At 44.8% G+C, this 72,089-nt stretch overlaps 1 protein-coding gene and 1 long non-coding RNA gene across 2 annotated transcripts; both read right to left on the reverse strand.

Annotated features, from left to right (window-relative positions):
- Nucleotides 1-53,404: 53,404 nt before the first annotated feature.
- Nucleotides 53,405-58,388, reverse strand: LOC137362337 (uncharacterized). The gene is made up of 4 exons (XR_010972484.1): nucleotides 58,346-58,388; nucleotides 57,833-57,943; nucleotides 54,711-54,818; nucleotides 53,405-53,481 (listed from the first exon to the last, which is right to left on the reverse strand). It is a non-coding gene; the product is annotated as an uncharacterized lncRNA (long non-coding RNA).
- Nucleotides 58,389-58,614: 226 nt separating this feature from the next.
- LOC137362336 (scavenger receptor cysteine-rich domain-containing group B protein-like) lies at nucleotides 58,615-59,234 on the reverse strand (the record flags this gene model as incomplete). Its single annotated transcript, XM_068026748.1, has 3 exons — nucleotides 59,108-59,234; nucleotides 58,945-59,025; nucleotides 58,615-58,856 (listed from the first exon to the last, which is right to left on the reverse strand). Coding segments are annotated over exons 1-3 (426 nt in total), but the record flags the coding sequence as incomplete, so codon positions are not given.
- Between the last annotated feature and the right edge of the window lie 12,855 nt (nucleotides 59,235-72,089).

Below are 72,089 nucleotides of genomic sequence, written 5' to 3' on the forward strand. Positions count from 1 at the left end.
AGCGAAGGACTTGCAGGTTGATTTAAAAATTGGCCAACTTAAATTGCTCCTCGTGTCGGTAGGAAATGTGAGATTACTGCAGGGTCAGTATAAATGGGTGGTTGCTGGTCTGCACAGGCTCAGTGCACCAAAGGGCCTGTCTCAGTGCTGCATCTCGAAACAAATAAAAATGAGAGGCAGAGGGAAAGAAACAGCAACAGAGTGAGAGCGGAGTAGGATACTGAGAGATAGGGACAGACAGATCGTGACAGGGATTGGGAGAGACAAACAGACAGATTGTGTGTGGATCGGTCAGACAGACAGAGTGCAAGAGAGAATTACAGGGAGGTGGAGATGAAGAGTGATTCTCAGCCCTTTCGGGCCACTGTCTGCCTCAGCAGCGTCCACTTCTCAAAGTGGGGCTGTGGAGGCACCAGAGCTGCTTGCCTTCTGACCTAAGAGCAGCGGGAACATGCTCTGTGCCCTTTATTGGACAGCGAGCTCAGAGCAGAAATTTAGGAAGCTATGTACCGGGCATGTTGTTCCATCAATCTCATTGCTGGGAAGAGCAGGCTCAGGTCCTTCTATGTGGTCCTGACATCAGGTTTCTGAAACCGCAAGAAAATCCGGTGCAGACATGGAGAAAGGGAACGACAGATGGAACATACTGGGTTTAATATTTAGTATGAGCTGTCTGTGGAATTGACCGGTGTCACTGGTTAATTCCCCAGTCTCTGTGAGTGGAATCAGATATTTGAAAATTGCAGTAATATTCCCGACAAGGACTTGGAGTTAAAGATATCAAATCAATAAAACAGATCTCCTGGTCATAATAATAAAAGCAAAATACTGCGGATGCTGGAAATCTGAAATAACAGCAAGAAATGCTGGAAATACTCTGCCGGTCTGGCAGCATCTGTGGAGAAATAAGCAGAGTTAACGTTTCAGGTCAGTGACCCTTCTTCAGAACGAGCAAATGTTAGAAATGTAAATGGTCATAAGCAAGTAAAGCGGGGGTGGGGCAAGAGATAACAAAGGGGAAGGTGTAAATAGGACAAGGTCACAGAAAAGCTGACCAGAAGGTCGTTGAGCAAAGGCAAACAATATGTTAATGTTGTGTTGAAAGATAACGCACGAGTACTGATCGGGTGTTGACAGACTGAAGATTAAACAACCGCAAGTACAAACATGAAAAAAACAGTGGGGAAGCAAACTGAACAAACGAGGATGAAATAAAATAAACACGAAAAAATATTTAAATAAGGAAAAAGAAAAAGTAACTGAAAATAAAAGTAAAATGGAGCCCATCATCTTCTGAAATTATTGAACTCAATGTTAAGACGGGCAGGCTGCAATGTGCCTAATCGGTAAATGAGGTGCTGTTCCTCGAGCTTGCGTTGATGTTCACTGGAACACGACAGCAGTTCCAGGACAGAGATATGAGCATGACAGCATGGGGGAGTGTTGAAATGGCAAGCAACAAGTAGCTCAGGGTCCAGCTTGCAGACTGAGCGGAGGTGTTCCGCAAAGCGGTCACCCAGTTTGCGTTTTTTTTCATTCATTCATGGGATATGGGCGTCACTGGTTATGCCAGCATTTATTGCCCAACCCTAACTGCCCTTGAGAAGGTGGTGGTGAGCTGCCTTCTTGAACCGCTGCAGTCCATTTGGCGTAGGAGCACCCATCGTGCTGTTACAAAGGGAGTTCCTGGATTTTGACCCAGCGACATTGAAGGAACAGCGACATAGTTCCAAGTCAGGATGGTGTGTCATTTGGAGGGGAACTTACAGGTCGTGGTGTTCCCATGTATTTGCTGCCCTTGTCCTTCGAGTTGGTAGAGGTCGCGGGTTTGGAAGATGCTGTACAGGTCTTGCTGCATTTCTACACAGACTGCTTCAGTATCTGCAGAGTCACGAATGGTGCTGATCATTGTGCAATCATCAGCGAACATCCCCACTTCTGACCTTATGATTGAAGTTAGGTCATTGATGATGCAGCTGAAGATGGTTGGGTCTAGGACACTACCCTGAGGAACACGGGCAGTGATGTTCTGGAGCTCAGATGATTGACCTCCCACAACCACAACCATCTTCCGTTGTGCTCGGTATGACTCCAGCCCGCGGAGGGTTATCCCCCTGATTCCCATTGACCTCAGTTTTGCTGGGGCTCCTTGATGCCATAGTCGGTCAAATGCTGCCTTGATGTCAAGGGCAGTCGCTATCACCTCACCTCTTGAGTTCAGCTCTTTTGTCCATGTTTGAATCAAGGCTGTAATGAGGTCAGGAGCTGAGTGGCCCTGGCGAAACCCAAACTGAGCATCACTAAGCAGGTTATTGATAAGCAAGTGCCGCTAAATGGCACTGTTGATGACACCTTCCATCATTTTACTGATGATTGAAAGTCGGCTCATGGGGCGGTAATTGGCCGGGTTGGACATTTCCTGCTTTTTTTGTGTAGACGGCATAACTGGGCAATATTCCACATTTCAGGGTAGATGCTCGTGTTGCAGCTGTACTGGAGCAGCTTGTCTAGTGGCGCGGCAAGTCCTGGAGTACAGGTCTTCGGTCCTATTGCCGGAATATTGTCAGGGCCATAGCTTTTGCAGTATCCAGTGCCTACAGTCATTTCTTGATATCACGCGGAGTGAATCGAATTGGCTGCAGACCGGCATCTGTGATGCTGGGGACTTCAGGAGGAGGCCGAGATGGATCATCAACTCGGCACGTCTGGCTGAAGATTTTTGCAAATGCTCCAGCCTTATCTTAATGCTTCAGCTATTGGTGAACCCAATGTAGAGGACACCACATTGTGAGCAGTGAATCCCATCTACTAAATTGAAAGAAGTACAAGTAATTCGCTGCTTCACCTGAAAGTGGTGTTTGGGGCGAGGGATAGTGAGGAGAGAAGAGGTAAATCGGCAGGTATTACACCTGCTGCGATTGCAGGGGAATGTGCCATGGGAAGGGGACGAGGTGATGGGGGTAATGGAGGAGTGGACCAGGGTGTCACGGAGGGAACGATCCCTTCGCGATGCTGACAGGGGAAGGGACGCTGTAGGTGGTGGAAATGACGGAGGATGATCCTTTGGATATGGAGGCTGATGGGGTGGAAAATGAGGACAAGGGGAACCCTGTCGCGGTTTTTATTTATTTACCTTTTATTTAGCGATACAGCACTGAAACAGGCCCTTCAGCCCACCGAGTCTGTGCCGACCGACAACCACCCGTTTATACTAACCCTACAATAATCTCATATTCCCTATCACCTACCGAAACTCGGGGAAGTTTACAATGGGCAATTTACCTATCACCTGCAAGTCTTTTGGATGTGTTAGGAAACCAGAGCACCCGGCGAAAACCCACGCAGACATAGGGAGAACTTGCAAACTCCTCACAGACAGTACCCAGAATCGAACCCGGGTCCCTGGAGCTGTGAGGCTGCCGTGCTAACCACAGAGCCACTGTGGTTTTGGCAAGGAGGGGAAGGAGAGATGGTAGAGGTGCGGGAAATGGGCCGGACACGGTTGAGGGCCCTGTCAACCACAGTGGAGGTGGGGGCGATCCTCAGTTGAGGAAAAAGGAAGACATATCAGAAGCGCTGTCATGGAGGGTAGCATCATCAGAGAAGATGCGTGGGAGATGGAAAAACTAGGAGAATGGAATGGAGTCCTTACAGGAGGCAGGGTGTGAAGAAGTATAGTCGAGGTAGCTGTGGGAGTCAGTGGGCTCATAATGGATATTAGGGAACAACCTATCCGCAGAGATGGAGATAAAGAAGTCTAGAAGAGGAAGGGAAGTGTCGGACATGGATCATGTGAAAGTGATAGAAGGTTGGAAATTATAGACAAAGTTGATCAAGTTTTCCAGTTCGGGCAGGAGCAGGAAACTGCTCCGATCCAGTCATCAATGTCCCGGAAAAAAGATTTGGGGGAGGGGGACTGAGGAGGACTGGAACAAGGAACGTTCGACATATCCCACAAAAAGACAGGCATAACTAGGACCCATGTGGATACCCAGAGCGACAGCTTTTATTTGAAGGAAGTGCGTGGAGTTGAAGGAGAAGTTGTTCAATGTGAGAACAAGTTCAGCCAGGTGGAGGAGGGTGGTGGTGTATAGGGACTGATTGGGCATCTGTTCACGGAAGAAGCGGAGAGCCCACAAATCGTCCTGATGGGGGATGGAGATGTTGGGAGATTGGACGTCCATAATGAAGAGGGGGCGGTTAGGGCCAGGAAATTGAAAATTGTCAAATGAAGTAGGGCGCCAGAAGAGTCAAGGTGGGAAGCGACTGGACCAGAGGAGAAAAGATAAAGTCAACATTGGAAGAAATATGTTCCGTGGGGCAGGAACAGGCTGATACAATGGGTCTGCCGGGACAGTCCAGTTTGTGGATTTTGGGAAGGAGAAGGTGTAACCAGTCAAACAATTTCTATCCTGTGTCAGTGGACAGGACGCAAAGGGAACAGATTGAGAGACATCGTAACATGTTACACTCAGTGGGTGGACACAAACTGCTGACCTGGTGTTTTTCTAGGTGGGAAGGGAGCCAGTCCCAATCCCAAATCCTCTCCCCTCCCTCTCTGCCTGGGAATGGACATGTATCTCAGTCTGGTGTGTGTGGGTTGTGTGCTCTCAGTATCCCTCTGTCTCAATCTTGATCACTTTCAATCCTCTGTTTTCTAAGCGGCTTTTGTTTGTAATGGAATGAGAATATTGATGTAACTGAGACAAGAAGCTTTGGAATCTTTCTGTCCCTCTTATTATGCATCTCGTGTTTTGATTTATCCAATTTTCGTTTTCCCTCGCCTCCTGGGAACATTTGCTCTTGCTTCGAAAAATGTCATGACAAAATGGAAAGAGAGAGAGAGAGTTTTGGAATGAGGAATTTTGTTGGACAGTATCTTCCTCTTCCCTGGACAGAGGTCTTTACCCTGCAGCAGCATCGTATTGGTCTCTATGCGTTTGTGTCTCTCTTTACTACACTGAGAGTGAATTTCCTCTCAGGAGCTGAGCTTTGATGCCTCAGTTAAATGTGTTCCTGTTGGATTTCGGCGCTTGAGTTTTGAAACTGGTTTAACCCTTTGGTTGATTTCGACCTGGCCTTTCAATGTGACACAAACAGGTTAATTCACGACGCAGAATAGGGAGTGTCCACCCCTACAGAGAAAAGATTGAAGCCATCAAGTAGACCCTATGCGAAGATTTCTTATCAGTCCAGAATAACGCTTCTGTTTCCGCTCAGTGGAATTTAGTCAATGGTTAGGTGATATGCACGACAGCCATTTTAAAATAAGAGCAAATCATAGTGGTCATTTGAAGTGTTACCTTTCTGTGGCAGTGATTTTAACTGACATGCAGTGCGGCTATTTCAAGTGATATGCAGTAACCAGTTAAGTGTTATGCACTGTGGCCATTTTAAGTAGCAGGCAGTGTGGCATTCTTAATATGAATGTGTAAAAACATTTTATGTGACATGCAGTGCCACCATTTTAAGTGATATGGCAGATCAGAGGCTAGGAATTCTGCGGTGACTAACGCAATCCATTCTCCCCAATGTCTGTCCGCTATCTGCAAGGCAAAAGTCAGAAGTGTGATGGAATGCTCCCCACTTGCCTGGATGGGTGCAGCTCCAACAACACTGAACAAGATCGACACCATCTAGGACAAAGCAGCCCACTTGATTGTCACCCCATACACAAAAATTCACTCCCTTCACCACCGACGCACAGTGGCAACAAAGCATACCATCTACAAGAAGCACTGCAACCAAGGCTCCTTCGACAGCACCTTCCAAACGGCGAACTCTGCCACCGAGTAGAACAAGGGCAACAGATGCATGGGAGCTGTGTCAACATCCTGGAACTCCCTTCCTAACAACACTCTGGGTGTACCTGCATCCCACACGGACCGCAGCAGTTCAAAGTGGCAGCTCACCGCCACCTTTTCAAGGGCAAATAGGGATGGGCAATAAATGTTGGTCCATCGAGCGATGACCACATCCCAAGAATAAATAAAAAGAAGACAATTTCAGTGACACACATTGCGGTCATTTTAACTGACATTTGTTATTGCCATTTTAAATGATGTGCACTGTGGCATATTTAAGTGATGTGCATCCGACCATTTTAAGTGACATGCACTGTGGCCGTATTAAGTGATATGTAATGCGACCATTTAAAGTGATAAATAGTGCAACCATTTAAGTGAGGTGCAGTGTGGCCATTTTAAAGGATATTCAGTGCAACAGTTTTCACTGATATGCAGCGCGATCATTGTATGCCATTTACAATGCGACCACTTTAAATGATCTGCATTTTGACTATTGCAGGTGATATGTGGTGCAACCATTTTAAGTGATATTTGTTGTAACCATTTTAAATGATGTGCACTGTGGCGCTTTTAAGTGGTATGCATGCAGCCATTCAAGTGAGATACAGTGCGGCAATTTGAAATGACTTGCCCTGCAGCCATCTTAAATGATATGAATTGCGACCATTTTAGGTGACATGCTGTGCAGCAATTTTAAGTGACATGCACTGCAGCCATTTTAAGTGAAATGTAGTGCGACCATTTGAAGTGATATGCACTGCGGCCGTTTCAAAGGATATGCACCGCGATAATTTTAAGTGACATGCCATGTGGCCATTTCAATAGATATGCAGTGCAACCATTTTAAGCGAGCTGCAGAGTGAACATTTTAAATGGCATGTACTGCCGCCATTTTGCGTGATATGCACTACCGCCATTTTGAGTGATATGCACTGCGACCATTAATGTGGCATGCAGTGTGACTATTTTAACTGGCGTGCATTGCAGCCATTTTAAGTGACACGCATTGTGGCCATTTTAAGTGGAATGCAGTGAGACTATTTGAAGTGATATGCCCGCTGGCTCTTTTAAATGACATGCACGGGAGCCATTTTAAGTGACATGCTCTGCCAGCATTTGCAATGCCATGCGCTTCCGCCATTTTAAATGATTTGCACTATGGCCATTTTAAGTGATATGCTCTGTGGCTATTTCATTGTCATACACTGCGACCATTATGAAACGAGAGCATTCCACGGCGATCATTTTCAGGGTTTTCTGTCCACGGCAGTGAATAAATGAGATGTAGCTGGTTGTAAATTAGTGTAATGGTTCATACAGGGTAATAAACGGTTAGCAAGGGTTATAAAGGATTATAAACAGTTACAAACGATTATACACGGTAATATACAACCGTAAACGATTATAAAGTGCTATAAATAATTAAAAAGGATTATGAACGGTTAAAAAGCTTATTGAAGATTCTACAAGTTACAAGGGATTATATAGTGCTACAAAGGATTAAACTAAGTTACAAATGGTCATAGCGTATTATAAAGGGTTTAAACGGGTGTAACGGTTTACAATGATTATAAATGGTAATTAAAAATTATAAAGGGTTCTGAGTAATCTCAAGAGATTTTCAAGATTACAAATGATGATGCAAAATTCTGACTGTCGTTTCCCTGTCACCATGAGAACAGACCCGGCCCCCATACACTCTACACCAAGGGAACAGGCTCCACCCCCATTCTCCCGTCGCAATGGGTAACGAGCTCCGCCTTTATTTCCCCGCCACCATGGGAGACAGGTATCGCTCCCACTCCCCCGTCATCATTTGGCAGAGAACCTGCCCCCACTCATCCGTCACCTTGGCTTCAGGCACCAGCCGTCGGCTGTCACCATAGCGACAGACCCTGCCCCCGTTCAGTGAACACAGCGACAGGCTGAGCCACACCCCCCCCCCATCCCCGCTCTTTCACTGTACCGAAATCCGTGCCCTCCACTTTGCCACCGTCACATAAGGCCCCGCCACCCTGCCCTGTCACCATAGCGACAAGCCCCACCCCCGCTTTGTCACCATAGCTTCAGCTCGCTCCCCCGCTCAGTCAGCATAGTGACAGGCCCCACCCCGCTCTGTCTCCATATCGGCAGAACCGTCCCCGCTATCTCACCATAGCGACAGGTCCGACATCCGCTCTGTCTCGACAGACAATCCCCGTCCGCCGCTCTGTCTGCAGAGTGTCAGGCCTCGGCCCTGATCTGTATCCATAGTGATAGGCCCCGCCCCCCCCCAGCTGCTGGAAATAGTGATTCAGTGCCTCTCATCTTTGAATGAGTTTACCAATTGCAGTAAAGGAATATTTCAGCATATTCTTCAACTGCTCTCTGAACTGAGTATGGGTCACGGCGCAAATCGCAGTGTTTGTGCAGCAACGCAGGAGCTGCAACATGAAGCCCGATTCCTGCAGAAACACAGCTAGATTAGCAGACACAGACCCCAAATGCTCCATCCGGTTCCATATCGAGTTCACCATTAACAGGGTCCATATCAGAATGATTCCCCGATAACTAACAGTAAAATGATGGATTTCCTGCTACTCTCCATCTCTGGGTCTCTGCGACTCTCCCCGCTGCTGTGAGCCCGGAAACTTCTGCGTCCTCTGCGGTTCACTAAAATGTGCCTGACTGTGAGAGCGTTGAGCAGCAGAATCACCACAAATGGGAGTCCCGGGGTTAGAAAGTAATGGAGGAACTCGATTGTTCCCCAGACACGAGATTCCGCAACATCCTCAGTTACATTACAAACCCAGGGGAGGTTCCCCAGCCGATACTGACTTGTTAATATAAAATACCAGCAGATGTTATTTAAACAACTTATCACAGTCACTGTTCCCAGCACCACAGCAGCCGTTTTCTCGCTGCAATATTTACTTTTCAAATTCTGGCAATGAATGGCCACAAATCGATCAAAGGTGAAAGTGACGGTGCACAAAACAGAACAGTCTGTGGCTGCATTAAGCAGGATGGTGTGGATATTACACACGGGAATGAACAACAGGAACTGAAACAGTTCCCAAAGAAGAATGGGAATGTGTCTCAATATCAGGTGGAGGATAATGACCAGTAGATCCGCCACTGACATGGCCACCAGGTAGCGTGTGACACATTTGGTGAGACCAGGCTGTTTAAAAACCGTTCCTTCGCTCATCTCTCCCAGTTCTGATGAAGGGTCACTGACCTGAAACATTAACTCTGTTTCTCTCTCCACAGATGCTGCCAGACCTGCTGAATATTTCCAGAATTTTCTGATGTTATTTCAGATTTCCAGCAGCTGCAGCACTTTGCTCTTGTATGGGAAGTTAAATGTTGGACTGATTGAGAGATTCCCTCACCGGTGACAGGCAGTACGGAATTCAAAGATTTAAAAGCAATAATTGGGAATGAGTCCACTGAAAAATCAATTAAACAAAGTATCTCAATCGTCACTAGGTTAACTGTAAACAAGGGAAATTATCAGGAAATTATGCATCAGTCAGGAGTAAAAAAACACAGCTTGAAGGATTTCGGGTGAGTTTTGTACATTTGTTAACACGTTCTGTATGTCTATAAGTATTGTACCAGTGACAGGGATTTCTGCTCGAAACAGAGAGTTAAGATTGGCGGAGCCAGCAGAGTTTGTAACAGCGGACTGAAAATAAGAGGTGAGCCCGACTTGGCAATTTGGAGCTCACACAGTGCAATTCAGTGGCGCCCAGGAAGTTAACTGCCTGGTGCCCTTGTCCGCATCACTTTTAGGATGGGGATCCCACCTGCCAAAGTTACTGAACAATCAGAGGGCCAGTGGCTCAGTGGTATTGGCAACACCACCAGGAGCAGTGGAACTGCTAGCACTATACAAGGCCTGTGTTCACGACCATCACTGGGGACCTAGACCCCAGGCAAATGTGGCGAGGACCCCAGGGCCAGTCAGATAGACGGGGCCACTGCCAGTAATATACCAGGCAGAGGACTAGGAGCATGTCTGTAGAGCCTGGACCCCATATAAGTGTTTATGGTCCTCTGGGTCTGGTCAGGGAGTGGGTGTCACTGCCAGAACTACTCCAATCCTGAAACCCGGAATATTACTGGAGTCCCAAATCCCAGATAGGTTCAGGGGTTTCGTGGGGACCCGTCAGAGTCTGGGGCCCAATATCGGTACTACACCAGACCTGGAACTAGTTGGCATGCTGGACCCCGACACTAAAGGTAAGTGTTGTGGGGTTTCAGGGCCCGTCAATGACCGGGTGCCACAGACAGTACTACACAGGTCCAGGGACAAGGAATGTCACTCGAGGTTGGACTTCCGATAAGGCTGATAAGATAGCCAGGATCAGTCAGGGAACGCGGTGACTGCCAGTACTACAGCTGGCCTGGGACCAGGACCATTCTTGGACATCCATAGCCAAGGTATATGTGAGACTGTCGCCTCGGAACTATAAGGAAATAGAGGGAGGGAGGGCCACTGCTCAGTACAAGACCAATGCCTATCCTGGAGACACCAGAGCCAAGTCTGTGTGGTGGGGATGTTGGGACTGGCTACGGAGGAGGGACAACTGCTGACAGTGCACCAGCCCTGGGAGCAGCACCATAGCCAGAACCAGGGACCTCAGATAAATTATGTGGGATGGCTGCGGCCAGCCAAGGAGCATGGGCCACTGCTGATACTGCACCAGGCGTAGGATCAGAGCAGCCTTGGAGTCCCATTCACCAGGTAAGTGCGGTGGGGAATCAGGGTCCAGTCTGATAGCTCCTGGAAGGTGGTGAGGGGGCTGGCTGATTGCGGAGGGGTTTAATGCAGAAGAAGACTTTGCTGTTGGGTGCCAGTCCATGGGCCACGTATTACCCTTCGGAGGAGGCCTCCCCCAATTCTGCAGAGGGGCTGTCTTGTTTTGCTGGGCGTCCTGCACAAGTTGCGGGGCTCCCATCAACCGATCGTGTAGTTCCACTTAGAGACCTCAGGTGATCTCTGGGTAGGAATGTTGTCTACATCACCACTGTCTGGGCCCCTCCGCCTTCTATCCTGGCTCCTGAAAAGCCATTTAATTCCAGGGTTTAAATTATACAATCATGATTGGATTGGGAAATAGAATTTTTTAACCAACGGATTTCAACTGGAATCAGGAGTGGATCAAGAAGTTATTAAAATAAGAGGATTAAATCAAACATGAGTACTAGCAGGTTTATAATAAAGCAGACCCCAGTAAATATTGACGAGGTGAGTAACAGATTACAGGAGGTCTTTTATCAACATTGTGGTGAATGAATGTTTTTCATACTGGAGGGAGGTATACAGTGCAGTACTCAAGGGTTCCACTAGTACCACTGCTGCTTCTGACAGACAATAATGCCTCAGACTTCCGGCTTCAGGTCACGGTGTTGACATTTGCCGAAGTCATGAACCGTTGAAGAGCAGTGAAGGGTGAGGAAGATATTAATAGAGTTCAAGAGGGCATAGACAGGGTGGTGGAATGGGCAGTTGTTTTTGTTGTTTCTGCCCATTCCACCACCCTGTCTATGCCCTCTTGAATAAGTCACATAACGAGAGTGAAGGTATGATGGCAAAAAGCTGGATCAGAAAAGGAGGTTTTAAGGAGTGTCTTAAAGGCAGAACGTGAGGTGGAGAAGTGTGGAGAGAGTATTTCAGAGTTTAGGGCCCAGGCAACTGAAGGTACAACCACCAATGATGAAAAGACTAAAATCAGAGTCCACTAATAGACGAACACAGACCTGGTGTTGGGGAATAAGCCCGGCCAGGTGGTTGAAGATTCAGTAGGGGACTACTTTGGGAATAGTGATCACAATTCCGTAAGTTTTAAAATACTCATGGACAAAGACGAGAGTGGTCCTAAAGGAAGAGTGCTAAATTGGGGGAAGGCCAACTATTCCAAAATTCGGCAGGAGCTGGGGAATGTAGATTGGGAGCAGCTGTTTGAAGGTAAATCCACATGTGATATGTGGGAGGCTTTTAAAGAGAGGTTGATCAGCGTGCAGGAGAGACATGTTCCTGTTAAAATGAGGGATAGAAATGGCAAGATTAGGGAACAATGGATGACAGGTGAAATTGTGAGACTAGCAAAGAGGAAAAAGGAAGCTTACAGAAGGTCTAGGTGGCTGAAGAAAGACGAAGCTTTGAAAGAATATCGGGAATGTAGGACCAATCTGAAACGAGGAATTAAGAGGGCTAAAAGGGGTCATGAAATATCTTTAGCAAACAGGGTTAAGGAACATCCCAAAGCCTTTTATTCATATAGAAGGAGCAAGAGGGTAACTAGAGAAAGGATTGGCCCACTCAAGGACAAAGGAGGAAAGTTATGCGTGGAGTCAGAGATAATGGGTGAGATTCTAAACGAGTACTTTGCATCGGTATTCACCGAGGAGAGGGACATGACGGATGTTGAGGTTAGGGAACAGATGTTTGATTACTCTAGGTCAAGTCGGCATAAGGATGGAGGAAGTGTTGGGTATTCTAAAAGGCATTAAGGTGGACAAGTCCCCAGGTCCGGATGGGATCTAGCCCAGGTTACTGTGGGAAGCGAGAGAGGAAATAGCTGGGGCTTTAACAGATATCTTTGCAGCATCCTTAAACACGGGTGAGGTCCTGGAGGACTGGAGAATTACTAATGTTGTCCCCTTGTTTAAGAAGGGTAGCAGGGATAATCCAGGTAATTATAGACCGGTGAGCCTGACGTCAGTGGTAGGGAAGCAGCTGGAGAAGTTACTGAGGGATAGGATCTATTCCCATTTGGAAGAAAATTGACTTATCAGTGATAGGCAACATGGTTGTGTGCAGGGAAGGTCATGTCTTACCAACTTAATAGAATTCTTCGAGGAAGTGACAAAGTTGATTGATGAGGGAAGGGCTGTAGATGTCATATACATGGTCTTCAGTAAGGCGTTTGATAAGGTTCCCCATGGTAGGCTGATGGAGAAAGTGAAGGCGTATGGAGTCCAAGGTGTACTAGCTAGATGGATAAAGAACTGGCTGGGCAACAGGAGACAGAGAGTAGCAGTGGAAGGGAGTTTCTCAAAATGGAGACGTGTGACCAGTGGTGTTCCACAGGGATCCGTGCTTTCCTTCATCGGACGGGGTATTGAGTACAAGAGTTGGCAGGTCATGTTACAGTTGTATAGGACTTTGGTTCGGCCACATTTGGAATACTGCGTGATGTTCTGGTCGCCACATTACCAAAAGGATGTGGATGCTTTGGAGAGGGTGCAGAGGAGGTTCACCAGGATGGTGTGGAGGGCGCTAGCTATGAAGAGAGGTTGAGTAGATTAGGATTATTTTCATTAGAAAGACGGAGGTTGAGGGGGGACCTGATTGAGGTGTGCAAAATCATGAGAGGTATCGATAGGCTGGATAGCAAGAAGCTTTTTCCCAGAGTGGGGGATTCAATTACCCGGGGTCACGAATTCAAAGTGAGAGGGGAAAAGTTTAGGGGGGATATGTGTGGAAAGTTCTTTATGCAGAGCGTGGTGGGTGCCTGGAACGCGTTGCCAGTGGAGGTAGTAGACGCGGGCACGATAGCGTCTTTTAAGATGTGTCTAGACATATACATGAATGGGCAGGAAGTGAAGAGATACAGACCCTCAGAAAATAGGCGTCATGTTTAGATAGAGGATCTGGTTCGGCGCAGGCTTGGAGGGCCGAAGGGCGTGTTCCTGTGCTGTAATTTTTTTTCTTCTTTGTTCTTTATAACGTGCCAGGGCCGGATAAGATGCATCCATGGATACTGAGGGAAGTGAGAGTGGAATATGCTGAGGCACTGGCCATAATTTTCCAGTCTTTGTTAGATTCTGGAGTGGTGCCAGCAGACTGGAGAATTCCAAACGTTACCCCCTTGTTCAAAAAAGGGTGCAACGATAAACCTAGAAACTGCAGGCCAGTCAGTGAAACTTCGGTGGTGGGGGAAATTCGAGACAGAATGATGTGGGGCAAAATGAATAGTTACAGGATCAAATGCCGATTAATTAAGTAAAGCCAGCACAGATTTCATGAAGGAAAATCATGATTGCTGGAGTTTTTAAAGAGGTAACAAAGAGGCTTGTTGAGGGCAATGCTGTTGATGTGGTATACAAGGACCTTCAAAAGGTGTTTGATGCAGTGCCATACAACAGACAAGTGAGTAAATTTATAGCTCCTGGACTAAAGGGGATAGTAGCAATACGGATACGAAATTGTCTGCATAACAGAAAACGGAGAGTGTTGGTTAATGCAACAAAAACAAGAAATGCTGGATTCACTCAGCAGGTCTGGCAGCATCTGTGGAAAGAGAAGCAGAGTTAACGTTTCGGGTCAGTGACCCTTCTTCGGATGTTAATGGATGTTTTTCGAGTTGGACGAATGCTCATAGTGGAGTGCCCCAGGTACTCTTGCTTTTCCTAATATATATTTATGATCTAAACCTTGTTGTACAGGGCACAATTCCAAAATTTCCAGATTATTCGAAACTTGAAAGTACTGTGAATTGTAATTGATAGAACTTCAAAAGGACATAGACAGATTAATGGAATGGGTGGACACGTGGCAGATGAAGATCAGTGCAGAAAAATGAAAAGTGATCCATTTAGGAAGGAAGAACAGGGAGAGACAATATAAAGTCTGGGGAACAGTTCTAAGGGGGTTCAGGAGCAGAAGGAGCTGGTTGTATATGTATATATTTCATTGAAGGTTGCAGGACAGGTTGAGGGAGTGGTGAATGAAGCATACAGTATCCTGGACTTTATTAATAGAGGCATCGAGTACAAGAGCAGGGAAGTTATGTAAGACACTAGTCCTTCCTCAGATGGAGTGTTGTGTCCAGTTCTGGGCGTCACACTTTAGGAATGATGTGAGGGCATTGGAGAGAGTGCAGAAAAGGTTCACGAGAATGGTTCCAGGGATCAGGAATTTTGTTATAAAGATGGATTGGAGAAGTTAGGAATGTTTTCCTTGGAGAATGGAAGGCTGAGAGGTGATTTGATAAAGGTGCTCAAAATCATGAAGAGAGCGGACAGAGTAGATAAAGATAACTGATTCCACTTGTGACAGGGTCCAAAACGAGAGCAGAAAAGTTTAAAGTGATTGGCAAACGAAGCAAAGGCAACATGAGGGAAAACTTTTTCACACAGCGAGTGGTTGGGATCTGGAATGCACTGCCTGAGAGTGTGACGGAGGCAGATTTAATCGAGGCGTTCAAAAGGGAATTAGACAGTTGTCTGAAACAGAAGAATGTGCAGTGTTACAGGGAGACGATGGGAGAATGAAATTAGGTGAACTGCTCATTTGGAAAACTGGTGTGGCTAGGATGGGCAGAATAGCCTCCTTCTGTGTTTTCATCATTCTGTAATTCTGTGATTCATTTATTGCAGGATTGTGGACCAGGGGACACGGTGATGGGGCGTCTCAGATGGACGTAACGGTGGGAAATAGGGCTCCATGATGGTAAATGGAGGTTGCCTTTTTGGAACCCAAGTCTTAGCAGACACTGTCCTGTCCTGGCTGAAGGCATCCAGGAAATATCTTCCATTCATCCTCTTCCTCCCCATCATCCTGCTCCTGGTACTCATGAGGTGGCCTCCAGATTCCTGTTGGCAATGCCTGTGTCCCCATGATGGTGATGATTGGAAGGATGCAGAAGAACATCATGAATCGGACACCTGCTCCAGTGTGTACTGGAAGGATCCCCCCGAGCGGTTCAGACATCGGAAGCATTGCTTCATCACACCGATGGTCTGCTCCACGATGTTCCTGGTGGTTTCGTTGCTTACGTTATTCACGGATTATTTGATGACGTTAGTGGGTGGCAGTGGTGGGGATTGGTTGTTTCTGGGGTGTAGAATCATGAGCCGTGTATGGAGGGGTAAACATCTGCCTCCGAGGAGCCATATTCCGGTTCTGCATGAAGGCCCAGAAATGTTGGGACCAGCTGACTGCTTCCGACTGAAGGTATCGTGGCTGCTGCCAGGGGAGTGGACATTCACCAACATTATATACTGGGCCTGCTCACACACCAACTGTATATTAATGGAGTCAGGGTTTTTTTTTCAGTTCCTGCACCGCTCCCCGTTGATATGGGGGCTCGGCAGAGCCAAGTACACCATCAGGAATCCCGCTGTCCTAATAAAGCCACGGGACCTCTCATCCTGATCCTCCCTTCTGCGTGAGAAAATAATGACGTAGACAGCCACCCCCACTTCACTGGTGCATCGATGGATAACACACAGTCCTAGCAACGGCAGGATCGTTATTCTAGCACTGGGGATGAAGTGCATCGCCTGGAACAGAACATGGATAGGCCAGCATTGTGGGCAGAGAGGTATCAGATGGAATTTAATACTGGCAAGTGCGAAGTGATTCATTTTAGCCGAAGGAATCCGGACAGGCAATATATAATGAATGGCACCGTTCTAAAGAGTGTGTCGGAACAGAAGGACCCGGGGTGCATGTTCAACGATCTTTGTAGGTGGCAGGACATGTTGAGAAAGTGGTGAGTAAAGTATATGGGATCTTGAAATTCATAAACAGACACATTGAGTACAAAAGCAGGGACGTTATAATGGACCTATGTCGAGCTCTGGTTAGGCTGCAGCAGGAGTATTGCATCCAGTTCTGGTAACTACACTTTAGGAAGGAAGTGAAGATCCTTGAGACGGTGCAGAGGAGATTTAACAGAATGGTTGCAGGGATGGAGGACATTAGCTACAAGGTTAGGTTGGGACATCTGGGGTTGAACTCCCTCCAGCCAAGGAGATTAATGGGAGATATAGTAGCGGAGTACAAGATTATGACAAATTTAGAACAGTTAGATAAGTAAAAACCGTTTCCATTAACTGATGGAGCAACGACTAGAGAAACAATCTGCAGGTTGTATCGTTCATAGGATGGGAGCGTCGCTGGCCAGGCCAGCATTTATTCCCCATCCCTAATTGCCCTTGAGGAGGTGGTGGTGAGCTGCCTTCTTGAACCGCTGCAGTCCATGTGGGGTAGGTACACCATCAGTGTGTTAGGAAGGGAGTTCCATGATTTTGACCCAGTGACAGTAAAGGAACGGCGATATAGTTCCAAGTCATGATGGTTTGTGGCTTGGAGGGGAACCTGCAAGTGGTTTTGTTCCCATGCATCTGCTGCCCTTGTCCTTCTAAGTGACGGAGGTCAGGGGTTTGGAAGATGCTCTGTAAGGAGCCTTGGTGAGTTGCTGCAGTGCATCTCAGAGATGGTACACACTGCTGCCACTGTGCGTCGGTGGTAGAGAGAGTGAATGTTTGTGGATGGTGTGTCAGGCCAGCGGGCTGCTTTATCCTGGATGGTGTCGAGCTTCTTGAGTGTTTTTGGAAATGCAGCCATCCAGGCAACTTGAGAGTATTCCATCACACTCCTGACTTGTGCCTTCAAGATGGTGGACAGGCTTTGGGGAATCAGGAGGTCAGTTACTCACAGCAGGAATCCGAGCCTCTGACCTGCTCTTGTGGAGACTGTATTTATATAATTACCTCCGTTCAGTTTCTGGTCAATGGTAACTCCTGGGATGTTGATAGTGGATGATTCAGCGATCGTACTGCTATTGAATGCCAAGGGGAGATGTTCAGATTCTCTCTTGCCTGAGTAAGAGATGCAGGGGAATATGTGGAAGATCTTTTTTTATGCAGTGTGTAGTAATAACCTTCAACTCACTGCCCACGAGTGTGGTGGAAGTGTAGACAATCAATGATTTTGAAAGGAAACTCGATGGGCACTTGATGGAAATGGACTGGCAGGGCTATGGAGATCGGGCGGGGGAGTGAGACTGAACGGGCTATTCGCCAGATAACCTGCATGCACTCGCTGGGAGTAATGGCCTCCTTGTGTCCAATTTAGGACTATTCCCCTACCACTCTCTGTGACTCTATGTTGGATATAACGACCGCTAGAAGATTCGGATGCATAGAAATTCAATGAAACTGTGACCTGAACGGCCACTGACAGCTCCGTCCTCACACTGATGTGAGGCTCCAGGTCGTGTTACAGAAGGTGACATAGCTCTGTGACAACCTCCTTATTGAATTGGAGTCACCTCAGACAATCCTCCTGGGTTCGGTGCAGGTAGGAAAAGTGCTATTGGAAAACCCCTGGTGAGTAGGGCAGAGACCACCCCTCCCCCTTTGCAGCAACATCCCATCTCTGCAGCCTCTGCTCCATTTGTTGCTCATGTTACAGACCCAGACACACTGCAACTATAGTCCCTATAGCTCGTCCAGAGTTGGCTCAACAACTCATGTGTGCTTCCTGAATGTCTGCAGTAGTTCACAACACAACCTACAGAAAAATATCCACAGCACCTCCAATAACTTTACAATTGCAGAAGTAAGTCAAAATCCCTCACCTGTAAGTTCGATGTCTGGTCCTTTTAAATCAAAATAGAGGGGGTCCCTTGCGCTGCTTGCTTAATGTATGTTCAGCTGAGAGTAACAAACACAGGCGGTCAGTGGACATGCACAGACCAAGTTTCAAAGACGTACATCAAAGCTGTCGGAATGGTAGATTGATGTCTCATTCAAACTCCTCCTAACACTGACACCACATGCTCGGTATGTCCAGGCTGGAGCCATTCCCAGCATGGTGACTGCGCAGGCCGAGATCGAATTGTCTTTTTTCGCAGATTCCATTATTTTATGGACCAAGGCTTCCATAGTTTTGGTGCCAACGGTGCTATGGAGCCAAAATCACAATCGGGGAAGATAGAGAGGGGGAAAAACACTTTAAGAACGGCCAGGGCAGAAGGGCCCGACTGCTCATCTTGCACTGTTTTATTGATCCAGGCTTCCACAGTGTCAGCAGCAGTGATGCTATTGAACCGAAATTCAGGGCCAGTGTTGGATACAGAGGGAAAGAGATTCGCCAGGCATAACAAAAGCAACAAGCAAGGCATATAAGGACAGTAATGCAGTTAAACATGGTTCAAGCAGGGACACCAATCATAGCCAGCATAGGATAGTAAATGAATTGAATCAACAGAAGTGTGAGCTTGATCCGAGTGTCCAGTGATAGCAGATCATAAAATGTAGAAAGAATGTAAAGATTCCAGGAGAAAGTCCTGCCCATCGTTGTAGCATTCCAGTCTATTGTTCTCAAATTTTGATACATTGTCATAACATTACAACCTATTGTTCTCAGATTTCGACCCAGAGTTGTAACATTACAACCTATTGCTCTCAGATTCTGATTTTTACTATCCCTCCCTCTGGAGCTGTTGATCCCTGTTAGTGCAGGGGTGATATTCTTGCTGACATTGTGGGACAACACACTGAACATATGTCCTTATTAATAGAAGAAGGACATCCTCCAGTGATACAATTAGGGTCCATGAAGACTGACATGAATTGCAGTCACTGAACAAACAAGTTCAGTTGACCATTTTCCATCCATAATAACATAGAATATTTTGTACCATAATTATGTAGAACACTTACCCAGTCCGGATGGAATGTATGAGAGAAATCATAGTGGAAATAGTGGAGGCACTGGCCAGAATCTTTCAATCCTCCTGGAATATGTGATGGGACCAGAGGACTGGAGGGTTACAAATGTTTAAAAAGAAGAGAGATGTGGTAAACCCTGGAAATTCTAACCAATCAGTCCAACGTCACTACTGGGTAAATTTCCGGAGGTCACAACCCAGGAGAAAATAATTCGTTGTTTGGATAAACATGGGATAATTACTGGAAAGCAGCAAAGATACGTTAAGGTCATAACATGTCTGCAAACTTTAACAAGCGCCACTTATACGTATGTAGTGCCTTTAAAATAACAAAACATCGCAAGGCATTTTTCACAGGAGCATTATTAAACAAAGTATAACACTGAGACATAACAGGAGATTGAGCAGCACAGTGGCGCAGTGGTTAGCACCAGCGACCCGAGTTCAATTCTGGGCACTGCCTGTGTGGAGTTTGCAAGTTCTCCCTGTGTCTGCGTGGGTTTCCTCCCACATGCCAAAGACTTGCAGGTTGATAGGTAAATTGGCCATTATAAATTGCCCCTAGTATAGGTAGGTGGTAGGGAAGTATAGGGACAGGTGGGGATGTGGTAGGAATATGGAATTAGTGTAGGATTAGTATAAATGGGTGGTTGATGGTCGGCACAGACTCGGTTGGCCGAAGGGCCTGTTTCAGTGCTGTATTTCTAAACTAAAAGGAGATATTAAGTTAGATGACAAGAAGCTTGGTCAAAGAGGTAGGGTTTCAGGAGTGCCTGAAAGGTGGACAGCGAGACAGAGAGGATATTAGAGAACTTGGGGCCGAGGCAGCTGAAGGCAAAGCTGCCAATGATGCAGCATTACGGATGCACAAGAGGCCAGAATTGGAGGAGCACAGGTATTTCGGGGGTTTGTAGGGTTGGAGGAGATTACAGAGATAGGGAGGTGCGAAATCATGGAGGGAGTTGTCAACAAGGACGATAATTTTCAAATCAAGACATTGCTTGCCTGGGAGCCAATGTAGGTCAGTGATCGGGAAAAGAGATTTGGTGTGAGTTAAGACAAGATCAGCACAGTTTGGATGACCTCAAGTTTACAAAGAGTAGCATGTGTGAGAAGAGCCAGGAGTGTGTTAAAATCTTGAATGGAAAGCTACTCTTAGTAATGGTGCCATGAAACTTTCATTGATTGTTGTAAAACACTATCTTGTTCACTAATGTCCTTTAGGAAGGAAATCTGCTGTCCTTACCTGGTCTTGTCTCCCTGTGACTCCAGACCCACAGCAATGTGATTCACTCTTAACTGCCCTCTGAAATGACCTAACAAGTCATTCAGTTCTCAAGGAATATTAGGAATGGGCAACAAATGCTGGCCTTCCCAGCGACGCACATATCCCATTAGAGAATAAAAATGAAAGAAAATTGTCAAGTCTAAAGGAAAGAAAAGCATGAATGAGGGTTTCAGTAGCAGATGAGCTGAAACAGGCACGAGGTCGGGCGCTATTACAAAGCTGAAAATAGGCAGTTGTAGTGATGGCACGAAGATGTCTTTGGAAGCTCATTCCCTGGCCAGATACGACACTGAAGTTGCAAACAGACTAGCTTATTGTCAGACTATTACAAGGGAGAGGGATGGAATCGGGAACAAGGGAATGGAGTTTTGAGTGGGAAGTGAAAATAATAGCTACAGTATTCCCAATATTTAATTTGAGGAAATTTCTGCTCCCCAGCACTGGATGTCGGATAAGCAGTCTAATAGAAACATAGACTGATAGAAAATAGGAGCGGGGATAGGCCATTCGGCCCTTCGAGCCTGCTCCGCCATTCATCATATTCATGGCTGATCATCCAACTCAGTCACCTGTTCCCACTTTCGCCCCTTACCCTTTGATCTCTTTGGAACCAAGAGCTATATCTAACTCCTTCTTGAAAACACACAATGTTTTGGCCTCAACTGTTTTCTGTGGTAGCGAATTCCACAGGCTCACCGCTCTCTGGGTGAAGAAAGTTCTCCTCATATCAATCCTGAATGGTTTACCCCGTATCCTTAGACTATGACCCCTGGTTCTGGACTCCCCCACAATCGGGAACATCCTTCCTGCATCTACCCTGTCAAGTCCTGTTATAATTTTATGAGATCCCCCCTCATTCTTCTGAACTCCAGGGAAAATAATCCTAACTGACGCAATCTCTCCTCATGCGACTGTCCCGCCATCCAGTCTCGTAAACCTTCGCTGCACTCCCTCTACAGTGAGAACATCCTTTTTCAGATAAAGAGACCAAAACTGCACACAATATTCCAGGTGTAGCCTCTCCAAGGCCCGATATAATAATGATAATTTAACGACAGTAGAGGTGGTTCTGAGTTAAGCTTGATGGATTTCTTTGATAAAACAATGGAGAGCGTTGATGAGGGTGGTGTGATTGAAGTTATATACATATGGGCATTCAAAAGGCGTTTGATCAAGTGACATTCAATAGACAGGTTAGGAAAACTGAACCCCATGTATTAAAGTGGCCAATCCCGCCATTGCACACCAAGCAGCATCTATATAGACACAATTCTGAAGAATGGTATCTCTTTAAATTAGATCACCTCTAATCCTTCAACATTCTAGGGAATGCTGTAAGAAATGGTCGTTGTAATAGTGTTATAGAATTCCTAAACAAACGGCAGAAAAGTGGTAGTTTTACAACAATGGACTCTCTCTCACTCTGAATATTTCTTCAGCAGCCCGTGTGAGCTAACACAAACACCGAACAGCAGAGTCAGGCAGATTACATTTTTCTGAAGGGTTTTTATTTATTCAGCGACATAACGCTGGACATAGGTCTTTGTGTGGGCTTTCCTGGGCTTGTCATGTCCACATATCTAAACAACTGTTAGTTATCAGTTGTAATGTTTTACTTTTGACTTGTTATTCTATGTTTCAAAAGTGAGAAGTTATGAGAAATAAGGAGACAACACTCAAAGCTTTAATTAACCACTTGACAGGGCAGGAATACTACTCGTTAACAATACAAAACACCCATTGCATCAATCTTCAGCCAGAAGTTCCGAGATGATGATCCATCTCAGCGTCCTCCTGAACTCGCCAGCATCATAGATGCCAGTCTTCACCAATTCGAGTCACTCCGTGTAATATCAAGAATCAACTGAAGGCACTGGATATTGCAAAGGTTATAAGGTCCTGACAACATTCCAGCAATAGTTTTCAGTTTAGTTTAGTTTAGTTTAGTTTAGGGATACAGCGCTGAAACAGGCCCTTCGGCCCACCGAGTCTGTGCCGACCTTTAACCACCCATTTATACTAATCCTACACTAATCCCATATTCCTACCACATCCCCACCTGTACCTATATTTCCCTACCACCTACCTATACTAGGGGCAATTCATAATGGCCAATTTACCTACCAACCTGCAAGTCTTTTGGCTTGTGGGAGGAAACCGGAGCACCCAGAGACAACCTTTACAGACACAGGGAGAACTTGCAAACTCCACACAGACAGTGCCCAGAATTGATGCTGGGCCGCTGGAGCTGTGAGGCTGCGGTGCTAACCACTGAAGTACTCAAGACCTGTGCTCCAGGATATGCTGCGCCCCTAGTCAAGATGTTTCTGTACAGCTACAACACTGACATCTTCCGGCATTGTGGAAAATTGTCCAGGTATATCCTGAACACAAAAAGCAAGACAAGTCCAACCCGGCCAATACCGCCCCATCAGCCTACTCTCAATCATCAGTAAAGCGATGGAAGGTGTCATTGACAGTGCTGTCAAGCGGCGCTTGCTCAGCAATAACCTGCTCAGTGACGCTCAGTTTGGGTTCCGCCAGTGCCACTCAGCTCCTGACCTCATTACAGCCTTGGTTCAAACATGGACAAAAGAGCTGAAAACAAGATGTGAGGTGTGAGTGACTGCCGTTGACATCAAGGCAGCATTTGAACGAGTATGGCATCAAAGAACCCTGGCAAAACTGGAGTCAATAGGAATCGTGGTGGGGTGGGGGGGGCGGCGGTGGGGGGAAGCTCTCCGCTGGTTGGAGTCATATCTAGCATGAAGGAAGATGGTTTTAGTGGTTGGGGGTCAATCATCTCATCTCCAGGACATCACTGCAGGTGTTCCTCGGGGTTGTGCCCCAGGCCCAACCATCTTCAGCTGCTTCATCAATGACATTCCTTCAGTCATAAGGTCAGAAGTGGGGATGTTCGCTGATGATTGCACAATGTTCAGCACCATTCACGATTCTTCGTATACTGAAGCAGTCCATGTAGAAATGCAGCAAGACCTGGACAATATCCAGGCTTGGGCTGATAAGTGGCAAGTAAAATTAGCACCACACAAGTGCCAGGCAAGGACCATCTGCAACAACAGAGAATCTAAACTTCTCCCCTTGACATTCAATGGCATTACCATTGCTGAATTCCGACAGTATCAACTTTCTGGGGGTTACCATTGAACAGAAACTGAACTGGAGTAAACATATAAATACCTTGGTGACAAGTGCAAGTCAAAGGCTAGGAATCCTGTGACGAGTAGCTCACCTCCTGACTCCCCAAAGCCTGTCCACCTTCTACGAGGCACAAGTCAGGCGTGTGAGGGAATACTGTCAACTTGCCTGGACGGGTGCAGCTCCAACAACACTCAAGAAGCTCGGCACCATCCAGGACAATGCAGCCCGCTTGACTGGCACCCCATCGACAAACATTCACTCCCTCCACCACCGACGCACCGTGGCAGCAGTGTGTACCATCTACAAGATGCACTGCAGCAACATGCCAAGGCTACTCAGACAGCACCTTCCAAACCTGCGATATCTGCCAGCTAGGCGGACAAGCGCAGCAGATCCATGGGAGTACTACCACTTGCAAATTCCCCTCCAATCCACACACTATCCTCACTTGGAGCTATATTTTCCTTTAGAAACTCCCTTCCAGCCATCACTGTGCGTGTACCTACCTCACATGGATTGCAGTGGTTCAAGAAGGCAGCTCACTACAATCCTCTCAATGGCAATTAGGGATGGGCATAAATGCAGGCCTAGACAGTAACGCGCACAACACAGGTAACAAAAAAAGCAATACACCTGTTAGCAATACTACCATTATTCACAAATACATTGCAAGGAGTCATATCTACATGATCACACAGTGAGAAGTCCCCTCCCTGCGGATCATTATCTTCAGTTACTGACCAGGTTACCCGATTAAGCACAGAATCACTATTTTGAGAACGTTCTTTCCAAGGTGGGCTGGATGCTTCATTGACAAGATCACACTGTCCCATCAAAATTCACCGAAAGCTGCAATTCTTCAATGAATAGTCTAATTCTTTCTGCTAACTATGATATGAGAGACTGAAATGAGAACAGGAAGTGTCGGAAACACTCAGCAGTTCTGGAAGCATCGTGAAGAGTGAAGCAGTGTGATTGTTTCAGGTCTGTGACGTTTCATCAAATAAGTTCTGCTCCGCCTCCTCCATCCATGGACGGCTTGATTACTGGAAAGTGCCAGGGTTTCTGGTAACCTGGGCCTCAGCTGCAGGCCAGCCTAAGAACAAGACTGACATTAATGGGATCGGTCAACAACCATCCACAGTCACTGACGGTGAGGGAGATAACAACTTAACAACCACACAGAGGTCCCTCACCCCCGTCGTTGAGGCCAGGACTCTAAAGCAGGAACTGGGAAAGGTGGATACGAACAGAATCTCCCTCGATCTCACACCAAAGTGGAACTTTTTAAAGTCACATATTCTGAATTAGAAGGCAACGACGTTAAACAGGTTCTCCTGGTCGTGTGTTCCCTGGAGTTAAAGAAAAAAAGACGGATCAGATTGCTCTTGTGGAGAGCACGATAGACGATGTGGAGACTGACCTGTGGACAACACTGGGGACAGGGAACATTGGCGTCCATAAGGTCCTGGCCAATGCCAAGCAGGGCCATACCGAGAGTCTGAGTGTCTTCACAGATAGGCTCCGTGACATTTTGAGGCACAACAGAGAGGATGGGGCTAAAGCATTTTAAATCCCAAGGTTTAAAATCCGTCTTTCTGATCGGCTTCCAACCATTAGTCCACTTAGCCTTGAATTTACATCAACTAAGTTCACATCCATTCCTGAACGGCTTGAGAGCAGACTCGTGTCAATATTCCCCAAGTGCCATCAACGTTAAGGTAACGCTATCGAAGCTATTACCCAATCAGATATCAGGTCTGGAACTCCAATGCCAAAAGAGTGCCCCAATCCCCCGTTTTACTTATTATTACATGGGGCATTGTGCGGTTTTACTTATTACCACCTGTGACTGCTGCAATAGAAGCATTGGTAAGGCTGACAGTAGCAGTGATTCAAGCGATCCTCCAGGCTGAGCCTCTGTCTGTGTGACTTCTGCAATAAGGACATTGTTGAGGCTTACAGGAACAGTAGTTCCCTCTATCCTCCGAGACAGACGACTTCACACCCTGTTGAGCAGCAGCTACAGAGGATGGAGGCAGCAATAGAGGCCGTGCAGATCAGTAATGGAGCTCGAATGCTTGTTGCAATGCATCCGACCAGTCAAACAGATCAAGATCCACATTGAGTCTACCAGAGCTCCCAGGGACAGCTGGTCTCTCCACTGCAATGCGATGGCAGTGGGTGACCGGTACTCCACACTGCTGATACTGGAGGCCATCAACAATGCATGTTAGTCGAGTCTGGCTCCTCCAGCATCACTAATCCTGCTCCACACTTGGACCTAATGGATAGTGCACGCTAATTTCTATCAGGCTTTGCTAATTCGACCTATCCAACTGTACAAAGATCCTTTCCCCTCCTGTGAAAGGTAAATTACATTCAAATAAAAACCTTGGCTCCATTTCAATGCAACATGCATAGTGGACAGGGACTAATGGGCAGTAATGTGCTCAAAGGTTATCATCAGTAATTGATTATCCCTATATTTGTATATTCTAAAACCTTAAAACGTACCCCTCCTCTGCTGTCCAGTGCACTCTCAATATTCATGATTAAAATATCAGAGCAATGTGAACCTGACACCTCTGATGACCCTGTGGTAAAGGCGATTATCGAGTCGGCGCTGAGTTTATTCACAACCCAGAAAGATGACTGTGGAAACATAAGGAGAACCGAATGAATTAACTGACAATTGCATGCTCCATGAAGCAGTATTCTTACCGAGCTGAGATGATATCATATATTCAAGACAACATCAGGTCACTGTTATACCAGGGTGCAGTTCACAAAGACACATTCACGACTAACTGCCCGATTTGGCTGGTTAGAAAACCGGATGGAAGTTGGTGACTGACGATTGACTGCCACAAACTCAACTCAGTCACCCCTGTGTGAATCCGTTTCTCGAAGAGACACCCATCCTACTCTCCCTAATTCCCAGTATCAGGGCTGTCTTCTCCACCCTGAATATCTCCAATGGTTATTGGAGTATCCCAGGAAAACTAGCGAATCAATTTACATTCACATTGACTTCTGAGGACCAGAGAGACCCCTGGGCATGTCTGTCACAAGGGGTTCCATAATATCCACACTATTTTCAACAGATGTATGACCGGGGCCCTTAAGAGCTTTTCACAGCCTTCCTGCTTGCTGCAATGTGTTGATGATCGCGTCCTCATCACCACAGACAGTGTCCATACATTTAACCTTTTTACAGGAACTGCTGTAGTTACTTTGGTGGCTGGAATAAAAGACCAGCCCATGTAAGGCCCAGATGGTGCAAGATCGTGGCACCTTTCCAGGTGTCCGGATTGGGTCATACAGCATCAGCCCAGAGGAACATCAAGTCGAGACCGTCCAGCATCTGCCCCTGTACACCTCAAAATCTGCCCTGTGTCCTATCCTCAGGCAGTGGGATATCAGCGAAACTCCAGCCAGTATCTATCTCTTTCCACCTGAAAGACTGCCCTGTATCCTATCCTCAAGGTGGTGGGGTATGAGTAGACCCTCATCCTTCGATTTGCAGAGAATGTGGCTCCTCGATATGATCCACTTAATTGTGGCAATGACCAGGTTCAATCCGGTTGCACCGGAGAGAGCAGGGAAGCAGTAACACGATTGATAGCAGAGAACATAAAGAAAAATCACATAATTGCACAAAGGTGGCAGGTCATAAGATTGGATAGAATATGAGAAAACAACAAAGAATGACTTTAAAATGGATAAGGTGGGAAAGTTAGATTAGGAGAGAAAGCTCGTGCGAAATATAAAGATAGGTAGTAAGTATTTCTGTAGATATGTAAAAAGAAGTTAACAAAGTGTGCGTCGGTCCTACAGGAACTGAGACTATGGAATTAATAATTGATAATAAAAAGATGACAAATTAAATGAACATATATTTTGCATCGGTCTATAGAGGACACAAGTAACATCCCAGTATTAGCTGCACGTCAGGAAATAGAAGGGAGAGTAACTTAAGATAATCACAATCACCAGGGAAGTGGTACTGAACAAATTGTCGGAGCTGTGGGCTGACAAGTTCCGGTTCCTGATGTACTTTACCCTAGGGTCTTAAGAGAAGTTGCTAGTGAGATAGTTGATGTGTTGGTTTTAATTTTCCAAAATTCCTTAGATTCTGTGGAGTATCCATGAGATTGCAAAATAGCCAGTGTACCTCCTTTATTCAAATAGGGAGGGAGACAAAAAGCAGGAAACGACAGGAAAGTTAGTTTAATAGCTACCTGAGGGAAAATGTTAGAAGCTATTGTTAAAGACGTTAAAGTAGAGTGTATAGTAAAATTTAAGGTGATTAGGCATAGTAAACAGGCTTATGAAAGGGAAATCATGTTTAACCAATTTATTGGAGTTCTTTGAGGGAGTTGCATGTGCTGTGGATAAAGGGGAACGGGTGGCTGTATTGTCCTCAGATTTTCAGAAGGCATTTGATAAGGTGCCACATTAAATGTTACCATAAAAACATAAAAGCTCATGGTGTAGGGGGTAATATATTGGCAAAGGTAGAAGATTATCTAGCTAACAGGAAACAGAGAGTAGGCATAAATGCATCAATTTCTGGTTGGCAAGATATAATGAGTGGTGTGCCACAGGGATCTGTGTGGGGACCGTAATGTTTTAAAATGTATATAAATGATTTGCATGAAGGGACCGAAGGTATGGTTGCTAAATTTGCTGATGACACAAAGATAGGTTGTACAAGAAGTTCTGAAGAGGGCTTAAAGAGGCGACAAGGGGAAATAGATAGGTTAAGTAAGTGGGAAAACTTCTGGCAAATGGAGAATAATGTGGGAAAATGTGAAATTGTCCATTTTGGCAGGAGGAATAAATAGTGAGAGATGGCAGAGTTCTGAGATGCAGATGGATTTGAGTGTCCTGCTGCATGAATGGCAAAAATGTGTGTATGTAGTTACAGCAAGTAATTAACAAAGCAAGTATAATATTACTGTTTACTGCGAGGGGAATTGAAAACAAAATTAAAGATGTCATGCCCAGTTATACAGGGCATTGGTGAGAGCACATCTGGAGTACTGGGTAAAGTATTGGTTTCCTTATTTACGCAAGGATGTATAAGCGTTGGAAGCAGTTCAGAGAAGTTTTACCAGAATAATGGCTGGAATTGGCGGGTTGTCTTATGAGGAAAGATTAGACAGGCTCGGCTTGTATCAGCTGGAGTTTTGAAGAGTAAGAGGCGACTTGATTGAAACTTGTCAGATTCTGAGGGATCTTAGCAGGGTGGTTGTGGGAAGGATATTTCCCCTTGTGGGAGGATCCAGAACTAGGGGTCACTGTTTGAAAATATGGGGTCGCCCATTTTAGACAGAGATGATGAGAATTTATTTTCTCTCAGAGGTCCGTGAAACGTTGGAACTCTCTTCCTCAAAAGGTTGTGGAAGCAGAGTATTTAAATATTTTAAGGCAGAGGTCGATATATTCTTGATAAGGATGGGTGTGAAAGGCTATTTGCGGTAGGCAGGATTGTGGAGTTGAGGTTACAATGAGATCAGCCATGATATTATTGAATGATGGAGCAGACTCGAGGCATCAAATGGCCTACACCTGATCCTAATTCTCATGTTTTATGTATGTTGCTGCAATGCTGAACTGCCTCTACATTCGGCTGACCTAGATATCTATCATCACCATCAACCTCTCCTCGTGTAGGTACAATACAGAACACCCTCTATATTACCCTGGCAGTGAAACCACACTTTCGGCCAAGTGTCAGCATCGAGCACTCCCTAGCTCGGCACAATACAGTGCTCCCTCTACAATACCCTGAAAATGAACCCCAAGTATATACCCAGTGTCAGCATTGAACACTGCCCGTGTCGGAACAATGCAGAGCTCCCTCTACATTTCCCTGACAGTGAAACGCCACTATATACCTAGTGTCAGCAATGAACACTCCAGTGAATGTTGATAGGGAATGTGAGCACCGTGAGAATGCTGAAAGGGAATGTGAGCGCCGTGTGAATGCTGACAGGGAATGTGAGCACCGTGTGAATACCGACTGGGAATGTGAGCACCGTGTGAATGCTGACAGGGAATGTGAGCACCGTGTGAATTCTGACAGGGAATGTGAGCACCATGTGAATGCTGACAGGGAATGTGAGCACCGTGTGAATGCTGACAGGGAATGTGAGCACCGTGTGAATTCTGACAGGGAATGTGAGCACCGTGTGAATGCTGACAGGGAATGTGAGCACCGTGTGAATGCTGACAGGGAATGCGTGCACCGTGTGAATGCTGACAGGGAATGTGAGCACCGTGTGAATACTGACAGGGAATGTGTGCACCGTGTGAAGGCTGACAGGGAATGTGAGCACCGTGTGAATGCTAACAGGGAACGTGAGCACATGTAAATACTGACAGGGAATGTGAGCACCGTGTGAATGCTGCAGGGAATATGGGCACCGTGTGAATGCTGACACGAATATGGGCACCGTGTGAATGCTGACAGGGAATGTGAGCACCGTGTGAATGCTGCAGGGATTATGGGCACCGTGTGAATGCTGACAGGAATATGGGCACCGTGTGAATTCTGACAGGGAATGTGAGCACCGTGTGAATTCTGACAGGGAATGTAAGCACCGTTTGAATTCTGACAGGGAATGTGAGCACCGTGTGAATACTGCAGGGAATGTGAGCACCGTGTGAATTCTGACAGGGAATGTGAGCACCGTGTGAATTCTGACAGGGAATGTGAGCACCGTGTGAATACTGCAGGGAATGTGACCACCGTGTGAATGCTGACAGGGAATATGAGCACCGTGTGAATACTGACAGGGAATGTGAGCACCGTGTGAATACTGACAGGGAATGTGAGCACCGTGTAAATACTGACAGGGAATATGAGCACCGTGTGAATGCTGACAGGGAATGTGAGCACCGTGTGAATACTGACAGGGAATGTGAGCACTGTGTGAATGCTGACAGGGAATGTGAGCACCGTGTGAATACTGACAGGGAATGTGAGCACCGTGTGAATGCTGACAGGGAATGTGAGCACCGTGTGAATGCTGACAGGGAATATGAGCACCGTGTGAATACTGACAGGTAATATGAGCACCATGTGAATACTGACAGGTAATATGAGCACCGTGTGAATACTGACAGGGAATGTGAGCACCGTGTGAACACTGACAGGGAATGTGAGCACCGTGTGAATACTGACAGGGAATGTGAGCACCGTGTGAATGCTGACAGGGAATGTGAGCACCGTGTGAATACTGACAGGGAATGTGAGCACCGTGTGAATACTGACAGGGAATGTGAGCACCGTGTGAATGCTGCACAGAATGTGAGCACCGTGTGAATACTGACAGGGAATGTGAGCACCGTGTGAATGGTGACAGGGAATGTGAGCACCGTGTGAATACTGACAGGGAATATGAGCGCCGTGTGAATGCTGACAGGGAATGTGAGCACCGTGTAAATACTGACAGGGAATATGAGCACCGTGTGAATGCTGACAGGGAATGTGAGCACCGTGTGAATACTGACAGGGAATATGAGCACCGTGTGAATACTGACAGGGAATGTGAGCACCGTGTGAATACTGACAGGGAATGTGAGCACCGTGTGAATGCTGACAGTGAATGTGAGCAGCGTGTGAATACTGACAGGGAATATGAGCACCGTGTGAATACTGACAGTGAATGTGAGCACCGTGTGAATACTGACAGGGAATGTGAGCACCGTGTGAATGCTGACAGGGAATGTAAGCACCGTGTGAATTCTGACAGGGAATGTGAGCACCGTGTGAATGCTGACAGGAAATGTGAGCACCGTGTGAATGCTGACAGGGAATGTGAGCACCGTGTGAATGCTGACAGGGAATGTGAGCACCGTGTGAATGCTGACAGGGAATGTGAGCACCGTGTGAATTCTGACAGGGAATGTGAGCACCGTGTGAATGCTGACAGGGAATGTGAGCACCGTGTGAATGCTGACAGGGAATGTGAGCACCGTGTGAATGCTGACAGGCAATGCGTGCACCGTGTGAATGCTGACAGGGAATGTGAGCACCGTGTGAATACTGACAGGGAATGTGTGCACCGTGTGAAGGCTGACAGGGAATGTGAGCACCGTGTAAATGCTAACAGGGAATGTGAGGACATGTAAATACTGACAGGGAATGTGAGCACCGTGTGAATGCTGCAGGGAATATGGGCACCGTGTGAATGCTGACACGAATATGGGCACCGTGTGAATGCTGACAGGGAATGTGAGCACCGTGTGAATGCTGCAGGGATTATGGGCACCGTGTGAATGCTGACAGGAATATGGGCACCGTGTGAATTCTGACAGGGCATGTGAGCACCGTGTGAATTCTGACAGGGAATGTGAGCACCGTGTGAATTCTGACAGGGAATGTGAGCACCGTGTGAATACTGCAGGGAATGTGAGCACCGTGTGAATACTGCAGGGAATGTGAGCACCGTGTGAATTCTGACAGGGAATGTGAGCACCGTTTGAATTCTGACAGGGAATGTGAGAACGGTGTGAATACTGCAGGGAATGTGAGCACTGTGTGAATACTGCAGGGAATGTGAGCACCGTGTGAATGCTGACAGGGAATGTGAGCACCGTGTGAATACTGCAGGGAATGTGAGCACCGTGTGAATACTGACAGGGAATGTTAGCACCGTGTGAATGCTGACAGGGAATGTGAGCACCGTGTGAATGCTGCAGGGAATGTGAGCACCGTGTGAATGCTGACAGGAATAGGGGCACCATGTGAATTCTGACAGGGAATATGGGCGCCGTGTGAATGCTGCAGGGAACATGGGCACCGTGTGAATGCTGACAGGAATATGGGCACCATGTGAATGCTGACAGAGAGCGTCATGTGAATGCTGAGAGTAAATGCTGCTTCTCAAAGCTCTCCCATTGAGTGGCGGGAGAGATAAAAATGCAGCTATATGTGTCACAGGGTTAGAACCTATGAATTAGTGTCTCAAACAATACCCAGTTAAAGGAAGAACCATCACCTTGTGTCACAGCGAGAGTGCAAGGGTAGCTGGGTAATAATCACATGACGTGTCCCTCCGTGGCGCGCTTTCAAACCAGTAGCCTTCCGACACAGGAGCTCAATTAAATAGTGAAGGCGGAGCGGCCACCCCCGATGATGTGAAGGCCGGCCGCCAAATCCCCGTCAACGGCATCCAGCGCCACCACACAGGCCCTGGCACCATTTTTAATGAGCTTCAATCTTTGTGCCGGAATGGAATATATTGGTATGGTTCTGAATGAATACTTTGTGTCTGTCTTTAAAAAAGAGGTGGGGGGGGGGGGGGCGGGGGGAGGCGGGTGATGCAGATCCTCTAGTTAAGGAGAAAGACTGTAAATTATTGGAGGTGATGAACATAGGGAGAGAGGAAATGTTAATGGGATTAGCATCCTTGAAGGTTGATAAATCCCCAGGGTCAGATGAAATGCCACCGAGGCTGTTAAAAGAAGCAAGGGAGGAAATATCAGAGAGACTGACTATCCTGTCCTCACTGGATACAGGTGTGGTGCTGGAGGATTGGAGAACTGGTAATGTGTACCTCTGTTTAAAAATGGAGTGAACAACAGACCAAATAATTACAGGCCAGTCAGTCTAACCTCAGTAGTGGACAAATTATTGGAATCTATTCTGAGACAGGATAAACTGACACTGAGAAAGGCTAACCTTAATCAAGGATAGTCAGCATGGCTTTGTTAAGGGTAGATCTTTTTGAGCAACTTGATTGAATTTTTTGAAGAAATTCGAAGGAAGATAAATGAGGGTAGTGCAGTTGATATAGTCTACATGTATTTTAGCAATGCTTTTGACAAGGTCCCACATGGCAGACTGGCTAAAAAAGTAAAATTCCATGGGATCCATGGAAATGCAGCAAGGTGGATACAAAATGGACTCAGTGGCAGGAAACAAAGGTTAATTTTTGATGGCTGTTTTAGCTGTTTGCAGTGGCTTTCCATAAGGCTCAGTACTGGGTCACCTGCTTTTTGTGGTGTATATTAACGATTTGGAAGTAAATATAGGGGGCATGATCAAGAACTTTGCAGACGGTACAATGATTGGCTGTGTGGTAGATAGCGATGAGGATAGCTGTAGGCTGCAGGAAGATATTGGTGGCCTGGTCAGATTGGCAGAAAAGTGTCAAATGGAATTAAACTTGGAGTACTGTGAGGTGTTGCATTTGGGGAGGTCAAACAAGACAAAGGAATACACGATAAATGGGGTAATGCTGAGGGAGTGTACAGGAAGTAAGCAACCTTGTAGTGAATGTCCACATATCCCTGAAGGTAGCAGGACAGGGTGATAATGTGGTTAAGAAGGCATATGGAATCCCTTCCTTCATTAGCCTAGGCATAGAATGCATGAATAGGGAAGTTATGCTAAAACTGTATAACTCATTGGTTAAGCCACAACTTGACTACTGTGTGCAGGTCTGGTCAGCTCATTACAGAAAAAATGTAATTGCACTAGAGCGGTTACAGAGGAGATTTACAAAGATGTTGCCAGGATAGTAAAATGATACTATAGGGAGAGAATGGATCGGCTGCGGTTGTTCCCCTTGGATCAAGACTGAGGGGAGATCTGATTGAAATGTACAAAATTGTGAGAGGCCTGGACAGAGTGGAGGTAAAGGGTCTATTCACCTTAGCAGAGAGTTCAGTGACGAGGGTGCATAGATTTAAAGTGATTGGTAGAACAATTAGAGGGGAGCTGAGGAAAACCCTTTGCACCAAGAGGGTGGTGGGGGTCTGGAACCCACTGCCTGAAAAGATAGTTGAGGCAGAAACCCTCAACACATTCAAAAGGAGTCTGGATAGGCACCGCAAATGCCATAATCTGCAGGGCTATGGACCAAATGCTGGAAGGTGACATTAGAATGTGTGGATCGTTTTTCGGCTGGCACAGACACGATCGGCCAAGTGGCCGCTTTCTGTGCTTTCAACTGTACTAAACTCTGGTGAGACCGCACCTGGAGCATTGCATGCAGTTCTGGTCACCGCATTATAGGAAGGATGTGGAAGCTTTGGAAAGGGTGCAGAGGAGATTTACTAGGATGTTGCCTGGTATGGAGGGAAGGTCTTACGAGGAAAGGCTGAGGGACTTGAGGTTGTTTTCGTTAGAGAGAAGGAGGAGGAGAGGTGACTTAATAGAGACATATAAGATAATCAGAGGGTTAGATAGGGTGGATAGTGAGAGTCTTTTTCCTCGGATGGTGATGGCAAACACGAGGGGACATAGCTTTAAGTTGAGGGGTGATAGATATAGGACAGATGTTAAATGTAGTTTCTTTACTCAGAGGGTAGTAGGGGCGTGGAATGCCCTGCTTGCAACAGTAGTAGACTCGCCAACTTTAAGGGCATTTAAGTGGTCATTGGATAGACATATGGATGAAAATGGAATAATGTAGTTCTGATGGTTTCACAGGTCGGCGCAACATCGAGGGCCGAAGGGCCTGTACTGTGCTGTAATGTTCTTAAAAAGAACCTTCTTTGATTCTAAGCCCTTCAGTTACATTGTAAATTTTAAAGGTTCCGATCTCCAGGAATTGAAAATAAAATTTTAGGTCAGTTGTCAATCACGTAACCCACCCTCAATGGGTAAATCATACATTGATTGCCCTCTACCGCCATGATCACATTTTATTCGTATCACGAACTTTCCCCCCCACCGCCATTTATTCACTTTGACACTCAACATCTTCCCACCGTTCCCATAGCCGATAATAAATGTTTTCCCTTCTCCTCGACCCCTCCGCCTGAAGGTACGTGAAGGCTGAACGGAGGTGGTAAAATTTCCGTGGGACGTCCGCCACCTGCAGGTGAGTTTATTAACATCTCATTGATGGTCATTTGAATATGGAAATGAAGGACCAGCCACCAGGAGGCGGGGGAGGAGGGGGTCGCACCAAGTTCCCCGTCTGCCAGTAATATGTGGCGGGCCCTGCTCGATGCCATAGCTCTAGTTGGCCCTCGCCCCACAACATTTTACCAGCCTCCGCACCTGACCCACAGTGTCCAGGGACCGGTACAAATCAGCCCCAGATTTCAGTTCAGAACATCCTGGGCTGGATTTTGTTCCCAGTCTGACAACGGTTTCCATGGTGGGTGAGGTGGGAGGGCGAGTGGAAGGGTTGAACGGTGAATGAGAGTGGTTTCATCCCCCACGGATCCTGACACTGCGATTGTCAAGACCGATCTTCCAGGTAGTGGAGAAGGTCCATGGCGTCCCCTCTGTGGCTCTGTGATGGGACAGAGTTAGCATGTTTCAATTCTTTTTCTACATTCATTTAAATGGAATTTCCCACGTTCCTACCAGCCGTTTAAATCTTCAGCTCGACGTGTGAAACCCACGTGCCTTCACTTCCCTGGTGCCACTGAGGCGAGTGTTCTCGGTACATGGAGAGGCTGGTCAGTAATGTTCAGTTCTTATTCTTTTCTGTAGTGAACACAGACATTTACAGTGAAGTAAAATCACCAGGGATGAGGGGAGTTTGAATTCTGCAACTGCTTTTTGTCTATCGGCAAGGTCAGGGGGAAATGATCCAATTTGCATTTGTCTCTTTGCAAGGGGATGGAGAAAGGACCGACTCTGCATTTTTCTGTCAGGAGGGTCAGGGGTAAAGGGGACACTCTGCATTTGTCTATCCAGCAAGGGGACGGGGAAAGGGGACCTCGTGCAATTGTCGATCACCAAAAGGAGGGGAAAACAATCCACTGCAGTTGTCAATGGACAAAGGGGAGAGGGAAAGGATCCAGTCTGCATTTGTCTGTTTGCAAGGGGAGGGGGAAGAATCTACTCTGCATTTGTCTGTCGGAAGGGGGAGAGGGAAAGGATCCACTCTGCATTTAACTATCAGCAAGGGGGGAGAAAGGTTCCACTCCGCATTTAACTATCAGCAAGGGGGGAGAAAGGATCCCCTCTGCATTTGTCTGTAGTCAAGGGGAGGGGGAAAGGATCCACTCTGCATTTGTCAGTCGGGAGGGGGAGGGTGAAAGGATTGCGGTCTGCATTTGACTGTCAGGGGGGCGGTGGAGGAAGGGATCCACTCTGAATTTATTTGCCGGGAGGGGAAGTGACCCGCTCTGCATTTGACGGTCGGGAGAAAGAGAGGGAAAGGATCCACTCTGCATGTGTCTATCGGCAAGAGGAGGAGGAACGAATCCACTCTGCATTTGTCTGTCGGGAGGGTGAGGGTGAAAGGGATCCACTCTGTAATTGACTGTAAAAGTTTCTATAGGTAAGTGACGAGAAAAAGATTGGTGAAGGCAAATGTAAGTCCCTTACAATCAGAAACAGGGGAATGTATTATGGGGAACAAAGAAATGGCTGACCAGCTAAATGCATACTTTGGTTCAGTCTTCACAAAGGAGGACATAGATATCATACCAGAAATTTTGGGGAACACAGGGTTCAGTGAGCGGGAGGAACGGAAGGAAATAAGTAATAGCAGAGAAATGGTGTTCGGGAAATTGATGGAATTAAAGGCCGATAAATTCCCAGGGCCTGATAAACTACATGCCAGAGTATTTAAGGAAGTGTCCCTCGGAATTGTGGATGCATTGGTGGTCATCCTCGAAGATTCTACAGACTCTGGAATAGTTCCTTCTGATTGGAGGTAGCTAATGTAACTCTACTATTTAAAAAAAGGAAGGTAGAGAGAAAACAGGGAACTATAAACCAGTCAGCCTGACGTTGGTAGTGGGGAAAATTCTACAGTCCTTTATCAAAGATTTGATAGCAGAGCACTTGGAGAACAGTGGTAGAATCGGACATAGTCAACATGGACTTACGAAAGGGAAATCATGCTTGATACATCTACTGGAATTCTTAAAGGATGTAACTGGTAGACTCGATGAGGGGGAGACAGTGGATGTGGTTCATTTGGACTTTCAGAAGGCTTTCAACAAAGTCCTACAAAAGAGATTAGCATGTAACATTAAAGCACATGGGATTGGTAGTAGTGCATTTTAATGCATAGAAAATTGGTTTTCGGACAGCAAACAAAGTGTAAGGATAGATGGGTCTTATTCCAAATGGCAGGCAGTGACTAGAGGTGTATGGCAGGGATTGGTGCTAGGACCACAGCTATTAACAATATACATTAATGATTTAGATGATGGAACTAAATGTAACATCTCCAAATTTGCAGATGACATAAAACTGGGCGGAATGGTGAGTTGTAAGGAGGATGCAGAAAATCTTCAGGGTGATTTGGACAAGTTGCGTGAGTGGGCAAATGCATGGCAGATGCAGTATAATGTGGATACTTGTGACATTATCCACTTTAGCAGCAAAAAACAGGAAGGCAGATTATTATCTGAATGGCGATAAACTAAGAGAGGGGAATATGCAACGAGACCGGGGTTTTCTCGTACACTGTTTCGATGAAGGGTCACTGACCCGAAACTTTAACTCTGCTTCTCTTTCAACAGATGCTGCCAGACCTGCTGAGTGGTTCCAGCATTTCTTGATTTTATTTTCCCGTACACAGTTCGTTGAAGGTAAGCTTGCAGGTGCAACAGGCAGTAAAAAAGTCAAATGGTATGTTGGCTTTCATAGCGAGATAGTTCGAGTACAGAAGCAGGGATGTCTTGCTACAATTATACAGGGCCTTGGTGAGGCCACACAAGGAGTATTGTGTGCAGTTTTGCTTTCCTTATCTGAGGAAATATGTTCTTGCTATAGAAGGAGTGTAGCAAAGTTTAACCAGACTGATTCCTGGGATGGCGGGACTGACATATGAGGAGACATTGCGTCAGTTCGGATTATATTCGCTGAAGTTCAGAAGCGTGATTGGAGATCTCATAGAAACTTATAAAATGCTAAGACTACTTGACAGGGTAGAGGCAGAAAGGATATTCAAGCTGGTGGGGGAGTCCAGAAGCAGGGGTCATAGTCTAAGGAGACGGGGTAAATATTTCAGGACTGAGATGAGGAGAAATTACTTCACCCAGAGATTGGTGAGCCTGTGGAATTCACGACCACAGAAGGCAGTTGAGGCTAAAACATTGTATAGTTTCAAGAAGGAGTTAGATACAGCTATTAGGGCGAAAGGAATCAAAGGATATGGGGGGGTCAGCGGGGACAGGCTACTGAGTTGCATGATCAGCTATGATTGTAATGAATGGTGGAGCAGTCTCGAAGGGCCAAGTGGCCCACTCCTGCCCCTATTTTATATATTTCTATTTCTGTCGGGCAGGGAAGTGGAAGGGATCCGCTCTGCAATTTCCAAGTGGCCCATTTCCCCCTCTCCTTGCCGAGCGACAAATGCAATGTATGCACTTTCTCCCTGCCCCTCTAGACAGACAAATGCCAGGTGGATGCTTTCCTCCTCCCCTTGCTGATCGACAAATGCAGAGTCTATCCTTTCCCCCTACCCATTCCGGACAGACAAATGCAGAGTGGACACCTCCCCACTCCCCTTGCTGAATGGCAAATGCAGAGTGGATCCTTTCCCCCGCCCGTTGCCAATAGGGCAAATGCAGAGTGGATCCCTTCCCTCTCCTCTTGCCGTCAGTAAAAACACCCACTCCCCTTCTAATGGCACCTTCCCATGCAAATACTGGAGATGCATCACCTGCACTTTCACGTCCTCTCGTTCAACCATCAGGGCTCCAAACACTCTTTCCAGGTGAAGCAGTAGTTTATCTGTACTTGCACAGTGGTGTAGTGGTTAGCACTGCAGCCTCATAACTCCAGAGATCTCGGTTTAGTTCTGGGTATTGCCCTTGTGGAGTTTGCAAGTTCTCCCTGTGACTTTGTGGGTTTCTGCCAGGTGCTCTGGTTTCCTCACACAACAAAAGACTTGCACGTTGATAGGTGAATTGGCCATTGTAAATTGCCCTAGTGTAGGTACGTGGTAGGAGAATGGTAGGGAATATGGAGTTAATGTAGGATTGGTATAAATGGGTGATTGTTGGTCGGCACAGACTCGGTGGGTCGCAGTGCTTCTTTCAATGTTGTACCTCGAAACAAATAAATATCGTATTGAAAATAATTGTCCTTTACACAGAGGAAACCAAGCACATGTTCTGTTACTGCTTTGTTGAGCACTTCCAATAAGTCTGCAAACGTGATGCTTAGCTCCCGGTCACTTGCCATTATAATTCCCTGCCCCATTCCCATGCTGATGTTTCTCTCACGGCCTGCCACACTGCTTCAATCTTCCGGAATCAGCGTCAACTTCAAAAACTCACATGATAACTACTCCTCCATTTGTTTTGACAGCGGGCGTTGGGAATGATTCCGCTCTTTATTTAAGGCCTTCCACCCTATCACAGTTATTCTCTTTCGTTCCTTCATTCCTTTCCTCTGTTCCCCTTTTCCCAGCCTCTGTTCTTACATAAATACTGCTGCAACAGAACACTTCATAGTTCTGAAGAAAATTCTCCAGCCGGGAATTTTAATTCTGTTCCTCTTTCTAAAAGTTCTACCTTGCCTACAAGGTAGTACCAGAACTTGCTGTTAATTTCTCAGCTTCCCAGCCTCCGCAGGATTTTGCCTTTTTACAGAATAAAATATCATGGAGAAATGAAGAAGTGAGGTTGTAATTGAATGTAAAGAGAAAGAAATAAATGCAATAGAAACATGACTTTGGAGAGGCTGGCAAAAAAGGGCTATGAGGGGATGAGAAAAGTGATCTCATTAGAAATACATTTTGTAACTTGCTGCCTTGATGTCGAGGGCAGCCACCTCGATTACCATTACCACCATTACCAGCAATAGAGCCATCACTGTTTTTCTTGCCCACTTTTCTTGTATAAGCCCATGTAGAGCGGCAATGCATTTCTGAATCGTTCCTCTCAGAAATGCCGCACAATTATACTCCATATAAGGACTGTGTAGCTTTGGAGGGTAACTTGCCAAATCATTGAGGAAACGTGATCACTCAGTGAGACTGTCTGGAGAATCAGATCACAAAGACACACTGACTGGTAATCAGAAGTTCCAAACATTCACCATCGTTGAACTGTGCAGGGAGGGATGAGATGTGTTCCTTGTAAGCATTACGGAATGTGTTTTATAAAAGTTGATCCTTTGGAATCAACAAAGAATTTCCATTACCGAAATATATGAAAAGCATCTCACAGTTCTGCAGGACCTCAGAACAGTCACTGTGTGTTTTGCTGTTCTGTTGAACTGAGAGGAAGCGCCTGACATTGTGATGATTTCTGTGATATAAACATACTGCTGCAGGACATTTCACCACGGACTTTGAACATAGCTACATAAAATCCACAAGGCCAAAGTATCGGGGGAAGAATTTTTGTGCAATATCATTGATCAGTGGGAAAATGTGACAGCTTAGTGACTGAAAATAAACTGATCTTTTATTACAAAGACTGAATCACAGTACAAAGATATGGTAATCTGTGTACACTTTCCAAAATGTAAAACCCAAAATATCAACAGGTCACGATAAATGCTAAGTTCAAATCAATCAGCAAAGTTAGGTACAGTAGGAGCATCAATTCTCCCTGTGGTTTTAAAGTAGAATCGATGAACTCGTGAAATGTTCAGGCTGTTTTCTCTACCTGCATATATAGGTTAATGAAACAGTAATACTGTTAATAATCAAGTCAGGCGAGTGAGGCTGTGTTACTGCAAACGGTTAACTCGTTGTGATCCAATCACCAGGAATGTAGCCTCTATCAATGTCATTTGTTAACTCCCTATGATTCAATGCAAAGATGGGAGCTGAAGGTAGATGGTTGTTTCAATAAACTGTCCACTGTAACTCAATAATTAAAAATTAACGTCAGTCTGATATATCCTGGAGTGAAAGTAGAACTGGAGAATGAAAAGTGTTTGAAGATCTAATGCTGACCAATAAATTAGGACAGTTGAGTGTCACTATAAAGTTACCACTAGTAGAAAACCTTGAAATGAATTCATTCCCCGGATGTAAAGCAACAACTCTCCTCAAATGGGCATTTAACCACAGAATTCACAAATTGTATTGGAATCAGGCTAATCACCCTCATAACTTTGCCATCCACTCACTGGTTTCTGCAGGGGTATCGGGTCCTATCACAATATGATAGGTTTGTCCCCCAGAGTTATGCTTTTCAGGTATCAAACAGACTTACAATACAGTAAGTATGAGATATGGGTGTTGACAGCAACTGGTTGCCACAGCAATTACTCGTACTTAGCAATGGTGGTTTAAGATGTTTGGTGTGGATCTCCTGTATCTGTGAGAAGCCGGCCAATCCTGTCAGTCATAAATACTGGCACTTTATTCATTTTGAGTTACAGCACTGGAACAGGCCCTTCGGCCCTCTCAGTCTGTGCCGATTAACAACCATCCATTTATGCTAATCCTAAATTAATCCCATATCCCCTACCTAAACTCGGGGCAATTTATAATGGTCGATTTACCTATCAACCTGCAAGTCTTTGGCTGTGGGAGCAAACCGGAGCACCTGGCAGAAACCCACACGGTCACAGGGAGAAATTACATTCAGGCAGCACCCAGACCTGAACCCGGGTCACTGGAGCTGTGAGGCTGCGGTGCTAACCACTGCAGCACTGCGCCACCCTGCTTAGCCATGAATATCCTGAAAATGGTGCAAGTAACGAAGGAACATCCGGTAAGCACTGATATTCGGATGTAACTTATGCCACACAGGTAGGATCCTATCTCAACGTTGAAATTCGAGGATATCCTTGTCAACACGGTAATTTCTGAGTATCTCTGTCAATAGATAACATTAACGGGACACAATAAATACTGACAGATGCAAGGTCTCCTGTAACGAAAATCTTATGGATCCAGAAGATATTACCAGACTCGCAGAGATACTTTTCAAATGTTGCCACTTCAATGGACAAATTGTTTTCGTTGATAAGCAATCCCAGAACCGTCTTTCGATACCATAAATCCAGAGGACTATTTGTAAATTCTGAGAATGCCATACGATTCCATCAAAACAGGAACATAGTCTCACTCCCAGTATTCCCTTGCAAATAAATTCTCGCACCTGAGGGATTCCCTGTACACATAACTCCCAATCCAGGGGTGTCATGTAATTGTTCAAATGTCGAGATTTACTTACCAGGAACACAAGAGCCGCTAATATACGTTGTTAAATGGTAAAAAAAATATATAGTGAAGCATGCTTCACACAGTTAATAACTGAATATTGCAGTGCTTTGGCAATTGTCGTGTATCTATTGTTCATTTGAGGCTACCATACGCAGACGAGCCTGCAGAGGGAGCCTAAAGAGAAAGGGAAAGAAAACAGAGTAAAGAAGAATCCATTATGTTCAATAGTTTGCTGACTCGTTCCTCAGTCTTTTCCTCATATGTCTTACTAAACTCTGCTAAACTACAGGACAGTCCAGAGACCATCAGAGTCATTGATTCTTACATAGACAGACAACAGTAATGAGGTGGTTAATTAAAGAAAAAGACAGTTAAATGGAGTTCACTGAATTAATAGTTGGAGATGGTGGCTCACAAGGAACTAACGAGCAGAGGTAGCACAACTTGTTGACACTCTGAACTGCCATATGTATCATAATTTCTAAATATACTGTATGGCAATTTGAATATAGACATTGAAACTCGCAGATCATACTCTTCCAGGCTATTGTTCTCAGATGTTGTTCCATTCTCCCCCTCTTTGTAAAGCTGCATGAACCTGGCAGTCACTGATGCCATGGTAGAGTAACATTGCAAGTAGAATCTTATTTACATCAAAGAGAAACCTCGCAGTGACACAATTAGGTCCCTTGGAAAGTGCCATGAATTACAGTCGCTAAACAACAAGGTCAGTGACATGCTTTCTTCTGAACACGTTATATGTCAAACAGTGTACTTGCCCATATACTGTGCAGAGGTGAATTGAAACTTTCCAAAGCCCAGAATATAATTTGATTGACTGCTCTACTGGTGAAAACAGGACAGCGCTATAGTTACGTTGGTATAATACTGTCCATTCATGCCGGTGGATTCTGAACAGTGCCATGCTTGCATTTAAATAGTACTGCCTCCCTCTGCTAGTGAATACTGCACAATACAATTGTTGTATTTTTACAGTAATACCTCCATCCTTTTGTAGGTATGACAGTGTAGCATTATATTTATAAAGCAATGATAAGTGCAAGGACTACATTGATATTGTAATGTCGACCTCATTTGGTGAAGACCAGTTTGTACCTCTGTTGGAGAAGACGAAACAGTGCACTGGCTACATTTGCACAGTGATATCCTCGTCTCATTGGAATAAGAATAGTGCATTGGTTATTGTTGCGATCAGGTGATGAGGGTCACAGTACACCCCATTTGTCCTTCCCCTCATTTGACCGCTGCAGGGTTTATTCCATTTTAAACAGTGGATGTACTAAGTACTCCAGTGAGTGTTTTACCTTTTTCCTTTGTTGCGATTGTAAAAGAACCAATTGGGCAGGTTTGCTTGAGTTTAAACAAGGAAGAGGTGAGTTTATTATCCTTAATAATCAGATCTAAAAAAATAAACTTACACCACACATTCACACACGCACACAGACACACAAAGACACACAGACACAGCCACACACACACACACCTATATTACAGCGTGATAAGAAGTTGATTGGTGTTTGGATTAGAGTCCAGAACGCAGTCTGTGGAGTTGGAGGATTCCGTTGTCTTCTAGCAGAAGTTGTGTTCTTGAAGTCTTCAGCTAGAAAATGTGCATTTTGTAGCTGACCCACTGGTTCAGGCTTTTTTCTTGTAGGCACAATTGTTGGAGGATTTCTTCCCCTTATATATTTGTCCTGTATCCAGCAAACAGCAGCAGGTTTTGCTTGCCCCACACGAGGTCTTCTGGAGAGAGAGAAAGAAACACCCCTCATGGCATCTGCACGGAATGAGTCACTGGCTTGTGTGCTTTGTGCAAGGCGTATCTTCCAGCGTTCACAGAGATGGACTGATGGTCACATGACTGCCTCAGTGTATTGTCTGGAACCTTCTAATGGGATTCAAGTTAAGTAATGTCAGTCCCTCTGGCCTCAGGATGTTAACGTTTACACCTGGAGGATTGGATTGGCTCTTTCAAGGCTAATGTTCTAGGCTGGCTCTGTCCGGCCTTCTAATGAAAAGAATCTCCTGTGATTAACTCTGCAGAACAAGTCATTATTTTCTGTACAGGCCCATCAGACATGTGTCTCCTCTTTGAGGCCTTGGAAAGTGCAAGTGTTCAAATACAAATTGTGGTGGCCATCATGTCTGCCAGCTTTTTAAAAAACGTTTTCTGTTGAATTGCAGCTTATTCTGTTTCATTAAACGTTTAAAGTAGGTTTACAATCCATGATTTAAAAAAAAAACTTTTGATAGCAGGTATTCTTGACATTATGTTTAATATCATAATGCTTACCGCCACTGGTAGATCCACTTCCATAAACTGCACCAATGGCTCCAACTGATGCTATATGTGCTTTCACATGAGACACCGTAAATTTATCCAGTATTTCTAAACTGTTTCAAGGTCAAGAAAATAAATCTACACCGCATCTATAGAATGGCACATGGAACATCAACTGGCCACTAACCATAAACGGACAGTATTTTCATGAACTGACCTCCTACGGACAAACTGAACAAGTTCACATAAACTGACCCCAGCCATACATCTAAACTATTCAAAAATGTTGCGTGACTCATTCACTGAACAGTTCTCCAAAGCTGACACATCGCAACAAAATACATAACCATTGACATCGATTTGTTTTGTGAAGGGTTCTCTTCTTTTCTTCTTGTCCTAAATGAACATCTCTTTATGGGAGCTGCGGAAAATTGTAGGTGCCTCTCCACTGTCACAGCTATGAGTTTGCTTATCCTGCCCAGTACTAATATTTCGCTTTTACTGTCTCTGCTGACAGATTCCTCTACACGGCTAGGCCTTTCAGAAGCAGGAGAACTACGCCAGCAATACCAATCTGAACAGTCACCCCTCATACTTCAGCACGCACCAGTTCAGCATTTAGCACAATGCATGGGAATGATGGTGAGATAGCACAGTCTGTACATGGTGACGTTCACATCACAAGCGAGTAGCACTGGCAGTGATGAAAGGTGCAGCAGAGGACAGAGGAGGCAGGTGAGTGAGCCCTGACCCAAACATTGCTGAAGAGTTTGGGGATTGCCAATTCAATGCCTGAGTCTTCACGCAAAGGAAATTTGAATAGTACCAGCAGAGAACGGTTGCGTGGGTAACCTGTCAAAGACTTTCCACATCATGGATGAGACTATGGAGGAGCCAACAGTTTATGACTGGCATCTGGACGTTCCTGTTGATGGAACGAGTTGCCTGTTTTCTGTTATAGAGCGTGTGCTGTCCTCTACGGGAGCTGCAGTGAGGCTAGCAATGCAAGAACCCTGGTAACCACCAAGGCCAGGTTTGATTGATGACCAGCCTGCTGCTATTGGGGCTTTGGTTTCGACAGTCCCTTCCAGCCTCGAAAAGTAGAGAAGCACCGTTGACAGATTTAGTGGTTCGAATGGAGATGAGTTTTGGTCGGCTTACTGATGCCCTTAAGTTTTCTCTCATGCAGATCAGTGAGAGATAATGCACAGCCTCATGGGAGCAGACTGGCACGACGGGAGCTGCAGACAGTGTCCTCTTTTAAGATGGAAGTGCATCTGTGCCCTTGATGGACCCTCGTTCCATACCCATGCAGGCACCAGCAAGTTAGTCCAGATGCACTAACCTGAAGCCAGTCCCATTCTCTGTCGCGCCCCCAAAAATGCCAGTTGTAAATATCTGCAGTGCCATTTTTACGACTGTAGCAAGCGTCCACCACGCTGAAATAAAAGGGGCAGCTCTATAATTAGAAAACACGCAGCCTTCAAGGAAAGACTATAGGGTGGCACATGAATAAATATTAATTTGAGTGCAATTTGTTTACGTAATATTAGTCAAACGTTTATCCGTTTCAATTTGTCCAACTTGTTTTGTTAATAATTTAGGGCCTTCACGGTATGTGGGCATGTGAATGCCTCAAGCAGAGATTTTCTCTGTTCTGGTGCAGTGGAGATTTGAGCTGAATGTAGGAGAAGAATCATTATCGTGGATCACTTGGTGCAGGGGTCGGGGGGAGGAGTGTGAGCAGCATTTCAATACAGCCGATGTTGAATCACTTGTTCTTAGACTTCTTATGTTACACGCTGCTTCACCGTGCAAGGCCAGGCACCACATGGTCAGCTTTCGGTGTGGTCTCCAATTCTGCTACCCAATGACAGTGTAGTGACTGGCATGACAGAGCCATCTCTCAGTGTGGGCTCCAGGTCTGGCTGCTGACACAGGGCAGTGGGAGGGAAATATGAAATATCTGTCATGGAGGACCACATATCTGCCAATGTGGTAAGAAAGAGGAAGGTTGATCCCAGGGTGACTGCAACTGTCGTGAGTCAATAGGGGATCCCCACACCGAGCATGAACTCAGACTTCCTCCAATTCAACTTACTCATCCATTGCCAATACCCGCTATTCAAAAATACAGGAGCGTTATTAAGGCTGAAAAGTGCCAATAGAAAGCAGACGAGTTCATTGAGGCCTCATCCAATCGCCGTTTGGTCTCTGCAGAATAGACTCCATTTTGAATAACGAATACCATGGACTCAGTTTAAAAAAAGTACATTTATATGCCTGTTTCATCCAGAAAGAATGTGTGGGACACTCTCTGTGAAAAGGGAGGAGGAGAAAGAACAGGTGTTGCATCATCCGACACTTGCATGAGATGTTTTTTGCGGGAAGAGGAGTGATTCTGGGATTGACAAAGGACTAAACTAGAGCTTTACAGAGGGAATAGTGCCTTTCGATTGTTGATAGGGGAGGGGAGGGAATGATGCCTTTAGTGGTCACAAGGCACTGGAGGTGGCAGAAATTGAAGGAAACTGTTGAATATGTAGGTGTTGCTGTGGAAAGTGAGGACAAGGCGAACTGGATCATGGCTCTGGTGGTGACAAGAAGGGGTGTGGGCGGAATTGCAGATTATGTGCCTGAAGAAGGGAACTGTTCAGCCGAGCGAAGACAGAAGCCAATTCGGAAATGATGATGCGGAAGGTGGCATCGTTGGAACTACTGTGACAGAGACGTAGATACCTGAAGAAGGCAACAGAGACCTGACACGAAGCAGGATGGAGGAAGTAGGGGTGCATAATCAAGGTAGGTCTCTGAGTTGGTGGCTACAGATAGACATTGTGAGCTACCTGCCTATCCTCAGTTATGGAGATAGTAACTCGAGGAATCGAATTGGGGATGGGTCGTGTAAAGGTAAGGTAGGCATGGCAGCTGGAAGCAAAGTTAATTCCTTTCAGTTGAGAACGAGGTCAGGAAACTACACTGAAATCGTCATCAATGTACCCAAACAAGATGCCGTATGCTGGTGGGAGTTAAAGGTATCAAAGGAGTGGGTGGCGAGGCGAGTGATAACGATGCAGAGAGGCTGCACTTCCTAGTCAGAGATACAGAGATGTAGGTGGAAGATACATCCTGGTAAAAGATGGACTGTAAAGCGACTGGACATCCCGGTGTGGGATGGTAAAGTAGAGACCTGAATATTTTGAATGGGCTAAGTTGCAGATGGTTTGAACATCCTGGTAAGAGATGGAAGTATTGATGGTATGGCCGTCCTGATGAGGGATGGAGTTGTAGCGTTCCGAATTTCTTGAATGGATTGAGTTTTAAAGGGATTGATCGTCCTGGTGAGAGATAGAGTTTTAGCAGAATTACATGCTCTAGAGAGAGAAAGAGAAGTATAAAGGGAAAGAACATCTTGGTGAGAGATGTCAATGTACAGTGTTTGGACGGCCTGGGGAGGGATGGAGTTGAGGGAGTCTACAGGTCCTGTTCACAGTGTTGGACTGGATGTCCATGGCGAAAATGAAACATTTCTGGCCAGGAAACCAGAGTAACTGAGAACGTGGATGGCGACAGAAGAAGACAAGGGGAGAAAGTGCAATGGAAAGAGTTAAGATCCATCGGAAAGGAACAGATTGAAATGTTGAGTCTACCGAGGTAGCCTTGTTTGTGGATGTTTGGAGGATTTTGAAGGGGCTGTGCGCGGTTACAGGCACGGGGTGAAGATCTCTAGAGGAAATGAGTTCCATGATAGTATGGGAAAGGATGACATGATGTTCGGTGGTGGGGTCATGATCTGGGGGAGGTGGAACGATATGTCCGAGAGTTCGTGTTTAGGCTCCCCAAGGTCGAGGTCTTTTCAAGAAACAACAACAGCGATTCCATGTCAGCAGGTTTAATGACAATGTCAGGGTTGAGAGAATGAAGTGCTGCAGATCACAGGGAGATAGATAAGAGAGAGTCAAGGGGGCGGAATTCATTCAATCAGACTTACTTGCTTCCATCTTAACACAAACCTTCACTCTTTTACTCTCGCCAGTCCCCCTTTTTCTCTGGTTCTGTATTTGCTAAAAGTAATTAATCTCTACTAATATATATTTCTGAAGTAAAAGCATTTACATTCAAAGCTAGTTCTGTGTCTCTCGCCGCAGATGATATCTCAGCTGTTCAGTGTTTCCAGCATGATTCATTTTCAATTCAAATGATGGTCGCCGTCTGCTGGTGGATACGGGTATTTCAGTAAGCCAACGAGTCACAAAAATCACAATGTACTGGAGAGTAATGCACGGTGTATTCGTTCTCCCGACAGAGTAACAATTGCGCTCTGTTGATGACTAACTGAAATGTTTAAAATTGACGGCAAAAACGCATGAATTTCTGATCACATTCTCCTGCTCTCCCGCCATCTTCCGGAGTAATGTAGAGCAGTAAAACAACATTGTATTGTATTTAGGAATTGGTGTACATATATGTAACCATAAAAGAGTCATTAATATTGACAAAGGCACAGATTCCAACTGCAACATTAAATAAATGTTTTTAATCATTTTTTGAAGATTATTCCCATTGTACATCAACACTTACATTATTAACTGCAGTAATTTGTCCATATTGAGTATGTGGCGGTGGAGCAAACAGTTACAATAAATGCAGATTAAAGAGACAGACCATTTATTTGTCACATGACGTGTTCTAAACCTTTTTGTTAGCAGGATATGGAAAAGTGACTCGGTTATTAAACAAACTTTGCATAAACTCTTCATTAATAAACAATGGTTTTAATCTCTGTGACAGTGTTGGTAATTACATGCGGAGTAATATATCTCAGTATTTGTATCGACAGAGAAATGATCCGAAATCAATTCTGTTTGGTATTTTAATTAAACAGAAAACACACACTTCCAGAAAAAATATAGAGAAAAGCCAAATCTAGTTATTTCAACACAAATTAACATGATAGTTGATTAAAATAAAGTGAAATTTATATAGTAAAGCAAAACACATCTATCATGTTGACACTGTTGGAGAAGTTCATATAATTCCCTCATATTTAACACAAAATATTTTCCACCAATCTGTGATCATACTCCAGACATCACAGGCAGGATTTGAGGCTGACTTTTACCTGAAAGAACAACAAAAACGACTTGCGAGGGTTACAGCAATGTGAACCATCAAACAAATACATCAAATACAGTATATGATCCCCTCAGCATATTTCTGCTTCAATAAGCCTCCTATTTCTTTAGTAAGTACAGAAAATGTTCTCTCTGATACTTTGGAATCACTGACATTGAAAACACCATTAATTATCATATCAATATCGGAAACAGCCGAAATACATGGAACAAATAATTAAACATTGCTCTTACCGGACTAATGGAGATGTAAGATGTTGAACCACACAGTCACTGCCCATCGTTGGTGGAACGTCTGCTGCTGTGAACGTGTCACAGTGAACATCCTCATAGTTGTCAGCAATGGAGGGAACTGGTAAACCGGGATCAGTGCGGGTCTGAGAGCTGTGCACTGTGGAGAGCAAGATTATGTATTAATAATTGGACAGAAAGCGGGTTCAGTGCGGGTCTGAGAGCTGTATACTGTGGAGGGGAAGATTATGGATTAATGATTGGATTGAATGCGGGTTCAGTGCGGGTCTGAGAGCTGTACACTGTGGAGAGAAAGATTATGAATTAATGATTGGGCTGAAAGCGGGATCAGTGCGCGTTTGAGAGTGATATACTGTGGAGAGAAAGGTTATGAATTAATGATTGGACTGAAAGTGGATTCAATGCGGGTCTGAGAGCTGTACACTGTGGAGAGAAACGCTTTGGATTAACGATTGGACTGAAAGCGGGATCAGTGCGGGTCTGAGAGTTGTATACTTTGTCGAGAAAGATTATGGAGTAACGATTGGACTTTACGCGAGTTCTGTGAGGGTCTGAGAGCCGTCCCCTGTGGAGAGAAATATTATGTATTAATGTTTGGACTGAAAGCAGGTTCAGTGTGGGTCTGAGAGCTGTATACTGTGGAGAGAAACTTTATGAATTAATGATTGGTTTGAAAGCGGGTTCAGTGCGGTTCATCTATATATGTGTCAATAATGTAAAGGGGAATGGAATTTTTTGACAGCTGAATGTTTTCCAGCTCCATTCACTGTGTTGTTTTTTTACCGCTTCATGATAGCAGATGAAATGGATCAGCTAAGCCTGAATCAGGGTGTTCATATTGAGCACCTGAAGGATTTCCAGTGACAGTGTGAACAAGAGAGATATCACACACCGAATGACATAAGGGTGTCCTTTCTAAAATAAGTCAAGCATTGTTTTGTCTAATTTCCTTTAATCACAACATGAATTTAAATCAACCAGCAGTCTGTGACATCGCCGATTGTAATGAAATTCAAAGTAGTGATAGAGAGCTGGAGACTGTGGGAGTTTAACTCACTGAGAGTGGAGAGATCACCGCCGGCACTTGTCAGTGTGAAGAAATAATCAGGACCACTGTCCAGAAACAAGTGACCATCCTGACTGTCAATGGCTCCAGTCTTTACATCATCATAATCACCCGAACCCAGACCTGAGAGGAAATAATGATTGTCACTGACATTCAATGGTAACAATGAATACTTAGAATTATATTATTCGACGTCAGTCTACACGGGCCGGCCAGGGTAAACTGTGATCTTCAGTCGGAGTGAGATTAGAGGCTGGCGAATGGTGGGACCATGTCGTGTCACAATAGGTAAGTCATAGCTCATGCTATGTTTAAAATGCAGCCTGCAATCGACTGAAAGGAACGGGCAGTGTAGGACATTGGTTGGGAGACTGACAACCTGCATGTCTGGCAGATGGCAGCAGCCAGAGCAAGGGTGGCGCCCAGGTCTTCGCATGCCTCCATGTAAGTGCTCCTCCAGACAGCAAGGGCAAGGAGGGAAGCGCTTTTCCATCGAGACGGGAGGAGGAGGCCAGCTAGGCAGGTGGGGAGGGCATGACAGGAGATTGAGCAGGAGGTGAGCAGCCGTGATGTGTTCCCACGGAAGAGGTTTCAGTGCAGAAACGGGCTAAATGCCCTGATGTAGTATGGCAAGGTGAGTGCAGAGCCTAACATTAATCTGACAGCCTTCAATGTCTCAAAAGATAAAAATTAAACTCATTGGTTCAGATGTTCCTCCACTATAGAGCACAGCTCAGTGACCACCTCCTTGGAAAGGCACAATCTTCAGTGACACTGCTGCTCTGACATTTGCAAGGAGCAGAGCCTCTGATGGTAAGCCATCTCTGGTGGGTCGCATCTTCTGCACTCAAGAAGCTGGATGCGTGCGGCTGTGCGCCCTGCTCATCCACACTCTCTTCCAGCCTCACGATTCTTGTCACTGTCTGAGTGCTGCAGCCTAACCCCCGGGGACTGAAGCTGCCTCCATCTCTGATTGTCGTCCACTATGGGAGGCCTCAAAACCGGAGTGGCTGACACCTATTGTAAATTGCTGCACTCACTTCTCAAGGCCCCCATTCTTTTTACTTGGCATATGTAAGTTGCAAGTCGGAGAGGATGTTCATCCTGAATACTTCTGTTGTGATCTCCAAGATCGGTCAGCCTCCAGATTACCAATACCGCGATACAGTATCTCTCACCCTCCCCCAGTGCCACAATGCTTTTCACAGCCAAAATAGAGCTTCCTCTGAGCTTCCCCTTCCTTACAGATGGAGAGTCTCTGAAAACTGTTGTTCTTGCGCGCTTTTCACTAAATTGTGAATAGCTTGGAACATTGCCAGGAATTTCCTGTTTTATAGATTCAATTACCTGCCCAGCGCCTTAAAGTGCAGCCTCCACCAACCAGCTCGGCCGCTTCCAGGAATATCACTTAACAGTGTCAAGACGTCGGGTTTCATTTGCACCGCTATCTAGCGGCATTTTCCCTCCCAGTGTGTCGCCACTGTGTGACAAAATGCTGCCCGCCATGTTAAAGACACATCTATCTCATTGAATTACCCATTCAACATACGCACACATGTCACATTTAACCGCCCAGACAACAGTGTCAAAAATCACACTAATTGGATGTCTCATTCCATTAAAGTACTGGGTGCAATCGGGATGATTTTGTTAAATTCCAAATTATTTCTCCATTTTTTAAACTAAAATCACTCAGTAAATCTCATGTCTTCAGCAGCATCACTTTACAGTGAGTAAGTTCTGATATATTTAGTTCTTGATTTCGGATAGCAGACAGCGTGATGGATTAAAAAAACGTGATGGTAACCAGTAAAAATGTACCCACCCTGAATACTGGAGGAGTTCCCTTCAGGATTTTCTGATCCAGGATCCGTGTCACCCAAACTGTGACTGGTGTAATATTCAATCTGATTGAGGGACTCAATGGAATCAGCAACTGTGAAACACAAACATGGATGGTTATTGGAGAGATTGAGTGGGACGTTCGAGAAAATAACAATAAAACGTCATCATCTGGTGACAATGTCCTGGAACTTTGTATCTGACACGATTGTGAAACATTCACCACAGGGATTGCAGTGGTTCAAGTGCAACTAGAGATGGACCATAAATGTTGGCTCATATAGCGAGCAGTTAAAACAATACACAGTACAGCTCGTAGGTCAGATTTCAGAAATCAGAGCGGAGACAATAGTGTAAAACATAGTCAGTTAGCACAGTTTCTTAATCCAGAATTCCTCCCCCCTGTCCCCGAGTCCTTCCCTTTCAGAGTGTCAGACGGCTGGTGGTGGCTCCAAAACCGAACCCCACCCCGGATAATGGGGCAGAAAAGAGTGCAAGGAGGCTAATAACGGTGTTGTTCTTCTTGGTGTGTTTTGTTTTAACCTGAGAAATTTCTATCAGTGGTTAACTCGCTCCCCAAATGTAGCGCAAGACAAAACTTTTATTGGTTTGGTAGGGTTTTTACCCCAGTATCGTGAAGCAGAATTTGTCGATTAATGATAAACATCAGAATACAAAGTGGTGCAATAGGTTTTTTGAAGAAACCACCGTTTTCAGGTAAGGAGTTCCTGGTGGGAACATGTTTCCGATCCAGAAATCCAGTCACCGAGAGAAATAAAATCTGTGTCAATGTAACTCTCTCCTCCTGAGAGCAGTGACTATTTATGGTCTAGTTTAAAGGGAATAAAATGACATGATAGTGATAAAGACTTCAAAGTCAGCAGACACAGAAAATGCTACAAAGATGTGATGATACATGAAATATTGAAGAGATTTTCAGTCGATTTATGATATTCAATTGCAGTAGGAGAGACTATAAAATAACAAAAAATAACACGAACAGCCGATGCGTTTGTTATTCAGGTGTTCAGATATCTGAGGCAGTCCGTGTGCAGACGGAAGGGAAAATCGATCATCGGTTTTGATTGCTCGTTAAAAATAAACAGAAATCACGGGTGTGAATCTTCCCAAACCCATTGCTCATCTTACTATACACACAGATATAGACACACTCACACTGTAATAGGACTCCTTCACATGGTGATAGTGAGCGGATTTCTGATAGGGTTCAGTCAGTAAACTGACAATTAAAATGGAGTATTTAAGCGGAAGTGACATTTTTTCGGTGAAAATGCAATTCGGTATGAAATATAAAACACAGACCTGCACGCCGGATCTGATAGGAATCTTTGCCTGGTGGAATATTCCCAATCTCTTCATAAATTGCTTGGTACAAACCAGCCAGTGAACCGTTGCTGCTAGTGACAAAACCTGTCAGATGGAGGGTGGGGAGATTAACGTTCTGTTACAACCCATAAGCGTTTAACAGTAAATTATCTGCGAACATATCCAAATCACAGAGATGGTAATAGTAAAGAGTAAAAAGCCAGAAATTGTGAATGTGGAGTAGATTTGTTGTGTGTATGTTCGTATATGTCTATGTGCCTATTTTTCTGCACACTCATACGTTCACCTGCAGCAGACTGGGGACAGCTGTGTTGACTGAGGAAAAAGTCAATCAAGTTTGTTAGAAACGATCTCCCCTGAGAAAGCCATGCTGACTAACCCTGACTGATCGCTGCCTCTCCAAGTGGAGATTAATCCTGTTCCTCAGAATTTTTTCCAAAAGTTTCCCGACCACTGATGTTAGATTCACAGGCCTGTAATTACCTGGTTTATATCTGCTACACTTCTTGAATAATGGTACCACATTCACTGTCCTCCAGTCCTATGGTACATCTACAGTGGCCAGAGAGGATTTGAAAATGTGTGTCAAAGCCGCTATCTCCTCCCTTGACTCATATAACAGCCTGGGATATATCTCATCTGAGCCTGGGAATTTATCCATTTTAAGCCCGCTAAAACAGCGAATACTTCATACCGTTCAATGCTAATTTGTTCAAATATATCTCAATCCCCCTCGCGGATCTCTACATCTACGTCGTCAGTCTCCATGGTGAGCACAGATGTAAAGTGATCAATTAAAATCTAATCTATGTCCTCGGGCTCCACACACAGCTCGTCACTTTGGTCCCTAATCGGCCCTACTCTTTCCCTGGTTATCATCTCGCACTTAATATTCTTATAAAACGCCCTGGGATTGTCCTTTATCTTGCTCTCCAGTGTTTTTGCATGTCCCCACTTCGCTCTCCTAATTCATTTTTTAAGTACACCGGACAGTTTCTATACTCTTCCATGGACTCCGCTGTTTTCAGCCCTTTGAATCTGCCATAAACCTCCTTTTTTGTTCCTTATCCAATCCTCTATATCCTTTGACATCTAGGATTCCCTGGACTTGTTGGTCCTACCCTTCAACGTTACGGGAACATGTTGGCCCTGAGCTCTCACTGTTTCAGTTTGAAGGTAAGAGATCATGGGATCCAGTGCAATTTGACAAATTGGATCCAAAATTGGCTTAGTGGCAGGAGGCAGAGGGTGTTGGTCTAAGGCTGCTTTTGAGTGTGGAGGCCTGTGACCAGTGGTGTACTAAAGCGATTGGTGCTGGTACCCTTATTGTTTGTAGTGTACATTAATGACTTAGACGTGAATATAGGAGGTGTGGTCAGTAAGTTCGCAGATGGCACAAAATTAGTGGTGTTGTAAACAGTGAGGAGGAAAGCCGCAAATTACAGGGTGATATAGATGGGCTGGTAAGATGAGTGGGAGAGCAACAAGTGGATTCTATTCTTGAGAAGTGTGAGGAGAAGCATTTCGGGAGGATTTACAAGGCAAGGGAATATGCGATGGATGGTAGGACCCTAGGAAGTTCAAAGGGTCAGAGGGACCTTGGTGTACTTGTCCATAGATCATAGAAGGCAGTAGCACAGGACGATAAGGTGGTTAGGAATGCATATGGGATACTTGCCTTTATTAGCCGAGGCATAGAATATAAGAGCTGGGAGGTGATGATGGAGCTGTATAGAACGCTAGTTAGGCCACAGCTGGAGTACTGTGCACAGTTCTAGACACCACATTATCGGAAGGATGTGATTACACTGGAGAGTGTGCAGAGGAGGTCCACCAGGATGTTGCCTGGGCTGGAGCATTTCAACTATGAAGAGAGACTGCATAGGCGAGGGTCGTTTTCTTTAGGGCAGAGAAGGCTGAGGGGGGACTTGATTATGAAGGCCATTGATGGGATAGATAGGAAGAAACTATTTCCCTTAGCGGAGACATCACTAACCAGGGGGCACAGAGTTAAAGTAAGGGGCAGGAGGTTTAGAGGGGATTTGAGAAAATAGATATTCACCCAGAGGATGGTTGGAGTCTGGAACACACTGCCTGAAGGGGTGGTAGAGGCAGGAACCCTCACAACATTTAAGGTATTTGGATGAGCATTTGAAATGCCATAACATACAAGGCTAAGAGCCAAGTGCTGGCAAATGGGATTAGAATAGATAGGTTCTTGTTGGCAGCATCGACACGATGAGCTGCGGGGTCTGTTTCGGTGCTGTATAATTCTATTACTCTATCACTCTCTGACCTGATCTCCTACTTGTGATCCTTTGTAAAATACTGCCAGTCTAGTGAGGTCACAAGGCTCGATCTTTTCAGCTTCAGGATTGTCATGTTTCAGAGCCTTATCTGGTCGTGTCCTTGGCAGAGATAATATGCCTCTGCTGCCCTCGCTGTAGAATATTTCTTAATAAGTGAGAGAGAGGGAGAGTGAGAGAGTGCTATTTCTGTAAGAAGTCAAAATTATTAGGTAACGTGTTTTTTTTTATTAAGAGTTCCATTTGTTATTATAAATTAGGAGAGAGTTGAACGTGTGAAATATGATTGGAAGCCTAGCTTTGGAATGTAGAATCATGGCTGGTGAATGCAGAAGGTCCTATTCAAGTATCACTTGTCAAGATAACGGACAGACCCGGTTAGACAGCTCGAGATTGGAAGCCCAGAGCCAGAATTTGAAGGGTTGGAATTGATTCCCAATTGATGAAGGAAGATTAACAGTCAAATAAACTGCTGAATGTACAGCTCAAAACTTTCAATTAAACGTCCTGATCCATAGTTACAATAAGTAAATTCTTGCAGAGTTAGAGGTATTACGTGATGAACTCTCACAGTAAATGTGGACACTTCAAATCAGTCTCCATTTTAAATCTCACATTTTACTAATTCTCGAGCACACTGAATGCAGCAAAACAGCAAAAAAAAGATTACTATGTATTTCTAACAAGCCCACTTGACATTCCATAGAAAGCTGCAATGAACGACAGTCTTGCAAGTATATGACACAATATCTGGGATCTTGTGTTGGATCCGCGGGAAGATATGAGCCTCACCTCTTCGAATTGACTTTTTCTGTATAACCATCATCAGTGAGATCAACACACAGATTAGCGGGACTCCGAAGCAGACCGCAACTAGGATGAAAGTCGTTGTATATCCCTGTTCTTAATGACAAAAATAAAGAAAGGTTTAGCACAGACACAGTCCGTCTTGTGTGATAAAATATTTACAATAGGTATTTAATAATTATATCCACTGCTTCTGGGCAATGAGTCCGGCTGAACATTCCCCAGTATGTGTGGTGCACATTGCACCAGAGGAAAGTGTGAACCATTCTAAATTGCAGAGACAGGGGTCCCCATGTTTCTGATGAGTACAGGACAGTTCAGGTACAGCCAGAAACTGGGATTAGAAGAATTATAACCTGACAATTTGAAATATGCGGTGAGGAAAAAAACGTTCAGTTCAGCGAGAACGTGCTCATAGTATCTTCAGAAAATGGCAACAATACCAATTCAACTAATACAAACCCTAACATTAGCTGGAACACTAATAATGTGAAGTACCTGCAGATGTGGACGAGACAGCAACTGGAGGCACATCGAGTCCTGTGGAATATAATGTACATAAAGTTCAGGAGGATGAAATTTCAGCACTTTGCATTTAAACATAAATACTGTTCTTAATTTCCAGAAGTAATGAGTCAATTTAACGAAACAAGGAACCCTAACCCCACTCTCCAAACCCTGCCACCCTCACCAGAACAAATCACACTGGCATCTTCCTTGTGATCACAGTCAGATTGAGCCAGTGATGAGGAAGGACAGTCCGCCAGAGAAGATTCGCTTCCAGTGCACTTCACCTCATCCAGCCAGATAACACCGTCACCCTGGAAAAACGTGGCCCCTCCTGGGGCCAATAGAGCGTGGCCACAACCCAGCTCTCTGCAGACAACATTGGCATCGGCCATATTCCAGGAGTCATCACACACCGTGCCCCAGATGTTACTGCACAATATCTCCACTCTCCCGGAGCAGTTGGTGTTACCTCCAAACAGGCGCAACCATTGTCCCGAGTCTGTCAAAAAGAATCAATGATTATTATTAATGTGGTATAAGACAGGAGTACCAGTCACATAGTTGATACAATAAAGAGGAATTAGCACCTGGTGAAAGCACACGTTTACAGTCATGTTCTCGAATGCAGTCCTTTGATCTGTGGGGCTGCTCCTTAATTACTTTTGCTTCTGTTGAGAAGAGAAACATGCTGACTGTACAGACACAAAAGTTTGAAATGACAATCGCACATTGAGAGGTTTGTTGTGTTACCTGAACAAACAACACCAGCATCCTCTCTGTGTTCACAGTTGTGTTTGCCCCACGGTTCTGTTTGACACTGCCAAGGGAGCGATTCGTGTGAAATACACTCCATCCCATCGAGCCAAATGGGTCCGGATCCTTCTCCGAATGACTGAGTGTAATAATCGATGGAACTGAGGGGACCACACTGTAATTGTTTGCAGATCACATCTGCATCAGGTCCATCAAATGTATCTGAGCACACTGTTCCCCAGGTGCCATTGTAGAACACTTCCACTCTCCCCTCACAGCGACGCTTCCCATTCACCAGCCGCAGCTCTTTGTGCTCTGTCAGTGACACAAGAAATATCCAGATGGTGAGATTGATAACTCGTTGTGTGTTCATACTGCACAGCTCAACACTTGCTCCATCGGTTTTGTTCACTGATTGCGGGTAACTATTTCAGAAAATTGATGGAAAAACACCGACAGCCCATAATGTAATAAAAAATAATGAACACGGAATTCACAACAGAAGGAGAAACAATTTTATTGAATTCTTTGAAGAAGTTACAGAAAGATAACGGGGATACTGCAGTCGATGCAATATGCAAGTTCCTTTTTTTCGTAAGTACCTCTGACAAGGTACCATATAGTGGGATTATGACTGGGGTCAGAGCATGTGGAGTCAAGAGATCAGTGGAAGAATGGTAGAAAACTAGCTACAAAGCACGTCATCAGGGTTAAAAGTGGTAACCCAGAATGGCAGAATGCGGGAAGTGGTGTTCCACAGGGCTGGATTCACTGCTGCTCAACATTTACATAAACGGTTTGGGCTTTGGCATGGGAGACATAATTTCAAAATTTAAGATGACAGCAATTTGGGGATACAGTTAACACTAAGGAAGACTGAGACAAAATACGGGAAGACATGACTAAATGGGCCGAATGGGCATACAATTATCAAATTAGTTTTAATACAGATAAGTCTGTGGTGCTGAGTGTTGGTAGGAAGAATAAAGAGGCCACGTATTTCTTGTAAAATAAGAGTGAAAATGATGTCGAGAAGCAAAGAGATATCGTGATACAGAGGCACTAATCACTCATAAAGTGACAGAGACCGAAGGTAGTGATCATGAATATAGGATAATCATGAATAAATCTCATAAGAAGTTCAGCAGATTTTGTATTTTACACATACAATTGTTGAGTTGAATAGCACTGATGTCTTTAAGGAAAGGTGAGTAGGTACATGAGGGAGAAAGAAGTAGGAGGACATGCAAAGAGGGTTAGATGCAGTAAAGTGGGCTACACTCGTGGGCAACATGAACACCAAATTGAACAGTTAGACCGAATGGCCAGATTCTGTGCTGTACATTGTATGTAATTCGATGTAATATCTTCCCGGTGAAGCCACGTGCGCAACACTACGGAAAATGGGCATATGGAAGCTCCCTTACCTGAACACATGATCCTCACATCTTCTTCATGAGAACAGTCGTGGTTATCCCACGATGCTGAGGGACATTCCCAGAGAAATGATTCGTTACCGGAACAGTTCAGTTCATCCAACCAAACTGGCCCTGAGTCTGGTCCACAAGATGCAGTAAGTGACATGTCCAATGCCTTTCCACAACCCAGCTGTTTGCAAACCACGTCAGCGTCCGCCAGATCCCAGGAATCAGCACAAACTGAGCCCCATGTACGATTGTAATAAATCTCCACTCGGCCAGTACATGGGCTTCCACCGCCGGACAGCCTTAACTGCACGTGGTCTGTTGGACAACAGTACATGAGGATTATAAGTTCAATACACATTCACCTCATCACTCAGTCCAACTCATTGTCCCATCACCAGATAAATCAAAAATGTTAAATGCACCTTTGACAGGTAAATGAAACTATCCAGCAGAATATGTGTTTGCACTTACTTATTACATAGAATATAAAGAACAGAAATATTTCAGATGTCCTACTAGATCTGGCTTTGACAAGTTATGGTCTTCAGTTTACCGTGTATGTTTTGAATGCTTGTGTCCGTTGTTGTCAGGCAAGCAGTCACGTGATTAACTGTCAATTTATACTCATGTTATCTAACTGTATCTGTTCCTTGTCCATGTATGTTCCCCTTATTTGTTATCTTGGTCAGACGTTCACTGCCATCTCCTCTTTCCTTTATCTTGACTAACAAGTGAGTTGCATTGATCTAGCGCCATTAACGTAATCAAAGATTCCAAGGCGCGATACAGGAGTGATATCAAAGCAATTTTAACACAAAGCACCTAAGACTAAATTAGTTCAGATGACCTAACGCTAAGTCAAAGAGTTAGTTTTATGGAGCATCTTAAAGCAGGAAAGATAGGTTGACAGGCAAAGAGATTTAAGCAAGTAATTCGAGAGCGTGTGACCTTTGCAGTTTCAAGCACAGCCGCCAATGGTGCGCAATTAAAATCAGGAATGCTCAAGAAGCCAGAACTGGGAGCTGTCAGACTGGAGCCGATTGCAAAGACAGGAGCTGTGAGGTCAAGATTTCCACTGTTTCTGAAGAAAGTACTTAGTCCAACCAATCGGTATCAAAACTGAATCATTAAATATCTCATATGTTGTAAGTTCCACTCTGGCATATGTAAATAAATGTTCATTGGAACAACCCCAAAACATCTGTCCACACTTACATTCTGCATAATACAACATCCCCAGAACATATGCCTGCATTTTCATGCTGCACAATGGAACTTTCAAGCGCAAGTCCAAAACATCTGTCTACTTTTATACACAGTCTAATGAAACTTACACCAGAACAACTCCCACACAGCTACCTCCACTTACATACTGTACAATGGAACTGATTGCAAGCTCGACGCTGGATTGGATAGCAGAGCTGAGAGTCCAATTCCATATTCTATTTATCACAAGGCCGTTATCTTTCACCTCCATCATCATTCACCTCCCTTCCTGCCTCAGGCCATCTGCTGCCGAAATGCTCACCCATGCTTTGTTGCCTGTAGAACCGAATATTTCAATGTTCTCCTGGGCGATTACCCATCCTGCACCCTCCAGAAACATCAGCTCATCCAAAGCATTGTTGCTTCTCCTACATGAAGCCTTTCTCAGGAGCGCCACTGCACTCGCTGGTTTCCCATACGCCAATGCCTCGTGTTTTCCATTATGATCTTCATGTTCAGACACCTTCATGCTCTACCCCTGCCATCAGTATAACCGCCTGCAGCCTGAATCATTTCAAGAGCTCTGCATTTCTCTGAATCCCGCTTCTTGCACATCACCCACTTCCATTGCCCACAACTTTCAGTCTTGTCTTTACCATCTGACCCCCACAGATCAGAATTTTCCCGCGAAACATTTCTGTGTCTCCAGCTCTTCAAATCCAGTCTTTCGACTCAGAATTTAGTCACCCACTCTAACATCTCTTTGTTTTGCTCTGTGTCAGTTTTCTGCCGATTACATTCCTGTTAAACTCCTTGTGATGTATGTGTTAAATGAAACTTCTGTTATAAAAAAAATCTTGTTGCTTCATTGTGTCCGTGTCCTCTCTCTCTGCACACTACCACCATCCAGCCCCAGCTCCCCACCCGCCACCCATCCTCACCCCTTCCCCTCGAGTGAAATTACTGGTTTGAGACACCCAGCAACAAGTAACCTATATTATCACTTTTCTCAGCAGATTAGACATTTCACTTCTTTGTTATTGTAAAAGCAGTGAAGAATTTGTTTACCTGAACACAGGACCCCAACGTCCATACTGTCAGTGAGAGACGAATTCAATGTGAATAAGCTGCAGTTCTGGAGCTGCAATTCGTTTCCTTCACACTGGACAGCATTCACCCAGACGGGTCCTTCACTCTTTCCGTCCTTTGAATAGTTATAAGTGGCTGTCGCTTCACCGCAGCCCAGCTGTGTACAGACCACGTTGGCATCATTTAGGGTCCAGTGTCTGTCCTGCAATCTCCCCCAGCTGCCGGTGTAGTAAATCTCCACTCGCCCATCACACCAGCTTCCCCCGTTCGTCAGCTTTAGTGACCAATTTTCATCTACAATATGAAACACATTGAGAATGGTGAAACTGAAGCAAAATATCTCATAATTTACTGCCACCAGAAAAATTATTAATTTTAATGGTTACGATTTCTGTCATCATTATTCAGAAGGCTTGTCGGAAGATGTTCTTCACCATTACCTTTTCTCAGTAAAAACATTTTAGAGACATACCGAGTAGCTTCCGCTGGCTAAACTGGGGAAAAGGGGTAAAATGAACTGGGGGTGAGCGCGGTACATACCGGCTATTGATAAGTGATGAGACCGAAGGATGGACCAGGGGCTTTAAATGGCTCCTGACAGATGACAGTTCCCTTTCTCCCATATGGAGGGAAACAGACAAGTTTAATTTGAGACAATGCTTCCGATGACGTCTCAAATCGCTTCACAGGCAATGAAGTACTTTTGAATTGTAGTCACTAATGCAATATATGCTGACCCGAGGGACTGAAGGTCGTTCTCCTGTCTACATGAACTGATATTTCCTGATCTTGCCCTGTACTTGAAAATATCATCAACGTTTCTTCCAATTTTTCTTCCTCATCTTCACATGGTCCATCTTCAACTCTTCCGTTCCCTTCCACAACATCTCTGTCTCTGATTCTGGGGATAGACTATTAACCAATATAAAGAGTAAGCCCAGTGACTCTCACAGTTACCTTGTCTATGATTCCTCACACCACGATTCCTCTAATGACTCTATCACATTCTTCCACTTTCTCCATCTGCATTGTATCTGTCTGCGGATGCAACCTTCCATACCAGTGCTTCCAGATATGTCTTCCCTTTCCCTCAACCGAGGACTCTCCTCACCTCCTCATCCACCCACCATGGTTGACAGGGCCCTCAAGCACGCATATTCCATTTCCCAAACTTCTGCTTTCACCCTTTACTCCTCCCAGAACCATGATAGGATTCTGCTTTTCCTCATCTTCCACTCCATCAGCTTTCATATTCAATCGATCATCTTCTACCATTTCCGCCACCTTTAATTTGATGCCACTACCAAACACATCTTCCCCTTCGCTTCACTTTTAACATTCTGAATGGTCCATTCGCTTTGTGGCACCCTAATGCTCTCTTCAATCATTCTCAACACCCCTTCCCACAGGACCTCCCCATGAAAGTGCAGAAGATGCAAACACCGCACTGTTACCTCCACCTTTCGCTGCATCGAAGCCCCCAAATACCGCTTCCAAGTGAAACAACGATTTAACTGTCCTGCTTTCTATTTTGTACTCTGCATTTACTGTATTGACTGATCATGATGCCGTCTCATTTACATTGGCAGACCAAACAGAGATGAGTGATTACTTTGCAGAATACCATTGCTCAGTCTGGAAGCTTTACCTTTAGCTTCCAGTTGCCTGCCATTTTCATTGTATACTCCACTCCCACTCTGACCTCTCCCTCCTCTTTCTCCTGCACAGTTCCAATGCAGGATAACAGAAGTTTGAGAAACAGCACTTCTTCTTTCCACGAGACTCTCTGCACCATTTTGGAATGAACACAGAGTTCAGAAATTTCAGATCAGATTCCCTCCCCTTTTTTCTGTTTTGGACGAGATCTTGCCTTCCAATTTGTACCTCCACATAAAATGTGCTTTTCACTTGACGTATTCCAACATACTTTTGCTTTGCATTGTCCCTTTTACCATTTAATCTCTCCAGTCTTTCACCATATCACAGACTGTTCATTTCGTTCTTTCTTTGTTTCCCCCTTTCTTTAAAACATGTTAAGTCTGTAAGTTCTGATGAAAGATCCGCAAACTGAAAGGTTGATACGGTTTCTCTCACCATACATGCTGCCAGAACTTCTGAGTATTTCCAGCTCTTACTGTTTTTATTACCTATATTTTAAATTGTGAAACGTGGGAACACTTTTGCATTGAGCAATGTCCCACATACAGTGATCAGATAACTGAGCAGATAACCTGTTATATGAGAGTGCTGGCTGAGAGATAAATGTAATCCTGGAAACTGGGAGAATTGCAATTTACATCAAGTTTGTGAAATAATCAAAGACATAGCACATTGGTGAAATAACGAATTTCGTCATTCACTATCATTTAATTGCACTTGGTGCAACGGAAATTAAAATAAAGCTCACACTATTTATCTGGCATCAAGTTCACAGTGTTTTCTATTAAACAGATGATCTTTGCAGAGAATTCCATGATCATTCATATTTCAACTGCCGACATTGATAACAGTTTCAGTGCTCGAGCAACATTTCCATTCCATGGCAGTGGTCCTGGGAGCATCTTGCTGATTCGAAAGCCCTTCAATAATACCCCAGATTTACCCGGAAATAGATATTATATGACGAGAAGTACTAACAACTAGTCATTGTATGTATTAAATGTTTACTGGAGTGAAGATTTGATTCATTTGTAATTTAATTCAGACCAAAACACCCGGAAACATTTCTCAGAATCTTGCTGACAAAGGAATTATGGTATTAACAAAACTAGTGAATCAGCGACCTGTGGAAATAGTCAATGATGCTTGACAGCAGAACAGTTGGTGTATTTTAGTTCAATTGACTGAGATGACTCACCCGTACAGATGACACTTGCATCTTTTTCATGTGAGAAGCTAAACTGTTCCCAGGATGAAACAGGACAATCCCACAATCGCGTCTCGTTCCCCCGACACCTGAAATTTTCCTTCCACACTGGACCAGTTCCCTTCCCAAAGTGAGCTCCTCCCGGGATTGAGTTTACTGTCCCACACTGTAGGTGCTCACAGACCACGTTGGCGTCTTCCATATCAAAGTAAAGGTCACACAGCGTCCCCCACTGGTCTCCATGTAGCACCTCCACCCGGCCGGAGCATCTGTTCATCCCACCAACCAATCGAGGTTCAGGTTTCCCTGCATTGGAAACAAATACAAATCCAAATAATTTCTAAATCATCCTCTGCACAGAAACAGCAAAATAGAAAATGGGTAAAAAAAAAAGTAGAATTTTATCTACACGATTATCCAGCCATACTTTACACAAATTATCTATCAAATTGCAATTAGAATTACTACAGCAACACAAAAGTAAAATACTGCGGCTGTTGGAGATCTGAAATGAAATAGAAAATGCTGGAAATACTGAGCAGGGCTAGCAGCAACTGTGGCGAGAACAAGAGAGTTATGTTTCAGGTCTGTGTCCTTTCCTCACAAAAATTACTACAGGACCTCTTTAAGAAGTTTGCTGAATACTCAAAAGTTAACAATTCTTCTTTCAAACGCTGATCAATTCTTGGTCTTTATCTCTTGGTGCTTGGAATATAAAACTCAGAAGGATGTGATGTTTCTGTTGTATCTGTTGTCGCTTTTGTGCACCGCACTTCACAAAACCATTGGCTTTGGAGGTGGTGCTGGACAGAGTCACTGGAATGACAACAATGCTTAAAGCATTACATTATGAAGACAAGTTGCATAAACTTTGTTTACAGTAGATTGCGTTTAGAATGATTAGACCTTATCGAGTTGACGTGTATAAAATGTTGAAGGGGTTTGATAGATGCGCTAGAGACGATCAGGAGAACAAATACAAAACAAGGCCATTTAGGAGCTGCTTTTCTTCATGAGGGATGTGGACATCTCTGGCAGTTATTGTTCAAATTTATTTGCCATTGAAACCGTTGTCAGAACCTTCTTCTTGAACTGAAATTGATTGCCTGGGCAGTGTTCTTCTGCAAGTTCTGAGGTCGGTCGAGTTAAGTCAAAGGTTTTAGGCATTGTGTGTGCCTTTAGCTGCATGTGTTATAAACAGAGTGGGAAGTGTAGAATTTGGTAATTAGTGTGTAAGACTGAAATCTAGCCTTAACATTTAGAATTTAACTTGTAATATAAAAAAGCTGCAAGGCAGTTCATGTTAGCAGTTAATCGTGCAAGTCAAGTTCGCAGTAAGCAGTCAATCAGCTGTGATTGTCCGATCTGGGGTAATTACTGTCAGCTGGAAACGGTCTAAACTGTTGCAACTTGAATGAGCCTGCAAAGGCATATAACATTAGACTTCATTGCAAGTGGGTTTGAGTGCAGGAACAGGGATGTCTTACTTCAGGGCCTTGGTGAGACCACATCTGGAGTACTGTGTGCAGTTTTGGTCTCCTTATCTGAGAAAGGATGCCCTTGCCATGGACAGAGTGCAAAGAAGATTTACTAGGCTGGTTTCCAGGATGGCAGGATTTACGTATGAGGAGAGATTGGGTCCACTGGGCCTATATTCACTAGAGTTTAGAAGAACGAGATAGAGCCACATAGAAACCTATAAAATTCGAACAGGACGAGGCAGGCTCGATGCAGGGAAGATGTTCCCGATGGCTGGAGAGTCCAGAACCAGGTGTCACAGTCTCAGGATATGGGGTATGCTATTTAGAACCGAGATGAGGAGAAATGTCTTCACTCAGTGGGTGGTGAACCTGCGGAATTCTCTACCGCAGAAGGCAGGGGAGGCCAAACAATTACATATTTTCAAGAAGGAGATGGATATCTTTCTTAATGCCAAAGGGATCAAGGGGTATGGGGACGAAACGAAACAGGGTAATGATTTTGATGATCAAACATGTTTTTATAATGGCTTGGCAGGCCCGAAGGGCCGACTGGCCTATGCCAACTCCTCGTCCTATTTTCTGTGTTTCTATTTTTAGTCTTCTAGTAAGGCAGAGTGTTACCACAGATTGCAATGTTAACTGAATACATTATGAAAATAGTGGGAAGTTAGAGTTTGCTCAGAGTAAGAATTCGGTGTACAGGGGGAAAAGGAGTTTTTTTTTCATTCGTTCACAGGGAGTGGAGGTTTTTGGCTCGGCCAGCATTTATTACCCAACCCGAATTGCCCTTGCAACGATGGTGGTGAGCCGCCTTCTTGTCCTGCTGCAGTGCATGCGCTCTCAGTACACCCACAGTGCTGTTAGGAAGGGAGTTCCAGGATTTGACCCAGCTGTGGTGATGAAACGTTGATATAGTTCCAAATCAGGATGGTGTGCGGCTTGGAGGGGAACCTGCAAATGGTGCTTCTACCATCCATCTGCTGTCCTTGTCCTTCTAAGTGGCAGAGGGCGTGGGTTTGTAAGGAGGTGCCTTCTTTTGTCTGTTAAGCTTCAGTAAGTGAGTGGAGTCACAGATTTAACAGGGCGCCACGGCCAGCAGCAGCAGAGAGGCAGAGACCAGACAAATAGAGGGGAAGCAGTTGTCAGGTCAGAGTATGAGGGGACGTGGATAATTTACAAATAAGTACTAAGTTAATTGGTGAGTGCTTAGTGTTTCGGCGTTAGCTAACCAGTAAAATAGCTTTAAAGCTAAAATGCATCTACACATAATTTTACCTTTTAAATAAAGACAGCCTATGTTCTCGCAGAGCAGTTATTTTTTTCTGGATATAGGATTTTGTGGATAACGGAATTATCCCGAGGGAGCATGTCCATAGTAGATGTCTCCACCTGGAAACTCTCTGGCACAGGGTCATAGAGCTGGAGTGGGAATTGGAGATACTCCAAAACATACCGCAGCAAAAGGAGTATTGGACAGTTTGCTGCAGATTTTAGTCACATCTTGTAGAGAGGTGCAGGGTCAGAATGAGGCTGTTGCAGTTTATAGTGCACAGCAATGGAAATCCAGATTTGTTGGTGAACGAGGATATGCAGAAAATGAATCTATCCAACAGGAACAATGTACTGGCTATTTGTGAGGATAAGGATGAAGACTGTCAGAAGGGCAGCCAGAATGTTGACCGGGATACGTTGGAACAGGAGGCTGTGCAAAAGGTGGAGGAGTGGAGCATAATGTGATACTTTTAAGTAGTTCAGTCATTAGGTTATTAGGAGTCCCAAACAGTATTTGCCCAACTTGTGCGAAGTGAGGGATATCTCAAATCAGATTGCGAGAATGCAGGGGAAATATCCAGTCGTTGTGGACCATGTATGGACCAACAGCATAGGAAAGAAAAGGCAAGAGTTTCTTTTCAGAGAGTACCTGGTGCTGAACTATAAAAGAAGATCTCAAGGATTATAATCTCTGGATTATTATACAAGCCGCTTGCACATTTGAATGGGGAGTGGGGGGTGGGGGAATAGGGAGGTCAACACGTGGTTGAAGGTGTTGATGTTGGAAAGAGGTGTTACTTTTCATGATACCCACCACTTGTACTGGGATATTAAACAACTGTTCTGTTGGAATGCGCTTCACCTGAACTGGGTTGGGATCAGGGTCCTAGAATAAAGGATAAATAAGGTTGTTACAGGTTTCTTAAACTGGTAAGTGGGTGAAGGGAAGCTGGTGGGGGCTGGCTGCGGGGGTAGAGCAAAGTTGGAAATCTAACATAAATAGGCAATACCGGGAGAGGAAAAACTAAAACATGCAATATTTGAGTAAGACAATTTTACAGTTTTTCAACACTTGAATCTGCGGTGAAAACAGCTGTTGCTTTCTTGACAAAACAGTTGCTAGAAATACTGGCAGACCTCGACGTTTTGGGCAGTGTACTCTGTCCATTTTCTGGAGAAACAACTGGAACTGGTGGAAGCGATCGGTTTATTTGTAGTGGAGAATGGGAATATGGACAGGATCTTAGGTTATTACAGGTGCTTGTTCTGGCTGCTATTGGTCTGTTAATTATATTCCGTGAAATGTCGGTCCATGCCATTGTGCTTGCTGCTGTTTGGTCAGCTACAGTGTATCGTGGCAGGTCAATCCATACTATTGTTCTGGTCGTGGTATGTTGGCTGCAGAGTAGGGGATGGTGTGTCTCTTGAGGAGAGACAACCAGATATCCACTGAGGAGCAGGCCACTGTTAGGGGGACGTTGTGGTGTTTATAGATCTCCATAGCTTCCCTGATGCAATGAATGCAACAAGCCTGCCATCGTCAAGTAAGCTCAAATCAATGACCACAGCATTGAATGGTCCAATTCCAAACTCACCTCATCTATTATGGACTGGCGTGCAAGACAGAGTAACATCATCAAAATAAAAGAAAACAAAAACATGGAAAAATAGGGAAAAGAGCCCAGATTCTCGTGAATGGCAGATATACAAAGAATAGCAAAGGGTGACAAAATAGATCGCAAGAGCTACAATACTTTTGCAATAACTTCTAAAATAGTTTGTAAGTAAGAGCAATGTGGCCTCATTAAAATGACAATGGTGATATTATAAATGAAAATAAGGAAATGGCGGGAATTATACATAATTACTTTGCATCAGTATGGACGTGGACGTCACTTTTCTTAAGGTTCCTTGTTGCCACAGTTGACCAAAAGCTGCCTTGACGTCGAGGACAGTCACTTTCATCTCCCTTCTGGAATTCAGCTCTTTTTTCCATTTTTGGACAAAGGGTGTAATGAGGCCTGAAGCTGAGTGGTCCGACAAACCCAAACTGAGCATCAGTGAGTAGTTTATTGGTAAGTACTGCTTGTTGCGCTGTAAACAACACCTTCCATCACTTTGTTAATGATTGAGAGCAAACTGCTGGGTCAATAATTAGAAAATTGCAATTGGTACACGGCTATTTAAAGAAGGTTAGCGAGGGAATCGAGGGAATTATAGATTGGTTCGCCTAACAGCTGTTGTCAGGGAATTACTAGAGTGTACATTTAAAGATGGAGTGTCTGATCACCTTGAAAAGTTGCAGTCAATCAGAGATAGGCAACATGCATTTGTAAAAGGTAGATCATACCTGATGAACCTGATCAATTGTTTTGTGGAGGTAACTAAAGTAGAGGGCAGGGGAAGCTCAATGGATGTTAATCAGATGGACTTCCAGAAAGCAAACAACAAAATCCCTCATAACTGATTGTTGGCTAAAGTTGCAGCTCATAGGATTTAGGGCAAATTGTTGACTGCTTAGGACGTGAGCTAAGTGGCAGGAGACAGACAGCAGGGATAATGGGCAGATCATCTAACGGGCAGGATGTGATGGCGCCGTCCCACAGGAACCTCTACTATTTATTAATGATTTAGTTGGCTGGACAGATAGCCACATATAATTGACATACTCAATATTGCCATTTAAAAAAATCAACGATATTGTATTCATGCATATTTTAAGCATACATTTGCAACAACAAAAAAAATAGATTAAGTGACTGTGTAAAACTATTACAATATTGGCAAGTGTGAGGTGTCCAATTTGGAATTTAAAATGTTCCAGCATTTTCGAAATGGTGAAAAAACGGAAAATAGACTTCAGGGTCATGGGCAAGGACAGGAAAAAAAAACAGCAAATGAAATGCTGGGCTTTATATCTAGAGGAACGGAATACAAGGGGCTAGAAATGATGCGACAGCTAAAAAAAAATCCTGGTCAGGTCACATCTACAGTAGTGTTCAGCTGTATGCAAACAAAAAAGTACTTTGGGCAGTTAGAACTGTGCAAGAAGTATTGTGCGACAAGAGCTGATGCTAGGAGTACTATTGATCATATTTTGCATAAATGATTTCGACTCAGGAAAGGGACGTACAATTACAATATTCATTAATGACATGTACTTGGGACAATAGTTAATACTAAGGCAGATTGTGATAAAATACATGACGTTAACGAAATTGTAAATGAATTCTAATGCAGATAAATGTACACTTACACATTAGGGTAGGAAGACTGAGAGCACATTTTCCTTGGACAATGATAATCTAAATTGTGTCGAGAAGCAATGGGATTCAGGGGTACAGATAGAAAAATGAATACAATAGCAATACGGGTTAACAAAGCTACAGAAAATACAAAAACATTGAGGATTATTTTCAGAGAGATACGTTGAAAGGGGAGTCATACCCAGCACAAGGAAAGATTCGCTGTTGATGGGAGTTGGTTGATTGGGTGCGAACTGGTCAGTGTTTCCCTGCTTTTCTAGGCAGTATGCAACTGGGCAATTTTCCACCGTATCTGTTGGATCCGAGTGCTGTAACTGTACTGGATCATTTAGGCTCCAGTTGTTGCTAGTTTTAGAGCACTGATCTTCAGCA

Source organism: Heterodontus francisci, unplaced genomic scaffold, assembly GCF_036365525.1.
Source record: "Heterodontus francisci isolate sHetFra1 unplaced genomic scaffold, sHetFra1.hap1 HAP1_SCAFFOLD_236, whole genome shotgun sequence".
Taxonomy (NCBI): domain Eukaryota; kingdom Metazoa; phylum Chordata; class Chondrichthyes; order Heterodontiformes; family Heterodontidae; genus Heterodontus; species Heterodontus francisci.